Below are 72,089 nucleotides of genomic sequence, written 5' to 3' on the forward strand. Positions count from 1 at the left end.
AGAAACGTAAATGTTTTTTAAATATCCATTAATGAAATTAATTGTACATTGTGGGTGAAGATCCTGGAGAAGTCGGCCTTGGAGTGCTGCTTGTAGCAACCGTTGGAGCTGTGTCTACAACAGAACAATCTTTAGCTACAGTGCGATTTAATGGAAGATGAATGAATTCTGAATCATTAGTAAGAGAAATTGGATATTGTTTTGCTGAGCAAGGATATGAAATTGTACTGTAACCTACCGTTCCCTGGCTGACTGGGCATGCTTGGTATATTGTATACCATGTATCCATTAACTTTATCCTCTGAGCTCCTATTATGAAGATAAAGCAATATTGTCAAGATGCAAATGATTTCACAATCAGAATTTCACAGAGAAATTTGGGAACTGCAATCTTCTGTGTGAACTTACGTGAAGTTGGAGGTACTGGGCTCTAATAGAGCTGCACTAGTATAATTCTTCAGAAGTCCATTTACCTGAGGAGAAATATCAAGTTATGATCAGTGTATAATGAGTTTTGTTGAGGTAAGAAATGGGTTAGAGATCAAACTAAATTCTGATCAGTTAAAATCTATCTGCTCTATGTCTCTAAAAATGTTGAAGTTCACTAACAATTCCATTGATGGTGCGCTCCACTTGGTTGTAGGTGTTGTTCACTAGGTCAGGGTTTGTAGGGATGCTGATGTTACTAACTTTGAATGTAATGGTAACTGCGTTGGAGGTGTTTGAGATTTCTGTGGAATAAATAAAATGTCCTTCAATATACTTGTTGGAGTTACAGCTTTAATTAAAAAGTGGCAATGAATAGTTTAGGTTTAAATGTATGGTACTATAAAAAAGGAGAACGTACCCTCATAGGTGATGTTCAGCACTGTTACAAGATCAGTGAGGAGTGTGAGTGTAGAGTTCAGCAGACCTTCAATAGCACTAAGGATCTCACTCTTACTGGGAACAGGAGAAGACGAGTTGAACACCAGTCTGGTTTGAACCACAGCTGAACCATTGCTAGAGGAGAAAAATATATAATTTTGATTGGTTCAAAATTGTTTTTAAGGAAATTAATAGAAACGTAAATGTTTTTTTAAATATCCATTAATGAAATTAATTGTACATTGTGGGTGAGGATCCTGGAGAAGTCGGCCTTGGAGTGCTGCTTGTAGCAACCGTTGGAGCTGTGTCTACAACAGAACAATATTTAGCTACAGTGCGATTTAATGGAAGATGAATGAATTCTGAATCATTAGTAAGAGAAATTGGACACTGTTTTGCTGAGCAAGGATATGAAATTGTGGTTTAACCTACCATTCCCTGGCTGACTGGGCATGCTTGGTATATTGTATACCATGTATCCATTAACCTTATCCTCTGAGCTCCTATTATGAAGATAAAGCAATATTGTCAAGATACAAATGATTCCACAATCAGAATTTCACAGAGAAATCTGGGAACTGCAATCTTCTGTGTAAACTTACGTGAAGTTGGAGGTACTGGGCTGAAGTGGACCTGCACTAGTATAATTCTTCAGAATTCCATTTATCTGGGGAGAAACATCAAGTTATGATCAGTGTATAATGAGTTTTGTTGTGGTAAGAAATGGGTTAGAGATCAAACTAAATTCTGATCAGATAAAATGTATCTGCTCTATGTCTCTAAAAATGTTGAAGTTCACTAACAATTCCATTGATGGTGCTCTCCACTTGGTTGTAGGTGTTGTTCACTAGGTCAGGGTTTGTAGGGATGCTGATGTTACTAACTTTGAATGTAATGGTAACTGCGTTGGAGGTGTTTGAGATTTCTGTGGAATAAATAAAATGTCCTTCAATATACTTGTTGGAGTTACAGCTTTAATTAAAAAGTGGCAATGAATAGTTTAGGTTTAAATGTATGGTACTATAAAAAAGGAGAACGTACCCTCATAGGTGATGTTCAGCACTGTTACAAGATCAGAGAGGAGTGTGAGTGTAGAGTTCAGCAGACCTTCAATAGCACTAAGGATCTCACTCTTACTGGGAACAGGAGAAGACGAGTTGAACACCAGTCTGGTTTGAACCACAGCTGAACCATTGCTAGAGGAGAAAAATATATAATTTTGATTGTTTCAAAATTGTTTTTAAGGAAATTAATAGAAACGTAAATGTTTTTTAAATATCCATTAATGAAATTAATTGTACATTGTGGGTGAAGATCCTGGAGAAGTCGGCCTTGGAGTGCTGCTTGTAGCAACCGTTGGAGCTGTGTCTACAACAGAACAATCTTTAGCTACAGTGCGATTTAATGGAAGATGAATGAATTCTGAATCATTAGTAAGAGAAATTGGATATTGTTTTGCTGAGCAAGGATATGAAATTGTACTGTAACCTACCGTTCCCTGGCTGACTGGGCATGCTTGGTATATTGTATACCATGTATCCATTAACTTTATCCTCTGAGCTCCTATTATGAAGATAAAGCAATATTGTCAAGATGCAAATGATTTCACAATCAGAATTTCACAGAGAAATTTGGGAACTGCAATCTTCTGTGTGAACTTACGTGAAGTTGGAGGTACTGGGCTCTAATAGAGCTGCACTAGTATAATTCTTCAGAAGTCCATTTACCTGAGGAGAAATATCAAGTTATGATCAGTGTATAATGAGTTTTGTTGAGGTAAGAAATGGGTTAGAGATCAAACTAAATTCTGATCAGTTAAAATCTATCTGCTCTATGTCTCTAAAAATGTTGAAGTTCACTAACAATTCCATTGATGGTGCGCTCCACTTGGTTGTAGGTGTTGTTCACTAGGTCAGGGTTTGTAGGGATGCTGATGTTACTAACTTTGAATGTAATGGTAACTGCGTTGGAGGTGTTTGAGATTTCTGTGGAATAAATAAAATGTCCTTCAATATACTTGTTGGAGTTACAGCTTTAATTAAAAAGTGGCAATGAATAGTTTAGGTTTAAATGTATGGTACTATAAAAAAGGAGAACGTACCCTCATAGGTGATGTTCAGCACTGTTACAAGATCAGTGAGGAGTGTGAGTGTAGAGTTCAGCAGACCTTCAATAGCACTAAGGATCTCACTCTTACTGGGAACAGGAGAAGACGAGTTGAACACCAGTCTGGTTTGAACCACAGCTGAACCATTGCTAGAGGAGAAAAATATATAATTTTGATTGGTTCAAAATTGTTTTTAAGGAAATTAATAGAAACGTAAATGTTTTTTTAAATATCCATTAATGAAATTAATTGTACATTGTGGGTGAGGATCCTGGAGAAGTCGGCCTTGGAGTGCTGCTTGTAGCAACCGTTGGAGCTGTGTCTACAACAGAACAATATTTAGCTACAGTGCGATTTAATGGAAGATGAATGAATTCTGAATCATTAGTAAGAGAAATTGGACACTGTTTTGCTGAGCAAGGATATGAAATTGTGGTTTAACCTACCATTCCCTGGCTGACTGGGCATGCTTGGTATATTGTATACCATGTATCCATTAACCTTATCCTCTGAGCTCCTATTATGAAGATAAAGCAATATTGTCAAGATACAAATGATTCCACAATCAGAATTTCACAGAGAAATCTGGGAACTGCAATCTTCTGTGTAAACTTACGTGAAGTTGGAGGTACTGGGCTGAAGTGGACCTGCACTAGTATAATTCTTCAGAATTCCATTTATCTGGGGAGAAACATCAAGTTATGATCAGTGTATAATGAGTTTTGTTGTGGTAAGAAATGGGTTAGAGATCAAACTAAATTCTGATCAGATAAAATCTATCTGCTCTATGTCTCTAAAAATGTTGAAGTTCACTAACAATTCCATTGATGGTGCTCTCCACTTGGTTGTAGGTGTTGTTCACTAGGTCAGGGTTTGTAGGGATGCTGATGTTACTAACTTTGAATGTAATGGTAACTGCGTTGGAGGTGTTTGAGATTTCTGTGGAATAAATAAAATGTCCTTCAATATACTTGTTGGAGTTACAGCTTTAATTAAAAAGTGGCAATGAATAGTTTAGGTTTAAATGTATGGTACTATAAAAAAGGAGAACGTACCCTCATAGGTGATGTTCAGCACTGTTACAAGATCAGTGAGGAGTGTGAGTGTAGAGTTCAGCAGACCTTCAATAGCACTAAGGATCTCACTCTTACTGGGAACAGGAGAAGACGAGTTGAACACCAGTCTGGTTTGAACCACAGCTGAACCATTGCTAGAGGAGAAAAATATATAATTTTGATTGTTTCAAAATTGTTTTTCAGGAAATTAATAGAAACGTAAATGTTTTTTAAATATCCATTAATGAAATTAATTGTACATTGTGGGTGAAGATCCTGGAGAAGTCGGCCTTGGAGTGCTGCTTGTAGCAACCGTTGGAGCTGTGTCTACAACAGAACAATCTTTAGCTACAGTGCGATTTAATGGAAGATGAATGAATTCTGAATCATTAGTAAGAGAAATTGGATATTGTTTTTGCTGAGCAAGGATATGAAATTGTACTGTAACCTACCGTTCCCTGGCTGACTAGGCATGCTTGGTATATTGTATACCATGTATCCATTAACTTTATCCTCTGAGCTCCTATTATGAAGATAAAGCAATATTGTCAAGATGCAAATGATTTCACAATCAGAATTTCACAGAGAAATTTGGGAACTGCAATCTTCTGTGTGAACTTACGTGAAGTTGGAGGTACTGGGCTCTAATAGAGCTGCACTAGTATAATTCTTCAGAAGTCCATTTACCTGAGGAGAAATATCAAGTTATGATCAGTGTATAATGAGTTTTGTTGAGGTAAGAAATGGGTTAGAGATCAAACTAAATTCTGATCAGTTAAAATCTATCTGCTCTATGTCTCTAAAAATGTTGAAGTTCACTAACAATTCCATTGATGGTGCTCTCCACTTGGTTGTAGGTGTTGTTCACTAGGTCAGGGTTTGTAGGGATGCTGATGTTACTAACTTTGAATGTAATGGTAACTGCGTTGGAGGTGTTTGAGATTTCTGTGGAATAAATAAAATGTCCTTCAATATAATTGTTGGAGTTACAGCTTTAATTAAAAAGTGGCAATGAATAGTTTAGGTTTAAATGTATGGTACTATAAAAAAGGAGAACGTACCCTCATAGGTGATGTTCAGCACTGTTACAAGATCAGTGAGGAGTGTGAGTGTAGAGTTCAGCAGACCTTCAATAGCACTAAGGATCTCACTCTTACTGGGAACAGGAGAAGACGAGTTGAACACCAGTCTGGTTTGAACCACAGCTGAACCATTGCTAGAGGAGAAAAATATATAATTTTGATTGTTTCAAAATTGTTTTTCAGGAAATTAATAGAAACGTAAATGTTTTTTAAATATCCATTAATGAAATTAATTGTACATTGTGGGTGAAGATCCTGGAGAAGTCGGCCTTGGAGTGCTGCTTGTAGCAACCGTTGGAGCTGTGTCTACAACAGAACAATCTTTAGCTACAGTGCGATTTAATGGAAGATGAATGAATTCTGAATCATTAGTAAGAGAAATTGGATATTGTTTTGCTGAGCAAGGATATGAAATTGTACTGTAACCTACCGTTCCCTGGCTGACTGGGCATGCTTGGTATATTGTATACCATGTATCCATTAACCTTATCCTCTGAGCTCCTATTATGAAGATAAAGCAATATTGTCAAGATACAAATGATTTCACAATCAGAATTTCACAGAGAAATTTGGGAACTGCAATCTTCTGTGTGAACTTACGTGAAGTTGGAGGTACTGGGCTGAAGTGGACCTTCACTAGTATAATTCTTCAGAAGTCCATTTACCTGGGGAGAAACATCAAGTTATGATTAGTGTATAATGAGTTTTGTTGAGGTAAGAAATGGGTTAGAGATCAAACTAAATTCTGATCAGTTAAAATCTATCTGCTCTATGTCTCTAAAAATGTTGAAGTTCACTAACAATTCCATTGATGGTGCTCTCCACTTGGTTGTAGGTGTTGTTCACTAGGTCAGGGTTTGTAGGGATGCTGATGTTACTAACTTTGAATGTAATGGTAACTGCATTGGAGGTGTTTGAGATTTCTGTGGAATAAATAAAATGTCCTTCAATATAATTGTTGGAGTTACAGCTTTAATTAAAAAGTGGCAATGAATAGTTTAGGTTTAAATGTATGGTACTATAAAAGAGGAAACGTACCCTCATAGGTGATGTTCAGCACTGTTACAAGATCAGTGAGATTTGTGAGTGTAGAGTTCAGCAGACCTTCAATAGCACTAAGGATCTCACTCTTACTGGGAACAGGAGAAGACGAGTTGAACACCAGTCTGGTTTGAACCACAGCTGAACCATTGCTAGAGGAGAAAAATATATAATTTTGATTGGTTCAAAATTGTTTTTCAGGAAATTAATAGAAACGTAAATGTTTTTTTAAATATCTATTAATGAAATTAATTGTACATTGTGGGTGACGATCCTGGAGAAGTCGGCCTTGGAGTGCTGCTTGTAGCAACCGTTGGAGCTGTGTCTACAACAGAAAAATATTTAGCTACAGTGCGATTTAATGGAAGATGAATGAATTCTGAATCATTAGTAAGAGAAATTGGACACTGTTTTGCTGAGCAAGGATATGAAATTGTGGTTTAACCTACCATTCCCTGGCTGACTGGGCATGCTTGGTATATTGTATACCATGTATCCATTAACCTTATCCTCTGAGCTCCTATTATGAAGATAAAGCAATATTGTCAAAGATACAAATGATTCCACAATCAGAATTTCACAGAGAAATCTGGGAACTGCAATCTTCTGTGTAAACTTACGTGAAGTTGGAGGTACTGGGCTGAAGTGGACCTGCACTAGTATAATTCTTCAGAATTCCATTTATCTGGGGAGAAACATCAAGTTATGATCAGTGTATAATGAGTTTTGTTGAGGTAAGAAATGGGTTAGAGATCAAACTAAATTTTGATCAGATAAAATCTATCTGCTCTTTGTCTCTAAAAATGTTGAAGTTCACTAACAATTCCATTGATGGTGCTCTCCACTTGGTTGTAGGTGTTGTTCACTAGGTCAGGGTTTGTAGGGATGCTGATGTTACTAACTTTGAATGTAATGGTAACTGCGTTGGAGGTGTTTGAGATTTCTGTGGAATAAATAAAATGTCCTTCAATATACTTGTTGGAGTTACAGCTTTAATTAAAAAGTGGCAATGAATAGTTTAGGTTTAAATGTATGGTACTATAAAAAAGGAGAACGTACCCTCATAGGTGATGTTCAGCACTGTTACAAGATCAGTGAGGAGTGTGAGTGTAGAGTTCAGCAGACCTTCAATAGCACTAAGGATCTCACTCTTACTGGGAACAGGAGAAGACGAGTTGAACACCAGTCTGGTTTGAACCACAGCTGAACCATTGCTAGAGGGAAAAAAATATTTTTATTGTTTTAAATTTGTTCCTCAGGAGGTTGATATGAACATGAATTTTTCTTAAATATCCATTAGAAAATGACTCCTACTTTGTGGCTGGAGATCCTTGAGAAGTTGGCTCCAGTGTAATGGGATCAGGTACCTTTGGAGCTTTGCCTACAACAGAACAATTTTTAGCAACAGTGCAATTTCCTAGAATGTAAATGCCTTCAGAATAATTAGCAAGAGAATTTACACAGTTTTGTTGAGCAATGATATGAAATTGTGGTGTAACCTACCGTTTCCTGGCTGACTGGGCAAGCTTGGTATATTGTATACCATGTAACCATTAACTTCATCTTCTGAACTCCTATTATGAAGATAAAGCAATATTGTCAAGATACAAATGATTCCACAATCAGAATTTCACAGAGAAATTTGGAAACTGCAATCTTCTGTGTGAACTTACATGAAGTTGGAAGAATTGGGATGGAATGGACCTACAGCAAAATTTTTTAGAAGTGCATTTACCTGAGGAGAAAAAGCAAGATATGGGAAGACTATAATGTCTGTCATTCAGATGAGAAATGGATTAGAGATCAAAGGTCTAATCACATGAACTTTATCTACTAAACACAAGCTAAGTTTCACTCACAATTCCATTGATGGTGCTCTCCACTTGGTTGTAGGTGTTGTTCATGAGGTCAGAGTTTGTGGGGATGCTGATGTTACTAACTTTGAATGTAATGGTAACTGCGTTGGAGGTGTTTGAGATTTCTGTGGAATAAATAAAATGTCCTTCAGTATAATTGTTAGAGTTACAGCTTTAATTAAAAAGTGGCAATGAATAGTTTAGGTTTAAATGTAAGTACTATAAGAAAGGAGAACGTACCCTCATAGGTGATGTTCAGCACTGTTACAAGATCAGTGAGGAGTGTGAGTGGAGAGTTCAGCAGACCTTCAATAGCACTAAGGATCTTACTCTTACTGGGAACAGGAGAAGACAAGTTGAACACCAGTCTGGTTTGAACCACAGCTGAACCATTGCTAGAGAGAAAAATATATAATTTTGATTGTTTCAAAATTGTTTTTCAGGAAATTAATAGAAACGTAAATGTTTTTTAAATATCCATTAATGAAATTAATTGTACATTGTGGGTGAAGATCCTGGAGAAGTCGGACTTGGAGTGCTGCTTGTAGCAACCATTGGAGCTGTGTCTACAACAGAACAATCTTTAGCTACAGTGCGATTTAATGGAAGATGAATGAAATCTGAATCATTAGTAAGAGAAATTGGACATTGTTTTGCTGAGCAAGGATATGAAATTGTGGTGTAACCTACCGTTCCCTGGCTGACTGGGCATGCTTGGTATATTGTATACCATGTATCCATTAACTTTATCCTCTGAGCTCCTATTATGAAGATAAAGCAATATTGTCAAGATACAAATGATTTCACAATCAGAATTTCACAGAGAAATTTGGGAACTGCAATCTTCTGTGTGAACTTACGTGAAGGTGGAGGTACTGGGCTGAAGTGGACCTTCACTAGTATAATTCTTCAGAAGTCCATTTACCTGGGGAGAAACATCAAGTTATGATTAGTGTATAATGAGCTTTGTTGAGGTAAGAAATGGGTTAGAGATCAAACTAAATTCTGATCGGATAAAATCTATCTGCTCTATGTCTCTAAAAATGTTGAAGTTCACTAACAATTCCATTGATGGTGCTCTCCACTTGGTTGTAGGTGTTGTTCACTAGGTCAGGGTTTGTAGGGATGCTGATGTTACTAACTTTGAATGTAATGGTAACTGCGTTGGAGGTGTTTGAGATTTCTGTGGAATAAATAAAATGTCCTTCAATATAATTGTTGGAGTTACAGCTTTAATTAAAAAGTGGCAATGAATAGTTTAGGTTTAAATGTATGGTACTATAAAAGAGGAAACGTACCCTCATAGGTGATGTTCAGCACTGTTACAAGATCAGTGAGATTTGTGAGTGTAGAGTTCAGCAGACCTTCAATAGCACTAAGGATCTCACTCTTACTGGGAACAGGAGAAGACGAGTTGAACACCAGTCTGGTTTGAACCACAGCTGAACCATTGCTAGAGGAGAAAAATATATAATTTTGATTGGTTCAAAATTGTTTTTCAGGAAATTAATAGAAACGTAAATGTTTTTTTAAATATCCATTAATGAAATTAATTGTACATTGTGGGTGACGATCCTGGAGAAGTCGGCCTTGGAGTGCTGCTTGTAGCAACCGTTGGAGCTGTGTCTACAACAGAAAAATATTTAGCTACAGTGCGATTTAATGGAAGATGAATGAATTCTGAATCATTAGTAAGAGAAATTGGACACTGTTTTGCTGAGCAAGGATATGAAATTGTGGTTTAACCTACCATTCCCTGGCTGACTGGGCATGCTTGGTATATTGTATACCATGTATCCATTAACTTTATCCTCTGAGCTCCTATTATGAAGATAAAGCAATATTGTCAAGATACAAATGATTCCACAATCAGAATTTCACAGAGAAATCTGGGAACTGCAATCTTCTGTGTAAACTTACGTGAAGTTGGAGGTACTGGGCTGAAGCGGACCTGCACTAGTATAATTCTTCAGAAGTCCATTTATCTGGGGAGAAACATCACGTTATGATCAGTGTATAATGAGTTTTGTTGAGGTAAGAAATGGGTTAGAGATCAAACTAAATTCTGATCAGATAAAATCTATCTGCTCTATGTCTCTAAAAATGTTGAAGTTCACTAACAATTCCATTGATGGTGCTCTCCACTTGGTTGTAGGTGTTGTTCACTAGGTCAGGGTTTGTAGGGGTGCTGATGTTACTAACTTCGAATGTAATGGTAACTGCGTTGGAGGTGTTTGAGATTTCTGTGGAATAAATAAAATGTCCTTCAATATAATTGTTGGAGTTACAGCTTTAATTAAAAAGTGGCAATGAATAGTATAGGTTTAAATGTATGGTACTATAAGAAAGGAGAACGTACCCTCATAGGTGATGTTCAGCACTGTTACAAGATCAGTGAGGTTTGTGAGTGTAGAGTTCAGCAGACCTTCAATAGCACTAAGGATCTCACTCTTACTGGGAACAGGAGAAGACGAGTTGAACACCAGTCTGGTTTGAACCACAGCTGAACCATTGCTAGAGGAGAAAAATATATAATTTTGATTGGTTCAAAATTGTTTTTCAGGAAATTAATAGAAACGTAAATGTTTTTTTAAATATCCATTAATGAAATTAATTGTACATTGTGGGTGACGATCCTGGAGAAGTCGGCCTTGGAGTGCTGCTTGTAGCAACCGTTGGAGCTGTGTCTACAACAGAAAAATATTTAGCTACAGTGCGATTTAATGGAAGATGAATGAATTCTGAATCATTAGTAAGAGAAATTGGACACTGTTTTGCTGAGCAAGGATATGAAATTGTGGTTTAACCTACCATTCCCTGGCTGACTGGGCATGCTTGGTATATTGTATACCATGTATCCATTAACTTTATCCTCTGAGCTCCTATTATGAAGATAAAGCAATATTGTCAAGATACAAATGATTCCACAATCAGAATTTCACAGAGAAATCTGGGAACTGCAATCTTCTGTGTAAACTTACGTGAAGTTGGAGGTACTGGGCTGAAGCGGACCTGCACTAGTATAATTCTTCAGAAGTCCATTTATCTGGGGAGAAACATCACGTTATGATCAGTGTATAATGAGTTTTGTTGAGGTAAGAAATGGGTTAGAGATCAAACTAAATTCTGATCAGATAAAATCTATCTGCTCTATGTCTCTAAAAATGTTGAAGTTCACTAACAATTCCATTGATGGTGCTCTCCACTTGGTTGTAGGTGTTGTTCACTAGGTCAGGGTTTGTAGGGGTGCTGATGTTACTAACTTCGAATGTAATGGTAACTGCGTTGGAGGTGTTTGAGATTTCTGTGGAATAAATAAAATGTCCTTCAATATAATTGTTGGAGTTACAGCTTTAATTAAAAAGTGGCAATGAATAGTATAGGTTTAAATGTATGGTACTATAAGAAAGGAGAACGTACCCTCATAGGTGATGTTCAGCACTGTTACAAGATCAGTGAGGTTTGTGAGTGTAGAGTTCAGCAGACCTTCAATAGCACTAAGGATCTCACTCTTACTGGGAACAGGAGAAGACGAGTTGAACACCAGTCTGGTTTGAACCACAGCTGAACCATTGCTAGAGGAGAAAAATATATAATTTTGATTGGTTCAAAATTGTTTTTCAGGAAATTAATAGAAACGTAAATGTTTTTTTAAATATCCATTAATGACATTAATTGTACATTGTGGGTGAAGATCCTGGAGAAGTCGGCATTGGAGTGCTGCTTGTAGCAACCGTTGGAGCTGTGTCTACAACAGAACAATATTTAGCTACAGTGCGATTTAATGGAAGATGAATGAATTCTGAATCATTAGTAAGAGAAATTGGACATTGTTTTGCTGAGGAAGGATATGAAATTGTGGTGTAACCTACCGTTCCCTGGCTGACTGGGCATGCTTGGTATATTGTATACCATGTATCCATTAACCTTATCCTCTGAGCTCCTATTATGAAGATAAAGCAATATTGTCAAGATACAAATGATTCCACAATCAGAATTTCACAGAGAAATCTGGGAACTGCAATCTTCTGTGTAAACTTACGTGAAGTTGGAGGTACTGGGCTGAAGTGGACCTGCACTAGTATAATTCTTCAGAAGTCCATTAATCTGGTGAGAAACATCACGTTATGATCAGTGTATAATGAGTTTTGTTGAGGTAAGAAATGGGTTAGAGATCAAACTAAATTCTGATCAGATAAAATCTATCTGCTCTATGTCTCTAAAAATGTTGAAGTTCACTAACAATTCCATTGATGGTGCTCTCCACTTGGTTGTAGGTGTTGTTCACTAGGTCAGGGTTTGTAGGGGTGCTGATGTTACTAACTTCGAATGTAATGGTAACTGCGTTGGAGGTGTTTGAGATTTCTGTGGAATAAATAAAATGTCCTTCAATACAATTGTTGGAGTTACAGCTTTAATTAAAAAGTGGCAATGAATAGTTTAGGTTTAAATGTATGGTACTATAAAAAAGGAGAACGTACCCTCATAGGTGATGTTCAGCACTGTTACAAGATCAGTGAGGTTTGTGAGTGTAGAGTTCAGCAGACCTTCAATAGCACTAAGGATCTCACTCTTACTGGGAACAGGAGAAGACGAGTTGAACACCAGTCTGGTTTGAACCACAGCTGAACCATTGCTAGAGGAGAAAAATATATAATTTTGATTGGTTCAAAATTGTTTTTCAGGAAATTAATAGAAACGTAAATGTTTTTTTAAATATCCATTAATGAAATTAATTGTACATTGTGGGTGAAGATCCTGGAGAAGTCGGCATTGGAGTGCTGCTTGGAGCAACCGTTGGAGCTGTGTCTACAACAGAACAATATTTAGCTACAGTGCGATTTAATGGAAGATGAATGAATTCTGAATCATTAGTAAGAGAAATTGGACATTGTTTTGCTGAGCAAGGATATGAAATTGTGGTGTAACCTACCGTTCCCTGGCTGACTGGGCATGCTTGGTATATTGTATACCATGTATCCATTAACTTTATCCTCTGAGCTCCTATTATGAAGATAAAGCAATATTGTCAAGATACAAATGATTCCACAATCAGAATTTCACAGAGAAATCTGGGAACTGCAATCTTCTGTGTAAACTTACGTGAAGTTGGAGGTACTGGGCTGAAGTGGACCTGCACTAGTATAATTCTTCAGAAGTCCATTTATCTGGGGAGAAACATCACGTTATGATCAGTGTATAATGAGTTTTGTTGAGGTAAGAAATGGGTTAGAGATCAAACTAAATTCTGATCAGATAAAATCTATCTGCTCTATGTCTCTAAAAATGTTGAAGTTCACTAACAATTCCATTGATGGTGCTCTCCACTTGGTTGTAGGTGTTGTTCACTAGGTCAGGGTTTGCAGGGGTGCTGATGTGACTAACTTCGAATGTAATGGTAACTGCGTTGGAGGTGTTTGAGATTTCTGTGGAATAAATAAAATGTCCTTCAATACAATTGTTGGAGTTACAGCTTTAATTAAAAAGTGGCAACGAATAGTTTAGGTTTAAATGTATGGTACTATAAAAAAGGAGAACGTACCCTCATAGGTGATGTTCAGCACTGTTACAAGATCAGTGAGGTTTGTGAGTGTAGAGTTCAGCAGACCTTCAATAGCACTAAGGATGTCACTCTTACTGGGAACAGGAGAAGACGAGTTGAACACCAGTCTGGTTTGAACCACAGCTGAACCATTGCTAGAGGAGAAAAATATATAATTTTGATTGTTTCAAAATTGTTTTTCAGGAAATTAATAGAAACGTAAATGCTTTTTTAAATATCCATTAATGAAATTAATTGTACATTGTGGGTGAAGATCCTGGAGAAGTCGGCATTGGAGTGCTGCTTGGAGCAACCGTTGGAGCTGTGTCTACAACAGAACAATATTTAGCTACAGTGCGATTTAATGGAAGATGAAGGAATTCTGAATCATTAGTAAGAGAAATTGGACATTGTTTTGCTGAGCAAGGATATGAAATTGTGGTGTAACCTACCGTTCCCTGGCTGACTGGGCATGCTTGGTATATTGTATACCATGTATCCATTAACCTTATCCTCTGAGCTCCTATTATGAAGATAAAGCAATATTGTCAAGATACAAATGATTCCACAATCAGAATTTCACAGAGAAATCTGGGAACTGCAATCTTCTGTGTAAACTTACGTGAAGTTGGAGGTACTGGGCTGAAGTGGACCTGCACTAGTATAATTCTTCAGAAGTCCATTAATCTGGGGAGAAACATCACGTTATGATCAGTGTATAATGAGTTTTGTTGAGGTAAGAAATGGGTTAGAGATCAAACTAAATTCTGATCAGATAAAATCTATCTGCTCTATGTCTCTAAAAATGTTGAAGTTCACTAACAATTCCATTGATGGTGCTCTCCACTTGGTTGTAGGTGTTGTTCACTAGGTCAGGGTTTGTAGGGGTGCTGATGTTACTAACTTCGAATGTAATGGTAACTGCGTTGGAGGTGTTTGAGATTTCTGTGGAATAAATAAAATGTCCTTCAATACAATTGTTGGAGTTACAGCTTTAATTAAAAAGTGGCAATGAATAGTTTAGGTTTAAATGTATGGTACTATAAAAAAGGAGAACGTACCCTCATAGGTGATGTTCAGCACTGTTACAAGATCAGTGAGGTTTGTGAGTGTAGAGTTCAGCAGACCTTCAATAGCACTAAGGATCTCACTCTTACTGGGAACAGGAGAAGACGAGTTGAACACCAGTCTGGTTTGAACCACAGCTGAACCATTGCTAGAGGAGAAAAATATATAATTTTGATTGGTTCAAAATTGTTTTTCAGGAAATTAATAGAAACGTAAATGTTTTTTTAAATATCCATTATTGACATTAATTGTACATTGTGGGTGAAGATCCTGGAGAAGTCGGCATTGGAGTGCTGCTTGTAGCAACCGTTGGAGCTGTGTCTACAACAGAACAATATTTAGCTACAGTGCGATTTAATGGAAGATGAATGAATTCTGAATCATTAGTAAGAGAAATTGGACATTGTTTTGCTGAGCAAGGATATGAAATTGTGGTGTAACCTACCGTTCCCTGGCTGACTGGGCATGCTTGGTATATTGTATACCATGTATCCATTAACCTTATCCTCTGAGCTCCTATTATGAAGATAAAGCAATATTGTCAAGATACAAATGATTCCACAATCAGAATTTCACAGAGAAATCTGGGAACTGCAATCTTCTGTGTGAACTTACGTGAAGTTGGAGGTACTGGGCTGAAGTGGACCTGCACTAGTATAATTCTTCAGAAGTCCATTTATCTGGGGAGAAACATCACGTTATGATCAGTGTATAATGAGTTTTGTTGAGGTAAGAAATGGGTTAGAGATCAAACTAAATTCTGATCAGATAAAATCTATCTGCTCTATGTCTCTAAAAATGTTGAAGTTCACTAACAATTCCATTGATGGTGCTCTCCACTTGGTTGTAGGTGTTGTTCACTAGGTCAGGGTTTGTAGGGGTGCTGATGTTACTAACTTCGAATGTAATGGTAACTGCGTTGGAGGTGTTTGAGATTTCTGTGGAATAAATAAAATGTCCTTCAATACAATTGTTGGAGTTACAGCTTTAATTAAAAAGTGGCAATGAATAGTTTAGGTTTAAATGTATGGTATTATAAAAAAGGAGAACGTACCCTCATAGGTGATGTTCAGCACTGTTACAAGATCAGTGAGGTTTGTGAGTGTAGAGTTCAGCAGACCTTCAATAGCACTAAGGATGTCACTCTTACTGGGAACAGGAGAAGACGAGTTGAACACCAGTCTGGTTTGAACCACAGCTGAACCATTGCTAGAGGAGAAAAATATATAATTTTGATTGGTTCAAAATTGTTTTTCAGGAAATTAATAGAAACGTAAATGTTTTTTTAAATATCCATTATTGACATTAATTGTACATTGTGGGTGAAGATCCTGGAGAAGTCGGCATTGGAGTGCTGCTTGTAGCAACCGTTGGAGCTGTGTCTACAACAGAACAATATTTAGCTACAGTGCGATTTAATGGAAGATGAATGAATTCTGAATCATTAGTAAGAGAAATTGGACATTGTTTTGCTGAGCAAGGATATGAAATTGTGGTGTAACCTACCGTTCCCTGGCTGACTGGGCATGCTTGGTATATTGTATACCATGTATCCATTAACCTTATCCTCTGAGCTCCTATTATGAAGATAAAGCAATATTGTCAAGATACAAATGATTCCACAATCAGAATTTCACAGAGAAATCTGGGAACTGCAATCTTCTGTGTGAACTTACGTGAAGTTGGAGGTACTGGGCTGAAGTGGACCTGCACTAGTATAATTCTTCAGAAGTCCATTTATCTGGGGAGAAACATCACGTTATGATCAGTGTATAATGAGTTTTGTTGAGGTAAGAAATGGGTTAGAGATCAAACTAAATTCTGATCAGATAAAATCTATCTGCTCTATGTCTCTAAAAATGTTGAAGTTCACTAACAATTCCATTGATGGTGCTCTCCACTTGGTTGTAGGTGTTGTTCACTAGGTCAGGGTTTGTAGGGGTGCTGATGTTACTAACTTCGAATGTAATGGTAACTGCGTTGGAGGTGTTTGAGATTTCTGTGGAATAAATAAAATGTCCTTCAATACAATTGTTGGAGTTACAGCTTTAATTAAAAAGTGGCAATGAATAGTTTAGGTTTAAATGTATGGTATTATAAAAAAGGAGAACGTACCCTCATAGGTGATGTTCAGCACTGTTACAAGATCAGTGAGGTTTGTGAGTGTAGAGTTCAGCAGACCTTCAATAGCACTAAGGATGTCACTCTTACTGGGAACAGGAGAAGACGAGTTGAACACCAGTCTGGTTTGAACCACAGCTGAACCATTGCTAGAGGAGAAAAATATATAATTTTGATTGGTTCAAAATTGTTTTTCAGGAAATTAATAGAAACGTAAATGTTTTTTTAAATATCCATTAATGAAATTAATTGTACATTGTGGGTGAAGATCCTGGAGAAGTCGGCATTGGAGTGCTGCTTGGAGCAACCGTTGGAGCTGTGTCTACAACAGAACAATATTTAGCTACAGTGCGATTTAATGGAAGATGAATGAATTCTGAATCATTAGTAAGAGAAATTGGACATTGTTTTGCTGAGCAAGGATATGAAATTGTGGTGTAACCTACCGTTCCCTGGCTGACTGGGCATGCTTGGTATATTGTATACCATGTATCCATTAACCTTATCCTCTGAGCTCCTATTATGAAGATAAAGCAATATTGTCAAGATACAAATGATTCCACAATTAGAATTTCACAGAGAAATCTAGGAACTGCAATCTTCTGTGTAAACTTACGTGAAGTTGGAGGTACTGGGCTGAAGTGGACCTGCACTAGTATAATTCTTCAGAAGTCCATTAATCTGGGGAGAAACATCACGTTATGATCAGTGTATAATGAGTTTTGTTGAGGTAAGAAATGGGTTAGAGATCAAACTAAATTCTGATCAGATAAAATCTATCTGCTCTATGTCTCTAAAAATGTTGAAGTTCACTAACAATTCCATTGATGGTGCTCTCCACTTGGTTGTAGGTGTTGTTCACTAGGTCAGGGTTTGTAGGGGTGCTGATGTTACTAACTTCGAATGTAATGGTAACTGCGTTGGAGGTGTTTGAGATTTCTGTGGAATAAATAAAATGTCCTTCAATACAATTGTTGGAGTTACAGCTTTAATTAAAAAGTGGCAATGAATAGTTTAGGTTTAAATGTATGGTACTATAAAAAAGGAGAACGTACCCTCATAGGTGATGTTCAGCACTGTTACAAGATCAGTGAGGTTTGTGAGTGTAGAGTTCAGCAGACCTTCAATAGCACTAAGGATCTCACTCTTACTGGGAACAGGAGAAGACGAGTTGAACACCAGTCTGGTTTGAACCACAGCTGAACCATTGCTAGAGGAGAAAAATATATAATTTTGATTGGTTCAAAATTGTTTTTCAGGAAATTAATAGAAACGTAAATGTTTTTTTAAATATCCATTAATGAAATTAATTGTACATTGTGGGTGAAGATCCTGGAGAAGTCGGCATTGGAGTGCTGCTTGGAGCAACCGTTGGAGCTGTGTCTACAACAGAACAATATTTAGCTACAGTGCGATTTAATGGAAGATGAATGAATTCTGAATCATTAGTAAGAGAAATTGGACATTGTTTTGCTGAGCAAGGATATGAAATTGTGGTGTAACCTACCGTTCCCTGGCTGACTGGGCATGCTTGGTATATTGTATACCATGTATCCATTAACCTTATCCTCTGAGCTCCTATTATGAAGATAAAGCAATATTGTCAAGATACAAATGATTCCACAATCAGAATTTCACAGAGAAATCTGGGAACTGCAATCTTCTGTGTAAACTTACGTGAAGTTGGAGGTACTGGGCTGAAGTGGACCTGCACTAGTATAATTCTTCAGAAGTCCATTTATCTGGGGAGAAACATCACGTTATGATCAGTGTATAATGAGTTTTGTTGAGGTAAGAAATGGGTTAGAGATCAAACTAAATTCTGATCAGATAAAATCTATCTGCTCTATGTCTCTAAAAATGTTGAAGTTCACTAACAATTCCATTGATGGTGCTCTCCACTTGGTTGTAGGTGTTGTTCACTAGGTCAGGGTTTGTAGGGGTGCTGATGTTACTAACTTCGAATGTAATGGTAACTGCGTTGGAGGTGTTTGAGATTTCTGTGGAATAAATAAAATGTCCTTCAATACAATTGTTGGAGTTACAGCTTTAATTAAAAAGTGGCAATGAATAGTTTAGGTTTAAATGTATGGTATTATAAAAAAGGAGAACGTACCCTCATAGGTGATGTTCAGCACTGTTACAAGATCAGTGAGGTTTGTGAGTGTAGAGTTCAGCAGACCTTCAATAGCACTAAGGATGTCACTCTTACTGGGAACAGGAGAAGACGAGTTGAACACCAGTCTGGTTTGAACCACAGCTGAACCATTGCTAGAGGAGAAAAATATATAATTTTGATTGGTTCAAAATAGTTTTTCAGGAAATTAATAGAAACGTAAATGTTTTTTTAAATATCCATTAATGAAATTAATTGTACATTGTGGGTGAAGATCCTGGAGAAGTCGGCATTGGAGTGCTGCTTGGAGCAACCGTTGGAGCTGTGTCTACAACAGAACAATATTTAGCTACAGTGCGAGTTAATGGAAGATGAATGAATTCTGAATCATTAGTAAGAGAAATTGGACATTGTTTTGCTGAGCAAGGATATGAAATTGTGGTGTAACCTACCGTTCCCTGGCTGACTGGGCATGCTTGGTATATTGTATACCATGTATCCATTAACCTTATCCTCTGAGCTCCTATTATGAAGATAAAGCAATATTGTCAAGATACAAATGATTCCACAATCAGAATTTCACAGAGAAATCTGGGAACTGCAATCTTCTGTGTAAACTTACGTGAAGTTGGAGGTACTGGGCTGAAGTGGACCTGCACTAGTATAATTCTTCAGAAGTCCATTAATCTGGGGAGAAACATCACGTTATGATCAGTGTATAATGAGTTTTGTTGAGGTAAGAAATGGGTTAGAGATCAAACTAAATTCTGATCAGATAAAATCTATCTGCTCTATGTCTCTAAAAATGTTGAAGTTCACTAACAATTCCATTGATGGTGCTCTCCACTTGGTTGTAGGTGTTGTTCACTAGGTCAGGGTTTGTAGGGGTGCTGATGTTACTAACTTCGAATGTAATGGTAACTGCGTTGGAGGTGTTTGAGATTTCTGTGGAATAAATAAAATGTCCTTCAATACAATTGTTGGAGTTACAGCTTTAATTAAAAAGTGGCAATGAATAGTTTAGGTTTAAATGTATGGTACTATAAAAAAGGAGAACGTACCCTCATAGGTGATGTTCAGCACTGTTACAAGATCAGTGAGGTTTGTGAGTGTAGAGTTCAGCAGACCTTCAATAGCACTAAGGATCTCACTCTTACTGGGAACAGGAGAAGACGAGTTGAACACCAGTCTGGTTTGAACCACAGCTGAACCATTGCTAGAGGAGAAAAATATATAATTTTGATTGGTTCAAAATTGTTTTTCAGGAAATTAATAGAAACGTAAATGTTTTTTTAAATATCCATTAATGAAATTAATTGTACATTGTGGGTGAAGATCCTGGAGAAGTCGGCATTGGAGTGCTGCTTGGAGCAACCGTTGGAGCTGTGTCTACAACAGAACAATATTTAGCTACAGTGCGATTTAATGGAAGATGAATGAATTCTGAATCATTAGTAAGAGAAATTGGACATTGTTTTGCTGAGCAAGGATATGAAATTGTGGTGTAACCTACCGTTCCCTGGCTGACTGGGCATGCTTGGTATATTGTATACCATGTATCCATTAACCTTATCCTCTGAGCTCCTATTATGAAGATAAAGCAATATTGTCAAGATACAAATGATTCCACAATCAGAATTTCACAGAGAAATCTGGGAACTGCAATCTTCTGTGTAAACTTACGTGAAGTTGGAGGTACTGGGCTGAAGTGGACCTGCACTAGTATAATTCTTCAGAAGTCCATTAATCTGGGGAGAAACATCACGTTATGATCAGTGTATAATGAGTTTTGTTGAGGTAAGAAATGGGTTAGAGATCAAACTAAATTCTGATCAGATAAAATCTATCTGCTCTATGTCTCTAAAAATGTTGAAGTTCACTAACAATTCCATTGATGGTGCTCTCCACTTGGTTGTAGGTGTTGTTCACTAGGTCAGGGTTTGTAGGGGTGCTGATGTTACTAACTTCGAATGTAATGGTAACTGCGTTGGAGGTGTTTGAGATTTCTGTGGAATAAATAAAATGTCCTTCAATACAATTGTTGGAGTTACAGCTTTAATTAAAAAGTGGCAATGAATAGTTTAGGTTTAAATGTATGGTACTATAAAAAAGGAGAACGTACCCTCATAGGTGATGTTCAGCACTGTTACAAGATCAGTGAGGTTTGTGAGTGTAGAGTTCAGCAGACCTTCAATAGCACTAAGGATCTCACTCTTACTGGGAACAGGAGAAGACGAGTTGAACACCAGTCTGGTTTGAACCACAGCTGAACCATTGCTAGAGGAGAAAAATATATAATTTTGATTGGTTCAAAATTGTTTTTCAGGAAATTAATAGAAACGTAAATGTTTTTTTAAATATCCATTAATGAAATTAATTGTACATTGTGGGTGAAGATCCTGGAGAAGTCGGCATTGGAGTGCTGCTTGTAGCAACCGTTGGAGCTGTGTCTACAACAGAACAATATTTAGCTACAGTGCGATTTAATGGAAGATGAATGAATTCTGAATCATTAGTAAGAGAAATTGGACATTGTTTTGCTGAGCAAGGATATGAAATTGTGGTGTAACCTACCGTTCCCTGGCTGACTGGGCATGCTTGGTATATTGTATACCATGTATCCATTAACCTTATCCTCTGAGCTCCTATTATGAAGATAAAGCAATATTGTCAAGATACAAATGATTCCACAATCAGAATTTCACAGAGAAATCTGGGAACTGCAATCTTCTGTGTAAACTTACGTGAAGTTGGAGGTACTGGGCTGAAGTGGACCTGCACTAGTATAATTCTTCAGAAGTCCATTTATCTGGGGAGAAACATCACGTTATGATCAGTGTATAATGAGTTTTGTTGAGGTAAGAAATGGGTTAGAGATCAAACTAAATTCTGATCAGATAAAATCTATCTGCTCTATGTCTCTAAAAATGTTGAAGTTCACTAACAATTCCATTGATGGTGCTCTCCACTTGGTTGTAGGTGTTGTTCACTAGGTCAGGGTTTGTAGGGGTGCTGATGTTACTAACTTCGAATGTAATGGTAACTGCGTTGGAGGTGTTTGAGATTTCTGTGGAATAAATAAAATGTTCTTCAATATACTTGTTGGAGTTACAGCTTTAATTAAAAAGTGGCAATGAATAGTTTAGGTTTAAATGTATGGTACTATAAAAAAGGAGAACGTACCCTCATAGGTGATGTTCAGCACTGTTACAAGATCAGTGAGGTTTGTGAGTGTAGAGTTCAGCAGACCTTCAATAGCACTAAGGATCTCACTCTTACTGGGAACAGGAGATGACGAGTTGAACACCAGTCTGGTTTGAACCACAGCTGAACCATTGCTAGAGGAGAAAAATATATAACTTTGATTGGTTCAAAATTGTTTTTCAGGAAATTAATAGAAACGTAAATGTTTTTTTAAATATCCATTAATGAAATTAATTGTACATTGTGGGTGAAGATCCTGGAGAAGTCGGCATTGGAGTGCTGCTTGGAGCAACCGTTGGAGCTGTGTCTACAACAGAACAATATTTAGCTACAGTGCGATTTAATGGAAGATGAATGAATTCTGAATCATTAGTAAGAGAAATTGGACATTGTTTTGCTGAGCAAGGATATGAAATTGTGGTGTAACCTACCGTTCCCTGGCTGACTGGGCATGCTTGGTATATTGTATACCATGTATCCATTAACCTTATCCTCTGAGCTCCTATTATGAAGATAAAGCAATATTGTCAAGATACAAATGATTCCACAATCAGAATTTCACAGAGAAATCTGGGAACTGCAATCTTCTGTGTAAACTTACGTGAAGTTGGAGGTACTGGGCTGAAGCGGACCTGCACTAGTATAATTCTTCAGAAGTCCATTTATCTGGGGAGAAAGATCACGTTATGATCAGTGTATAATGAGTTTTGTTGAGGTAAGAAATGGGTTAGAGATCAAACTAAATTCTGATCAGATAAAATCTATCTGCTCTATGTCTCTAAAAATGTTGAAGTTCACTAACAATTCCATTGATGGTGCTCTCCACTTGGTTGTAGGTGTTGTTCACTAGGTCAGGGTTTGTAGGGGTGCTGATGGTACTAACTTCGAATGTAATGGTAACTGCGTTGGAGGTGTTTGAGATTTCTGTGGAATAAATAAAATGTCCTTCAATACAATTGTTGGAGTTACAGCTTTAATTAAAAAGTGGCAATGAATAGTTTAGGTTTAAATGTATGGTATTATAAAAAAGGAGAACGTACCCTCATAGGTGATGTTCAGCACTGTTACAAGATCAGTGAGGTTTGTGAGTGTAGAGTTCAGCAGACCTTCAATAGCACTAAGGATCTCACTCTTACTGGGAACAGGAGAAGACGAGTTGAACACCAGTCTGGTTTGAACCACAGCTGAACCATTGCTAGAGGAGAAAAATATATAACTTTGATTGGTTCAAAATTGTTTTTCAGGAAATTAATAGAAACGTAAATGTTTTTTTTAAATATCCATTAATGAAATTAATTGTACATTGTGGGTGAAGATCCTGGAGAAGTCGGCATTGGAGTGCTGCTTGTAGCAACCGTTGGAGCTGTGTCTACAACAGAACAATATTTAGCTACAGTGCGATTTAATGGAAGATGAATGAATTCTGAATCATTAGTAAGAGAAATTGGACATTGTTTTGCTGAGCAAGGATATGAAATTGTGGTGTAACCTACCATTCCCTGCCTTAGCTGGGATGCTTGGTATATTGTACACCATGTAACCATCAGGTTTATTCTTTGAGCTCCTATTATGAAGAGAAAGCATTATTGTCAAGATACAAATGATTCCACAATCAGAATTTCACAGAGAAATTTGGAAACTGCAATCTTCTGTGTGAACCTACGTGACTTTGGAGTAACTGGGCTGAAATGGACCTGCACCAGTATCATTTAGAAGTGAGTTTACCTGGGGAGAAAATTAAGATATTGATTTTTTAATATGAACTCCTTTGACAAATGTAATTGGACAGCATCCGGCTGTCAACTGTGAGCAAACGACAGGTCAGTCAGAATTTGATGGGTTGTTCAAACTTAAAAAGCTTTCAAGTTCTTTTTCTGAAGACATGAAATAAAATTTATTATGATTATTACTGAGCAAAATGGGCTGGACAATGGCCAGTATAGTGTTGGAGGATTCTCGCCTATATTTGCATGGCCTGGTGTCTAATCTTCACCAATTCCCCATTCCAAAAGTAAGAGCAGGGTGTGAAGGTCGAAATACTAGAGCAGTAGCACAGCTGTACAAAAAGTATTGCATTCTGCACAACATATTGGGAGACATATCAGAGTTCAAAAGAGGAGAAATTGTTGGTGTGTGCCTCGCTGGTACTCGTGGCCAGCATAGCTAGTCTTTGTGGTGTAGCGAGAGGCACGTTATCCACGGTAACGAGTCATACCACCGCAAAAGACCGATCACACCCAACAGGAGTAACTGTCCATGCAAGAGGAAGCTGTTTGAAAAGGATGCATGGGTACAAACCCCGACTGTATCCATAAAACTTCAAACCACAACTGCCCAACTCTCTGCAGATTTCAACGCGCACATCCACCCTTCTGTTTCCGCCAAAACTGTTCGTCAGAAGCTCTACAGGGTCAAAATTCATGTCTGGGCTTCTCTAGCCAAACCTTTGGTCAGTCGTGTCAGTGCCAAATGTCTGTTTCAGTGGTGACACCAACAGACATCTTGCGTGGTGGACAAGGTGAAACATGTATTGTTTTCTGATGTCTTCGTTGCCTTTCCCACATCCAGGATTGTTACTGTGTGGAGAATCCCAAAAGGAGCTTTTCAACCTGACTGCTGCATACACAAAGTGAAGCACAGCGGTGAATCAGTTGTGGTTTGGGCTCCGATATCATGGCATTCCCTAAGCCCACTACCTGTACTAGATGGGAGAGCCAAGGACTACCGAGCCAATTTGGAGGATTACGTGCAACCAGAGGTTCAAACATTGAACCTAGAAGAAGGTATCTTGTATGTGGATGATAATGCACTAATGGACAGATCAAGACTGGTGACAAAGTGGTCTGATGAAAATGAAAGTGTTGTTGAAACTCTCCCATGGCCTGCACAGTCAACAGATCTGAATATTATTGAGCCAGTTTGGTGTGTTTTGGAGGAGCGAGTCAGAAATCATTTCTTTTTTACCCGCATCATGGCCACTGTTCTGCAAGAGGATTGACTCAGAATCCTTCTAACCAATGTGTATGATTGTTATTTGTTTTTCCAAGATGAGTCAGTGCTGTATCACTGCAAATGGAGTCCATACACTCACTCACTCTCTCACTCATTTTCTACCGCTTATCCGAACTTCGTCGGGTCACAGGGAGCCTGTGCCTATCTCAGGCGTCATCGGGCATCAAGGCAGGATACACCCTGGATGGAGTGCCAACATATCGCAGGGCACACACACACACACTCTCATTCACTCACGCAATCACACACTACGGGCAATTTTTCCAGAGATGCCAATCAACCTACCATGCATGTCTTTGGACCGGGGGAGGAAACCAGAGTACCCGGAGGAAACCCCCGAGGCACGGGGAGAACATGCAAACTCCACACACACAAGGTGGAGGTGGGAATCGAACCCCCAACCCTGGAGGTGTGAGGCGAACGTGCTAACCACTAAGCCACCGTGCCCCCCGAGTCCGTACACCATACTATGAATTTTTTGTTGACTTAAACCAGGGTTATTGGTTTCATTGTCCAAGCCTTGTAATGTTCCACACGACATCTGAGACTACGATGAGTTTCGTTCAGGTATGAAATGGATTAGAGGAAAAAATTAATTCTGATAAGATGAACTCGATATAATAAACACATGCTGAAAGTTACTCACGATGTCATTGATGGTGCTCTCCACTCGGTAGTTGGTTTTATTCCTGTTATCATGGGCTGTGGTTTTGTTGATATCACAGAGTTCGAATAGAATGGTAACTGTCATGGAGATGTTTGAAATTTCTGTGGAATAAAAGAAATGTTCTTCAGTACAATTGTTGGAGTTACAGATTTTATTAGAAAGTGAAAATGAATATTGAGATTTAAATGTATAGTACTATAAGAACGGAGAGCATACCCTCATAGGTGATGTTCAGCACTGTTACAAGCTCAGTGATGTTTGTGAGTGTAGAGTTCAGAGCTGCAATTTTACTGAGGACCAAACTCACATTGAGGACAGAAGAGGACAAGTTGAATACCAGTCTGGTTTGAACCACACCTGAACAATCACTAAAGGGGAAAAAAAACATCATTTTAATTGTGTCAAAATTGTTTTTCTGGAATTTAATAAAAAGGTAAATGTTATTTAAATATTAAAGAAATGACTCACTCGTACGTTGTGGTAGAATTTTTTTTTTGTTTTGAATTGTTCTTTTCATAGATGTTACTGTAAATGTAAATATCCATTAAAGCTGTGACAACATTGTTGGTGGAGAGCTCTATGAAAGATTTCACACAGAAATTTGGGAGTTAATCTCTTCTGTATGTACTTACCTAGGAAGAATCAAATGTGATCCAGGTGTGGTTGTGGCAGGAGGTCTCTGGTTATGAAGTATGAGTAGTTTATAAAGAAACACACTTGGTGAATTGATATCACCTTCCTTATAGATATATGTTTGAAATGCATTTATTCCTGCATTATCACCCCTGAAATGTAAGAAAAAAAGCTGAATTAATACAGTTCAAGTTTTATTAACTAGAATTCAGATATGCATTAAAAATCAAAGAAAGATTCTGTCATCAGTTACTGGTAGTTTGCTTGTGTGAAGTTAACTGATGCCCCAGTTGGATCCATCAAGATTGTATTCATCTGAAAATAATTTAAAATATTTATTTAATAACTATCTGTTGCTTTAGCTGTATTCAAGTTTTATTGTAACATGAAACTACTTCTTTGACACACAACAATATATTTTACTCACCAGGCTGTTGATTTTGTACTGTATTAAGTCATATGTTTGGTTCCTCTGATCTAGCAATATAGGTACGTTCACATCGCTAATTTCAAATGCAAAGTCGATACTGTATGAGTTGCTTCCCGTTTCTAAAAGGAGAGATTGATTGAAGTTTTTCTGCTAAAAAAAGTTTTTACTTCATGGATGACTAATCAGAAAAGAGACTTACTTTGATAAGTTATGTTCTTTATGCTGACAGGTTCATTCAGTATTTGTGTGTCAAGATCTCTCTTTGTTCTAATTTTGGACTCCAGGAGAGCATTAGCAGCACTGACAACCTCAGCTTCAGTAGGTACATTAGTCAGGTTCTCAAATATAACTGTTATAAAAATGTAAACGTTTCCAATTCTGAAAGAGGAGTGAACATAAGAAGTAAAGAGAAGTTACTATTAAAATGCCTGGAGAATGAGAAGCTGATCAATGGAACAGAGAACTACTACTGTTTCAGTAACATCAATACACACACAAATATCTATATATCATGTGTGTGTGTTATATATTGTTATTATTTTTATATGTAGAACATAATTACAGTGTATATAGACTGGAGAATTTACACCTACATTGTTGTAGGTTGTGCAGAGGGCATAACTGGATTGCCTTTAGGACAAGCTGAATCTAGAAGAAAATGTTTACTATGAAAAACAATGCATAATAATAGACCAGGGACTTTTACAGGCACTGCATAGGACCAACACTTAAAAAATAGTTGTGCTGTAACCTACCACTCTGTGTCCCAAGCTCTTCGAAAAACCCGACTGGTGTTATTTTTGTTCCATCTTGGAAACTGTATTCCATATAAGAATGAATTGGTTTTTGTGAGCAGCTGTTAAGAACAGAAGAAAAAAAAATTGTCATGATGCTGATATGAATACAATAAGATTCCCAGCATAAAATAAATGTTTTTTTAACTTACCCACTGAAATTGAAATTCACTTCTTCGAATGGTTCTGCACCAGGCTTGTTTAGAAGTTTATTCATCTGAAGGGAAAAAAATGTGTTCAAATCTATAATGATATACATATAACTGTACAAAGTAAGATATTCCAAAGTCAGCAAAATTGTATTCAAATTGAATGAACTAATTACTCTTTTTAAATGAATGATAGTGGTGTCTGTGATGTGGGAATCAATGTCAACTGTATAAAAAAAATATATTGAACATACTGTAGCTTATGCATACTCACTGCATTGTTGACAGAGCTCTTGATGTCTTCTAATTTTTCCCAGCAGGCATCATTCCCATGCATTTTGATATTAGTCATATAAAATGTGATATTGATAGCATAGGAAGTGTCAGAGATTTCTGTGGAAGATAGTAAATTCTTAGTTTCTCTTGCTCAGGCATTATTCAGTGACAATATATTATTGAATAGAAAGAAAACCTTACTCTCATAGGTGTAGTTCATCACTATTACATTGTCAGGAAATGTTATGCCTTGATTGTTCAACAGAGTTTGGATAGCACTGATGACCATACTCTCACAGGGTAAGGGAGAAGAATTGCTGATCACCAGTCTGGTGAGAATCTCAGCTGATGTAGTTGTGGAGGGGGCGTGCTGATGTAGTGAAATGGTAGCAGGAACAGTTGTAGTTGTAGTTGTAGCTGTAGTTGTAGGTGCGTGACCATTGATTATGAGAAGCTGAATAATAAGTTCACTTGGTGCCTTGATGTCATTCCCATTAAACACATACACTTGAAAGGCTACAATTGTGGTGGAGTTGCCACTAAAATTAAGAAAAATCAAATTTAACAGAATAAACATGTGCACAATTTTTATTTGTACTGAAAAAGTAACAGTGAGGGGTGACTTATCACATACCTGAACTTTACTTGTGGGTAGGTAAATTGTCCAGGATTTGGGCCATTTAAGATTGAGCTCAGCTGTATATAATTGTGAAATGTTATATAATAATGTAATAATAATTACATAAATAACTTTAAATTGTTACATTTGTTTTAAATTAAAAGTTAGAATATTTTAAACATTGTGTAATTGTGTGAACAGAAGAGTATCTTTTACTCACCAGAAGGTTCATTGTGTTTTGTATTGCGTTGTAGGTTTCAAACAGCTGATTCATGTTTTCTGGAATGCTCACATTACTGATCCTGAATTCAAAGTCTATACTGTACGAATTGCTGCCTGTTTCTAAAAAGAAGGTTATACATATATATAATGTAGGGTTAAAAAATTGAACATGTACTATAAAGAAAAAATACTGTAACCCCATTATCCAAGATGGAGTCGAAAAGACAACTAAATTAGCTATTTTTTCAGATCGGTTATACAACACATTTCACTACATTTTGTACTGTGTATGATTGTGTATGTTACTAATAAAATAAAAAATAAAAAAAATAAAAAGGGTGTGAAGCAGGAGTACACAATTTCCTTCATGCCAGCTGACATGTTTTGTGAGATGTGAGGGAACCCTGAGGTAACCCACACTGATATAAGAATAATATCCAAAACATAACACAGACAGACCCTTGGGGACCCTTGATCTGTGAGGTGGCAGTGCTACCTGTACCACTATGTGGCTGGAATATGGATTTTTTTTTATTACATTATAAGCAAGAAACTTACTCTCATAGGAGATGCACTGTATGCTGAGATTATCTGGTATTTGTGTTCCAAGCTCTCTAGCTTTTTTGATGTTCCATTCAGCATCAATAGTTGTAAGAACCTCATCCTTACTTGGTACAGTGGTCAAGTCCCTGAACTCAATTTTAATGTGAATCACAATAGCTTTGGGTCTAAAAGAGGAGACAACATGAGAAGTGATTACTAAAATACTAATAGTCATAAAAAATAGTCCTAATAAAAATAGTTCTATTAAAATCCACTAGTATTAAACTGTTTTACAAAGAAAATTCTGAATATATTAAAAAATATCCATGAAATAACTGTATGACCTAAAATATGTGGACCTCTCACCATCACACCCATGTGTGGTTCTTTGTAATTGAATTGTAACAGCAAAGGGGGAATAAATCTAGAATGTGATGGTTCACACAGACATGGGTGTGAAGATCAGGTGTGCACAAAGTTTTGGCCACATTTAAATGTCAGAGCTTGAGCATACATGTTTGTATTTCTTGAAGGTGTTGGAGTAAATGTTGTGCTTTCTTTTGTTGTTGGGTTGTTCATCTCCACCTGTGTTGTAGTTGTTTCAGAAGCTGTTGTAGGTCACATTGCAAGGAAGCAGATTTATTAATTGGTACAATTACTGGAACAATTATTTTTATTATTATATATTATTTTATTCTCCTTTCATAAAGTATGAATCTGTGGTGTAACATACCACTAAGTTTATTTAGGAAGCTGACTGGACGTTTGTTATGCCCACATCCAAAGCTGTACTCTATATCAATTTCCAAATTCCTGTAAGAACAGTAGCAAACTGTAAATATGACAATCATACAATTTACTTCACAGTTTGATTTATTTAATCAATGCCTCTTTGAACTCACCTGAAGGAGGCGTTCTGGGATTCAAATGATTCTGCTTTCGGTTCATTTAATAACCTGTTCAGCTGGAGATGAAACTAAATCAGTTCTACAAGTAGTTGCCATAGCACATAAAAGTATTGTTGATTTATTATGTCATTTATTTCATTAGCAGTGCAATTGTCATAGATGATGATAACATCCTGTTCAACAGTTGTAGGACACCTGTCCATCATGTTTATTTAATACAGCGGATCAACATCTTACACAGGTAGCTATGTTTGCTTACTGTGTTGTCAATAAATGTTTGGATTTGCTTGTAGATATTTTTCCTGAGTCCATAATCCTCTGGCATGATGGCATTGACAGAGATTATGAAAAAAACTTCATAGGAGTTGCCTGAAGTTTCTGTGGAGCAAAACAATTATTGTTTTCTTTCTGTTTTGTCTTCAGTATACCTGACACAGACATAAGTTTCATATGGAAATGACAGAGAAATGAATGTTTGTCGATGCATGGTGTCATTAGAAATGAGAACATACTGGAGTAGTAGAAGCCTAGAACTTTCACGGTATTCGGGATGCTGGCAAATCGAGAGTTTAGCAGAGTTGCAATAGCATTGAGGACCAAATTCTCACTGGGAACAGGAAATGAGCAGTTGAACACCAGCTTTGCGGTGACTGTAGGTAAATCAGGTCTGGAAACACAAATTGTTATATCGAGTGTTATCCGATGTTGATAATCATCTATTTCAATTATCTATTAAATACATAACAGATGTTGAGCATACTTTGAGGGAGTGTTCTTCAATGATGATTTACTATTAGGTCTTGGAGTCGTTGTTGTTCTACTGCTTGTTGCTTGTGTTGTTGTACTTTTTACAGTACTGACTGATGATACAGTTGTTTTTCTATGAGAAGTAGATTCAGCTCTTGCAGCATTTGCAAAATATAAAGGATGTTCTGAATTTTCTTTATGCGTTTCTTTCTGTACATTTTTGTTATCATCATTCATCCTCATTTTTTCCATTTTAGAAGTCTCAGGATCCTGCCATTTTCTTGTCCTGCAGAGGGATTTGTTATAGGAAATACTGTTTATTGATATACTTTAACCACTATATTTCACATTTGTACCAGTCTTCAAACAGTAAGTTCACATGCAACAAAAAAGTACTTACGCTTGGGCACCAGTCCAGGTAAGCACCCACCATACACACACTGTCACAAATAAAGAATGTTATATATATTGATTTATTATTGACATATTGATGTATTGAAGCTTGATTTTACATTGTCACACAAACAATGAATCCAGAAGAAATGATCAAGAAAACCATAGTAATCATGAAACTATAACAATAATTCAACTTAAAAAAGGGGTTTACAGGATTTGTAACTAATGTTAAATGACTTACATATGGTGAGAAGTGTTGTTTTTCTGGTGCCATGATTTTTAGAGAAGGCAAACCTATTGATATAACAATATTAAACTTCATTTTAATATTAAAATTTATTTAAGCTTTTCTGATTTTTCATTGTTAAATCATCTGTCACTGAAACTTAATTTTCTCATTTTTAATTATGATTTTAAAGTGAATGATGAAATAAAAATTTCCACTATAATATATGTGCTATAGAATATACATTTTTAGTCTCATTTAATATGCTAGAGCATGCCGGATTCATTTAAAATTAATGATTTAATCAAACAAGAATTCAATAGTCTTTGTAATTCATTGTGAATCTTAAATATGTTTCTATCAATTTCAAATAAAAATAAAAACTAATGTCAAACCAATAGCTGTTGTGACGCAGAAAACACGCCACTTTACAGTGAATAATTTATGATTTTAATGTGCTACATATGGGGAAATAAATACCACATCTTAATAAATTAAAACATCAGAATTAACTACAAAAGTAATCTAAAAGTCAGCAATTGTGTTACCTTAGTTTATTCTCCAAAGTCATAACCATCCACTTTTGAGCAATAATTTGTCCACTGTATAACACTCAGCGATTTGTCTTAAAGATAACACACTCTGTCTTGAAAGGTGCTTTATCAAAATTGTAAATTGACGTTATTAGGAGTGGTTGTAGCTGTAACGTCAACAAGGGGTTGGTCACTTCCTCACTTGCGTTACTGAAACAAATTAGCTGGATTATCTAGATAGTGAAGATCAAAAGATGACGAAGACAATGTGAAGTATGCAAAGTATGTGGAATTATATTATATATATTATAAAGAGATTACCACTACCCAGTAACAAATTCTATACAATTTATTCAATGAATTTAATTTTGCATAGTGCCCTGAGATGATGGCTCTTATTTGTGAAACATTTTGAAAAGAAGAAATCTAAAAAGTCTTACATTCTTAATATCTAAATATATATTAGAACCATTTTTTATACCATTTTTTTCTTACTTAAAATTTGAAAAGTTGTCAACATGGCAGATATACCTAGCATAATAATAATAATGCAGTTATTTTGTCTTTTGAGTACTTGAATAATCTTAAAATTAGCTCCACAGTTTATCTTCTTTTCTCCATCTGGCATATTTGTTGCCACTCCTCAACTCTCTTTAGGGTGGAGCAGTGGACTCCTGCATATTGACAGTTCACTGAAAGGCTGCTAATACAGAAAAAATAATTTAGCCAGTACATATAAATCAAAGATTTTTTCCTATATTATATTTCAGTCACATGGAATATTGTGATTATAGTGAGTATTCGAATAAAATTGTTTTATCAAATGTTTCAAATTTAGTACACATTCCACTGTGAATGAACTGTAATTTTTTAAATCACTAATAATATTCCTTTTTATTGTTCTGAACAATACAATTTTATGACAATATTTTTTTAAGACACAAAGATTGGGTAGGTTTCCATTGGGGCAAAAAGGTGCTTTAAGGTGTGTGTATATTGAAAAGATCAAATTTAATAGATCTAATTACAGTATGCTTAAATTAGACTGTTGACGCTTTGGAAGGAGAATCTTTTGTTACACCCAAATTTGAGTGTGAGTCTATTCGTGAAAAAGCTGAACGTCATTCCTGAATAACATTTACACAAATTATTTAAATGATAAAGGTATATACATGTAAAGGTGATCGTTTTACACAACAATGTATTCCTTTTTATTTCCACAGTTTGTTTACAGCCATAGTTAATATCAAAGTATTTTGTTCTGTTTGCAATGTCAGTATCTTAAGTTCCCATATATTTTTCTCACATACCATTCTTAGTTACCCTAATTAATGGTTAATTAGCATTTTATCTCAAGTTCAGCTTGTAAATGTAGTACTGTAGGTTTTATTGAAATCTTCAATCATGGTGACTTATGAAGAATCATAGTGAGCATTTCTATCAGTGCTCTAGGCAATAGTCTGAGCTATATCTCACTTTAAACTATGTTTATGTATAATAGGAAGTGCTGGCTCTTAATAAGGTTGTCTGAAAAAATGTTCTAAATTAAGTCATACAGAGTAGGCAGAATTTAAATATTTATTTTTGTTCATGAGCTGTATTTTTTCTAATTCTTATTTTAGAGTTCAGCAATATATTCAAATAGTACTAGAGCCTGCAGGATGAAGAAGAAAACTAACAAATGGTCAAAACTGTCAGGAAAAAAGAAAAACATGTACAAATTCAATCAGATAAAAAAAAGAGAATTCAAGGCAAACAGTTCTAACACCTGTCACGTCAGTGTCAGAGAATATGCAGTAGCACTCCCAGAATTATAATTATGCCCCACCCTCTCAAGTAATTACTCACTGTCAGTCTTAGCAAATAATTTAATAATTAACATAATAATATGGAAAATATGAAAAACATGTGCCACCACCCAATAGATCTTGCGTCAATATTTGTTTGAATAGATACTGCTAGTACTTGATAGGAAGAAGGTCGGTCACCATTCACATCTGTAAGAAAAAAAAGATCTGATGACCTCTAATGAAGTTGCTCACTGGAAACATAATTGCACTCAGGAAGTGCCAGTGTATGTATTGTTCAGTAGCATGACTTTACTGTTATTTCACCATGAGTGCTTTTGTTCCTACCCAGTACTACCTAGCTGTGTGTGCAAATCACAGAGGTTAAGACATCACATTATCCTTAGTGTTAATGCTGAAAAATAAAGAACCATTCTCAACATGTGTAACCTTTAATTTACAGTATATACACTTGCATGAGCTGAAGAGGAAAAACAGGTTTCAGTGAGGGCCAATACGATCTCTCCATCAAAGCATGTTACCAATTAAAGAATGGTCATGTGGGCAAATCATTTGGTGAACTGATCCAAAGGAAAAATCAAAACAAAAAATGCCACAGAAATTTACCTCTTGTATGGAACGTAGTTTCTCATTGACAACCAAAAGGGCAGTCTCTGTGAAATGTTCTGCTTTGAAGCCAGACTGGTTGGAATCTTGAAGGTTGTTCTGTGAGAGACAGAGACGCAACTGATGATAAAAAGCATGTTCAAGGATTTTAGAAAGAAAAGCAAGAATTAGAGTTGATCTTTAACATTGGTGGTAAATTTACATTCGTATACAGAGCATTTATTTATACAACTCAGGGTTAAGACCTTGCTGATGGGCCCAGAAGGGGCATTTTGGTGGTCTTGGGATTTGAAATCTTAGCCTTCTGAACAGTAGTCCAATACCTTAACCACTAAACAACTAAAGAAGTAACTAAAGAAGTAAACGTAAAGAAGTATTTTCCTTTTTTCACATTATGAGACACCTTCCACCTCAACAGTACTGACATTATAAAACTCAAAAATGTTTTGCCTAGGTTCAAAGATCTCAAGTTACAAATTTATATTTAAAAGGTTTTTAATTTGTAATTCCAATAATTCAAAGGGCACTTAAGAGTCAGAAGTCTTGTTTTTCTTGTATTTCCAGATACCAGAATTTTCACATGTGGGAAACTTTGGAAAGAGCAAATGGTTGTGTATACAGACAGACCACTGCCAAGGTATGATGTTTGCATGCTGATATATATTAATGGACAGCCCATGACTCAAATGCAAATTTAAAGTATGTTGTATTTAATTTAGATGTGTTAGATACATGACAATGTGCAAAAAAATAATGTAACTCATGGGATTGCTGGGAATAAATGAACTTGGAGACTATCACTGTGTCTTTGAACTGCCATTACATCATCAGAGAAAATTTAAAGTGTTAAGTCCATAATGATCCTAGAAATTACACTGACCTACTCTGACCTATTAGTTCCTCATATGCTCTTGGTTGCATAATTCTACTTGACTATAAACTGTTGAAGAAAGAACATTTACATTATTTACTGTCTAGTGCCACCCAAATGAGAATGGGAACCCCTTGGGAGCCTGGTTCCTCTCAGAGAGTTTTTCCTTCCCACAGTCACCTCAGGCTATAGTACTGTAACTATAGTAATTAAATAGTATTTAGTTAATTTTAAACTTTCAGTTGTTTTCTATGTTTCATTCTGTACATGTATATAATCTTCTATAATTTGTATGGTTTGAATTTCTGCATTGCAATCTTGGGTCTCATGTTAAAGAATGTGACCTGTCTTGCTTGGTTGTCTTTCAAAAACATCAAAGGGACAGCTCAGGTTGTCTGTTTTTGGGGCCAAGGTCAGGGAGGTTAGATCAATATGGTTTGGACATGTACAGAGGAGGGGTGTTGGTTATATTGGTAGAAGGATGTTGGAGATGGAGCTGCCAGGTAAGGGGCCAAGAGGAAGGACAAAGAGGAGATATACGGATGTGTTAAATGAGGACATAAAGGTAATTGGTGCATGAGTAGTAAATGCCAAGAATAGAGTTAGGTGGAAACAGATGATTCGCTGTGGTGATCACTAATGAAACAAGCAGAAAGATTTAAACTCCTCTAGGTAGGCCTTTCTCATAGTTGTTGGAAATCAGGCCCACCACAAATGTGTAGTCAGCAAACTTGATGATGCTGCTGGAGTTGGACGTGGCCATACAGTTGTATGTGTACAGTGAGTACAGCAGGGGGCTCTGAACACAACCCTGGGGGCACCAGTGCTGAGAGTGAGAGAGGATGAGACATGTTTTCCCACCCATACTGTTTGTGGTCTGTTAGCTGCACACATCAGATTCAAAACACTGATGCTGAAAACCATAGAAATACATTTCTACTAGCAGCTAGAGAAGGAAACAAGATACACATATACATTGTTTTTGGTTAAAGGTCCATTTCAAAGAGAAATTTCCTTTATTGAATAGTTGAATCTAATTTATCTAAATTTGATCATTTCTCCTATGTAAATGTGTGATAGATACATGTGAAATGTGTTATATTGGTTACATTAAAAGAAATTCTTTAATGTTTTAAAGCACCCTTTTCCACCCAGGCAATACCAGTATTCACAGCTAGAAGCTGCTACATGCCCCTGGAATGTGGTCTAGCAGGTCTTCCCTATCTACATACCTTAAAGGCCATTATTTAAGCATGACAATATAATTAAGCAATTTATTCTATTTTGTTATTGGCTTGTTGTTGACAGCATATAATAAATTAACTAATATCCCATGATGACACCCTCTTTCACATACAAAGGTGAAATGTAAAAGCAACTTTACAGGTTTTATTCTGGGCATGCCTGCCACAATATCTCATGCTATATTGTTGATTATATTACACCCCATACTTTAGCTACTATATGTATATATAAGTATGTACAAGTATATTCATATATATATATAAATTATGTATTATAGAGACATGATAAAAATGTCTTTGTGCATTACAATTTCCCTTTAAATCCTTAGTTTACCTTTGTGATTCTTTCAGTGGAATAAAACATGACACAGAATTGAATTGGTATTTTCCAATACCAATTTTCCAATACCAATTGGTATAATTAGATTAGATTTACAAGTACAAGGTCTAGTTTAGGTCTAAATGAAGTTTAGGTCTACCCAGAGTGCAATAGCAGCAAGTGCAGGATATACAGTGTTTACAACAGTTAAATAAGTTAAATAAAGTGGTAATATTTAAGTCATTTACATGTGTGTGTACTATGAACATAATATAGAGATTTACTGAAATTTACAGAAGGATATTTGCAGTAACAAAATATATGGCTAAACCTATAAACAGTAATTTACATATGTGAATATACTATACAGATAAATATATATGTACTATGAATATAATCTACAGATGTTATTACTATAAACAAAAACAAAAATATACAGGAGGATATGTACAATGGTAAGGCAATGGTGAGCAGCAATGCAAAAAAAAGAGCGTGTGCAAATGTAAACAGTATATATATATATATATATATATATATATATATATATATATATATATATATTCTTTTTTTTCAATTCTTGCATTTTTACATATGTTGCAAAGAAGAATTGGTTAATGTGGCATGGGTGTAACATGTGCTAGTATTGTACTGACATTATGCACAGGTACACTGCTGCAAAATAAGAGCAACAATGTAACACCAGGCCAATAATTATTAAGGAATGACTGTAATACTCCACCTTTACATGCCCTAAAGAACATAATGTTCTCCAGTACATTCTCTTTGAGCAAGGAAAAATAAGATTTAAAATAGCATGCAGATGCAGGTAAGGCAGCTTCAATAACCAAAAACAACTAATTTGAAACTTTAGGTAAGATCAAGGTCATGAAACACGTACAGATCAGTCTATTTGCAAACAACAAACTGTAGGCTAGACAAGATAGTACAAGATAGACAGTACAGAAGGATTGGTAATGAGAACAGCAAGTGTGAGTGTAAGAGTGTTTTAAATTTGCTGACTAAGTGTGGCTGGCTGAACATACTTGTATTCAATTAGCAGCTGCGTGACTGTGAAGGAGGAAGTGAGTGTTCCAGTAAATATAGCTTACAGAGGCCCTGTTTTTGGCTCACACATGCTGTAAAATTTAGTTTGTGGATTGTGATGTGAAGTTCATGGCTTGTGATGTTCATTTACACCATTTGGCACCCAGCACTGTTCCTCTGGTTCATAGCCCCTCCCACTCAATGAATTACTCAATTCAACCCTTATGATGTGATTTAACGATGGATTTGACTAAGTATACTGGCTTACCTTTGAGATCAAGGAGAGGTGACAGGTAGTGACAGACAGGTTGATGGCAAGGGTACTGGGTGTGACTGGTCTGAAGGGCTATGCAGTGTAGTGAGAAACGTCCAGTTTGTATGTGACCTTGTTCACTTTCCTACATATCCATAAGGGACCAGCCTTTATTAAAGGCAGGTTGCATGATGTTTGAAAGTCAATGTTGACATTTGAAATCACCAAAACAAACACGCCCCTGACCCAAATGGGTGTCACCCCTGTTTTGATAGCTCCGCCCCACACATACATACGTAACCCAGGCAACTATTATGGATAGTTTTTTTTATTATTATTTTGTAGTACTGTGTGTTGTACCATGAAAGGTTTAGCTCCGTTTCACGTGGAAGACGACGTTCAACACCTAGAACCCGAGGCAGAGGTAACGGCAAGTATCCGCAATGTCAATGTTTCAATCGCTTTCGGCTAATGTCAGACATGCGCACTGAACACTCTCTCCACCACATATTGACAAGGCACACCCCTTCCTTCTCATTGGCTACACGTTTGTTTTGTTAGTCGGCCCGACTCAGTTTTCTTGAGCATTTTTCAAACATCGTTCACCGTGCCTTTAATAAGGTGTTGGACCACCATTTGCTTTTAATACGGCTTCCAACCTTCTTGGAATAAATTGATACAACTTACTTCCAAATTAACCTGGGCTCTCATAACACCTGTGCAGTGCCACAGACTGATCGACTCCATGCCACGCCGCATTGCTGCAGTAATTCAGGCAAAAAGGAGCCCCAACTAAGTATTGAGTGCTGTACATGCTCATACTTTTCATGTTCATACGTTTCAGTTGGCCCAGATTTCTAAAAATTATTTCTTTGTATTGGTCTTAAGTAATATTCTAATTTTCTGAGATACTGAATTTGGGATTTTCCTTAGTTGTCAGTTATAACCATCAAAATTAAAAGAAATAAACATTTGAAATATATCAGTCTGTGTGTAATGCATGAATATAATATACAAGTTTCATGTTTTGAATGGAATTAGTGAAATAAATCAACTTTTTGATGATATTCTAATTATACGACCAGCACCTGTATATACATGTACATACAAACACACACAGGAGATGTGCAGTGTGGAGGACACATCTGCTGTGAAAAGACAGGAGTCACTGTGTAGAGATGATGTACTGGGGGAGGGAAGAAGAGTTATTGGTGGAGCTAGGGAGCGGTTGGTCAGAAGCCACATTATCAAACCTTTTAAAAATCAGATTTAAATCATTGGCCTCATTTACATCTCCCTCCATTACCCAGTCACTCCTTCTTCCATGGCCAGTGATGGTTCTCATACCATTCCACACCTCTCTCATGCTATTTTGCACACTTCAGGTTCCTTCTATAACATTCCTTCACTTATTATATTGTTCCCCTTAGTTCAGTCTTGAAGTGGAAAAACTCACTACAAGCTGATCCAACTTTGATGTAATGTCTTTAAAACAAGTCAAAATGAGGCTCAGTAGTGTGCGTGGCCTCCACGTGCCTGTATGACCTCCCTATAACACCTGGGCATGCTCCTGATGAGGTGTCAGTCTCCTGAGGGATCTCCTCCCAGACCTGGACTAAAGCATCTGCCAACGTGGTGCAACGTGGCGTTGGTGGATGGAGCGAGACATGATGTCCCAAATGTGCTCAATTGGATTCAGGTCGGCGGAATGGGCGAGCCAGTCCATAGCACATGGAGGGTTGTGCGGCCCTCCAAAGAAATGCCACCCCACACCATTACTGACCCACTGCCAAACCGGTCATGCTGGAGGATGTTCTCCATGGCGTCTCCAGATGTAAACCTGCTTTCTCAGTGTGAACCTGCTTTCATCTGTGAAGCGCACAGGGTGCCAGTGGCGAATTTGCCAATCTTGGTGTTCTCTGGCAAATGCCAAACGTCCTTCCCCTGGATGTTGGGCCCTCATACCACCCTCATGGAGTCTGTTTCTGACTGTTTGAGCAGACACATGCACATTTGTGGCCTGCTGGAGGTAATTTTGCAGGGCTCTGGCAGTGCTCCTCCTGTTTCTCCTTGCAAAAAGGCAGAGGTTGCGGTCCTGCTGCTGGGTTGTTGCCCTCCTACGGCCTCCTCCACATCTCCTGATGTACTGGCCTGTCTCCTGGTAGCGCCTCCATGCCCTGGACACTACACTGACAGACACAGCAAACCTTCAATTCAATTCAATTCAAGTTTATTTGTATAGAGCTTTTTACAATGGCCATTGTCTCAAAGCAGCTTTACAGAACATAAACATAGAACAGAAGATAAACATAAGGAGTAATATAAAGAATTAATATAATAAAAATTCAAAATATATATAGTTCACAGTGTGTATTTATGTATGTATGTATGTATGTATGTATGTATGTATGTATGTATGTATGTACAGTACATGTATTTATCCCCAATGAGCAAGTCTGAGGTGACTCAAGCAGCAGTGGCAAGGAAAAACTCCCTTAATTGGTAAAGGAAGAAACCTTGAGAGGAACCAGACTCAAAGGGGAACCCATCCTCATATGGGTGACACTGGAGGGTGTGATTACAAATATACAGTCAGACAAGTGTTGTACTGGTGTAGGGATCACATGGAGTTCAGATCTCTTAGTATCACAGAGTCCAACTGGAGCTGGTAGATCTGTAGATGTCTCAGGATTCTTACAGAGTCGGCCTCATCTCAGTGGAGGTCCAAAAACTTCTTTGCACAGAAGATGTGCAACGTCTTCCGTGCAAACCTTCTTGCCACAGCTTGCATTGATGTGCCATTCTGGATGATCTGCAGTATCTGAGCTACTTGTGTGTGTTGTAGACTCTGTCTCATGCTAACACTAGAGTGAAAGCACCACCAGCATTCAAAAGTGACCAAAACCTCAGCCAGAAAGCATAGGAACTGAGAAGTGGTCTGTGGTCCACTTCTGGACTGTGGTCCACTTATGGTGATAATTTCCACCTGTTGTCTATTCCATTTGACCCCCCCACCAGTGACAATTACACGGACATTGATTGTTACACCTCCTCTGTACTGGATTACATCAATACCACCATAGACAGTGTCACTACTCAGAAACAGATCATCATATACCCAAATCAGAAGCCATGGATGAACAAGGTGGTGCGCCTCCTGTTGAAGGCACGCAATACTACCTTCAGATCAGGTAACGCACAGGCCTACAGCACATCCAGAGTTAACCTGAAGAGGGGCATCAAAGAGGCCAAGCACTGCTACAAGTGGAAGATAGAGGAGCGTTTTTTTTTTTCCAACTCAGACCCTCGACACATGTGGCAATTCATCCAGGTCATGAGTGATTACAAATCCACCCCTGCTGCCACTGATGTCCTCTTCTTGAATGAGCTTAATGACTTTTTTGAGAGACAACAGAGAAACTGCCACCAACCTCAAACCCTCGGCTGACCACCCTCCAATCATCCACAGATGTCTGCAACACACTGAGCCGGATCAGCGCACACAAAGCCGCTGGACCAGACAACATCCCTGGACGCGTACTCAGGGCATGTGCCTACTACAGCAATAGGAGCACAGAGTGCAGTTTCCATGGCACTGCACTCTGTGCTCACACACTTGGACAAAAAGAACACTTATGCACGTATGCTGTTTGTTGACTTCAGCTCAGCATTTAACACCATCATTCCATCCAAGTTAATAGCCAAATTAGTAGAGCTGGGCATTAACACCACAACTTGCAACTGGATCATGGACTTCCTGACCAACAGACCCCAGCAGGTTTGATCAGGCTCCATCTGCTCCAACACCATCACACTCAACACTGGTGTACTACAGGGCTGTGTGCTGAGCCCCTTCCTCTACTCCCTCTTCACCTCCAACTGTAGGCCTGTGAATGGATCTAACTCCATCATCAAGTTTGCAGATGACACTACAGTGATCGGTCTCATCACCAACAATGATGAGACTGCCTACAGGGAGGAGATCCAGCACCTAGCCACATGGTGCAATGACAATAACTTGCTCATTAACATCTCCAAAACAAAGGAGCTCTTTGTGGACTTCAGGAAAGAGACAGGAGGCACACATGACAACATCCACATCAATGGGATGGCTGTTGAGCGCGTTTCCAGCTTCAAGTTCCTGGGGATCCACATCTCGGCGGACCTGTCGTGGACTACCAACACCTCCAGCCTGGTCAAAAAGGCTCACCAGCACCTCTTTTTCCTGAGGACACTAAAGAAAAATCAGCTTTCCTTGGATATCCTGGTGAACTTCTACCGCTGTGCATCCTGACCAGCTGTGTCACAGTGTGGTATGGGAGCTGCTCTGTTGCAGAGCGTAGGGCATTGCAGCGGGTGGGGAAAACCGCCCAGTGTATCACAGGAACTCCACTTCCTTCCATGCAGGACATCCACAAGAAACGCTGTCTGCGTCAAGCTCGCAGCATTCTTAAGGACTCCTCTCATGCCTCCGGACCAGGACCAGCCGACTAAAAAACAGCTTTTTTTCTGTCTCTTTATTGAACTCTGCCCCTCGCTGATCCTACTGTCCTTCATTCTACTGCCAATGACGTACCACAGAAAGGCAGTCGCGGTCTAATGGAACTCACATTTCTCCACTTTGGCGTATATCTGATGCTGGATGAGGCGTTGCAATACCGCCCTCACGTGTTGAACGTGTTCTTCCTTGCTTTCAGAGTAGACGAGGATGTCGTCGATGTAAACGATTATCCAGTGGTCTAGCATGTCCCGGAACACATCATTAATAAACGATTGGAAGACCGCTGGACTGTTCCATAGGCCGAACGGCATGACCAAATACTTGTAGTGGCCTGATTGGGTCGAGAAGGCGGTCTTCCACTCATCCCCTTGTCTGATGCGGATAAGATTATAGGCGCAGCGGAGGTCGAGTTCCGTGAAATACCGCGCGCGGCGGAGTTGTTCCAGGGCTGACGGCATGAGCGGAAAGGATCTTTGTATTCGTTTGGGAGACCGGGGATGTCGGAGGGTATGGGCGTGGTGTCTGTGGTGTTGAGCTGGCAGAGCTCCTCCGAGTCCCGGCAGTGTGTAGTACATGCATTGCCCCAGCTGTTGATGTGCAGCTCGGGCCAGGAAATGGTCGGGTTATGGAGCTGGAGCCATGGTAAACCGAGGATGAGGGCGTGTCGTGGAGAGTGGATGATGTGAAAGGAGAGATGCTCCTGATGTTGGTCGCCCACCTGCAGGCTGAGATCCCTGGTGAGGTGGGTGATGTGTCCCTCTCTAAGTGGCCTTCCGTCTATCGCCTCCACTGCTAAAGGGGACACACAAGGGATTACCGGAACGTTATGAGTTTGAACGAATTTCCAAGATATGAAATTCCCAGCTGCACCCGAATCGATAAATGCGTAGCGTTCCACACTCTCTCCTCGAATCTTGAGCCGCACGCTGATTTGAGCGCAGCTCTATGATTGTGGGATGATGGAACTTTGACTCACTGGGTTATTGCGCCCTCGCGGAGGTCTGGTCAGGCAGGTCGGCAATCAGTGTCCAGGTTCTCCGCAGTAGAGGCAGAGACGGAGGCAGAAGCAGCGTTCTCGCTCCTCGGGCGTGAGGTGCGTGTAGTCTATCTGCATTGACTCTGGGTATTCGGGACCTGCAGGATGTGTGCAGCGCATGAGGGGGTGCGTTGGGAGCGCATCAGGTTGTCTAACTGAATGGAGAGATCCACAAACTCGGACAGGCTCCTTCCCTCTTCCCAGCAGGCAAGCTCGGCTTGGAGGTCTGGGTTTAAGCCCTTGCGGTAGAGCAGTCGCAGGGGGCATTCCTCCCAGCCTGCTTCCACGGCGAGAGTGCAAAATGCCAGTGCGTACTCCGCCGCTGTGCGATCGCCCTGCGAGATGGCCAGCAAGAGCTCCTCCGCGCTCAAAATGTCAGGGCAGGCAGCAAACAATCAAAAAAGTCAGAATCAGGAAACAAAGTCACAACGGGAAATCAGAATACAAGAAAACGCTCAGAATGACAGTACAAAGACAAGTCGAGACCTCGCACTGGTATGAAGTTCAAGTGCGGTTAAATAGAGAGTGGAGATGAGAATCAGGTGGCGGTGTAGAGTGACTGATGGCTGACGGAAGTGCAGTCCGGAAGCGCGCGAATACTCCGGGGACGCGTCTCTATGGTGCCGCTCGGACGGCGGCTCATTGCTCGTGACAATAGTACACACACATCTGTAAATCACTTCCGTATTAGCGCTTTATTTAACTTATTTAAATCTTGTAAAAACTGTATATCCTGCACTTGCTGCTACTGCACTCTGGTTAGACCTAAACTGCATTTTGTTGCCTTGTACTTGTACATGTTTAATGACAATAAAGTTGAATCAATAAAGTGGGCAGTTTGATTTCACAGAAGTGTGATTGACTTGGAGTTACATTGTGTTGTTTAAGTGTTCCCTTTATTTTTTTGAGCAGTGTATTTAGGTTTCATTTTCTCCTCTCATCCAGACACTATATCATTAATTAATCCTGCCTGTGTCTATGATTTGATCATGTCAATCAATTCATGGAGCCTAAAAATGAAACTTGCTAAACTTGGTAATTGTGTGACTATAATTCATTATTTATGGTAATTAAAGGAAAATACCATTATTTCTGCTGCTTTATCTAACAACTCTCATGGTACCTTACATTCTAACTACCACATTTAGTGGCTACAGAAAACAACAGACCATGAGAAAGCTTTCATATGCATGACTGTTCATACATGTCTAGCAATGAAGCTGTGACTGAAATAGCATTTCAGAGTTTCAAAAATAAAACCATGTTTTACTGATGACGAATGGCTCTCTATACGTGAGGAAGTTTTTCATAAATCAACCTCAAGCTCTGTGAATGAGCAAAACTCTAAATTCATATACGGGATATACAGAGCCTTGCAAAAGTATTCATACCCAATGAACATTTTGACACGTTACGACAAAGAAAAATGTATTTTATTGGGATTTTATGAAATAGAACTAAAGAAAGTGGCTCATAATTGTGAAGTGGAATGAAAATTATAAATGGTGTCCAGTTTTTTTTTTTTTTTTTTTACAAATAAATATCTGAAAAGTGTGGTGTGCATTTGTATTCAGCCCCCGTTACTCTGATACCCATAACTAAAATCCAGTGAAACCAACTGCCTTCAGAAGTCACCTAATTAGTAAATAGAGTCACCTGTATGTAATTTAATCTCAGTATAAATACAGCTGTTCTGTGAAGCCTTCAGAAGTGTGTTAGAGGACATTAGTGAACAAACAGCATCATGAAGACCAAAGAACACACCAGACAGGTCGGGGATAAAGTTGGGGAGAAGTTTAAAGCAGAGTTAAGGTTATAAATTAATATCCCAAGCCTTGAACATCTCATGGAGCATGATGTACAATCCATCATCATTAAATGGAAAGAGTATGGCATGACTGCAAGCCTACCAAGACACGGCCGTCCACCTAAACTGTCAGGCCGTGCAAGGAGAGCATTAATCAGAGAAGCAGCCAAGAGGCCCATGGTAACAGCTCAGGTGGGAGAAGGGCACCTATTAGTCGTACACTCCACAATTATTAAGCTTCGCGTTAGTTCAGGCAGGCCTCGGAGTCAAGCGCATCAGCTGCTAATCAGCTGTTTCCGGCGCGCCCAATCTGGTACGACTTCCGTAATTTACCTTTTAAAATTCCCTTCTCTCGAGCCGCTCTCACGCATCACTGCTGCTGCATTTCCAATCGGCAACGCTGCTCCCTACTCGCATGCTCGTACCACTATTACTAGCTTTGCTCTCACTACTCACCATGTCTGATCCAAGCTCCGAAGAAGATCCGCGCCTCGCAGAACATTCCCAGGGCCCTCCGGTTCGCAGAAGCCCACGGCTGGCCATTCAAACATCTCCTCCGATTACTGATTGGCCCATAGAGAAAATCCTCGCAACCCTGTATGACCGGAATATTCAGGCGCCGCTCGGAATCAACCCCGACCAACTTTTCCATTTTCTCCTGGAAAACATCCCTGAACCAACCCCGACTCAAGCCACCCCTACTTCAGGCCCAAAAAAGGCCACTGCTAAAAGGAAGCACTGCTCACGCGCCAATATCCCGCAAGCCACAAAGAAAAGGACCGATCGCCCCGACCTCTCCTCACCAATCCAAGATGATCCCGTAATGTCAGCCCTCCAGAACATTCTTCTCGTCCATCCCCAACATGGCCTCTGTGTTGCTAAATCCTGCTCCTCCTTCTACACCAGCAAACTCGGGTCTGATCCTCCCTCCGCGCGGGACCCTAGCAATGGCCCTCCCACCACCTGCTGCCGGCGCCCCTTTCTTCCCACCTGCTGCTGCCATCTCTCCCCAACTGCGCGCCCAGATCCTCGCAGGTAATGACATTAATCTCGTTAAAATCCTGCTGTGCTCAGAGGTTCAGGATAAATGCATGGTCGACTGCGGTGACGTCTCAGTACTCTTAAAAGATAATGACCTTAGGCTGTCTAACTGTCTAACTATGCCCAAGTTTAGGGTTAGTCTAACCCTAACCCTAACCCTAACCCCTTCTCTATGCCTGAGATCCGCTAAACCTACTACCTCGGCAGATCGCTTACCCAAAGCCAACGACGAAGAAAAGGTCAAACCATGATTCATACTCCAATGTGTCATAATTTCAATGAAAATGTGTGCAGGTTTCCCAGTTGTAAATTTATCCACGCTTGCAGCTATTGCAGAGACGGGCATCCAAAGTACGTATGTCCCAGGAGGATGCGCGCTCCCTCCAAAAAGTCAAAATAAAGCCAACGCCTGTCAACGTTCCCGAACTTGACAAAGCTTTGATGAAGCATCCTAATCGCTGTTTTGTACATTTTTTGACTTCCGGAATCGTTCACGGTTTTACGGCCGGTTTGACTGCGCTCCCCCTTCACTCTTATATCTGTAACAATCTTCAGTCTGCCCTCAAGGAACCCGAAGTAGTCGATAGTCTCCTGGCTAGAGAGGTAGATAAAGGATACATGATCGGCCACTTCGACAGTTCCCCATTTCCAGTCTTTAGGATAAACCCTCTAGGCGTAGCGACAAGGAACTATTCAGAGAAAAAACTTCTAATCATAGACTCATCAGCTCCCCATAACAACCCTCAGGTTCCTAGCATTAACAGCTTGTTCCCTCTCCCTAACTTTTGTCTGTTCTGCACTTCGTTCGACAACGCAATCCAATTCATCAAAATAGCCTGAAAAGGGGCTTGGCTGGGCAAAGCCGACGTCGTAGATGCTTTTAAAATTATGCCGCTCCATCCGGCCCAATGGCACCTGTTCGGAGTTCAATGGCGCCACAAAATGTACTTCGCCATCAGACTCACATTCGGCTCTCGCAGCAGCCCTCGCAGTTTATTAGAAGCGCTCTGCTGGATTCTCTTAAATAATTGCAAGCTGCCATTCGTTCTTCACCTACTAGATGATTTTCTCGTCGTAGACTACCCAAACTCCCAACCAGAGCGATGCATTAACATCCTAAAACAAACTTTCAAAAAGCTAGGTATCCCCCTCTCAGATAAAAAAAACCGTGGGACACATTAGAATTCCTAGAATTCCATTAGAGACTTCATGCTAGCCTCGCTGCCCGTCGATAAACTCGACCGTATCAGGAAAGCCTTAAAAGACATCTTGCTACGTGACGCCATTACAAAAAAGAACTGCTCTCCTTTTTTAGGACACTTAAATTTCGCTATGCGGATCATCCAGCAAGGTCCTAGGGCTCCTTCATCTCTAGACACCTCGATATCTCTAAAATGGTCGAGAATCTGTACAATTCTATCAAGCTGGACGTAGGCTGCAAATCCAAACTGCATTTATGGTCCCTCCTATGCGAAGGATGGAACGGAATTTCTTTCTTTCACAACGACGTGGTAGAAACTTCCGTTGTGCTCAAGTTTTTTACCGACGCCGCTCCCTCGAGAGGATTCGGAGGTTTTTAATAACCAGTGGTTCGCCAGAGCTTGGCCGAAAGAATTGTTAGCTCTTCCTCCTAACGTCCTGTCCACAGCTTTGTTAGAATTATACCCTATGGTCGTGGCGTGCATCCTTTGGGGTAACCAGTGGTCCAGGAAACAAATCCTCATCTATTGCGACAACGAAGCTACCATCCATATCATTAACAAAGGGCGCTCCTTAGTCCCCTTTATCAATAAGTTTCTAAGGCCCCTTACATGGACATGCATTACTAATAGCTTCACGCTGCGCGCAGCTCACATACCTGGCCTCGACAATACTTTAGCTGATTGCCTGTCTCGTTTCAAATTTCAGGAGTTCAAAACACTGTGCCCAGATGCCTCTCCTTCGAGCCTGCCTTGCCCAGCATTCACCCTGTCTGTCCTCGACTAAGCTCCACTCTGCAGTCTTACCTTTCCACAGCTTCACTGTACATGGGATCAAGCATAGCTAAATCCACATTAAAAATGTATGACGCTTGGACTCGCTTCTCTAGCTTCAGTGCCTATTTTTCAGTCCCCGTCTTGCCAGATAACATTGCAATCGTGAGCGCTTTCATCACACATTGTTACTTAGCAAAAAAAATGCAACCTTCCTCCATTAAAAGTCAAGTTTCAGGCATCCAATTCCACCTAAGATGCCTGGACCAATCCATCTGCAGTCTGCTGGGGCATCCATCCATCCGCATGCTCCTCGATGGCATCAGAAAAGAAACACCAAAAGGCAAAGACACTTTTCTCACTCTCCCATTAGTCAAAAAACTGATCACTAAACTGAGCGGCCCCCCCGACCTGAACACCATGTTCAAGCATAAGGGTGTCCATCAGTACACATGGCATCAGGACACCCTAGATCGGAAGTCGATGATCATCTTTGTGGTTGTTTCATCTGACCTCCGGCCGTATGTCTTGGACACTCGGGTAAAGAGAGGGGCGGAGCTGTCAACTGATCACCACCTGGTGGTGATTTGTATCCGATGGCCGGGGAGGAAGTTGGACAGACTTGGCAGACCTAAACGTACTGTGAGTGTCCGCTGGGAATGTTTGGCAGAGTCTCCGGTCAGAGAGATCTTCAACTCCCACCTCCGGCAGAGCTTCAACCAGTTCCCGAGGGAGGTTGGAGACATGAGTGGACCATGTTCTCCACCTCCATTGTCGACATGGCCGCGCGGAGCTGTGGCCGTAAGGTCTCCGGTGCCTGTCGTGGCGGCAATCCCCAAACCCGGTGGTGGACCCCGGAAGTAAGGGATGCCGTCAAGCTGAAGAAGGAGTCCTATCGAGCCTGGTTGGCTCGGGGGACTCCGGAGGCAGCTGATAGGTACCGGAGGGCCAAGCGAGCTTCAGCCCGGGTGGTTGCAGAGGCAAAAACTCGGGTCTGGGAGGAGATCGGTGAGGCCATGGAAAAGGACTATCGGTTGGCCTCGAAGAAATTCTGGCAAACCGTCCGACACCTCAGGAGGGGGAAGCAGTGCCCTGCTCACACTGTTTATAGTGGGAGTGGGAATCTGCTGACTTCGACTGGGGACATTCTCGGACGGTGGAAGGAGTACTTCGAGGATCTCCTCAACCCCACCGACATGTCTTCCACTGAGGAAGCAGAGGCAGAGGGCTCAGTTGAGGACTCCTCAGCCTCCGCGGAAAAGTCTATGCCATCGTACTGGAGAGGAGAATCCGGCCGATAGTCGAACCTCGGATTCAGGAAGAGCAATGCGGGTTTCGTCCCGGTCGTGGAACACTGGACCATCTCTATACCCTCACCAGGTTGCTGGAGGGTTCATGGGAGTTTGCCCAACCAGTCCACATGTGCTTTGTGGATCTGCAGAACGCATTCGACTGTGTCCCTCATGGTAGTGTTAATTTCATCAGACGAGACGAGACGAAATATGTTCGTCAACAACCTTTTTTTTCATGACTAAGACGAGACGATGACAAGACTGCACCACTGTCCAAAAACGCTGACTAAGACTAAATTAATATGCATTATTGTTGACGAAAAAAGACAAGACGAAAATGTTTTGTATAAAATGAAAACTAAGATAAAATCTCTCTTCAATTTCGTCTACAATTGTCTCTGCTTTTTCATCAGCTGTTATGCCTTTAAAATATTCACAACGAGTTCGCGGCTTCGCGCTGTTGCTCAAGTTACAGGTCTGTGAAGCGGATCCCGCTTATTATATTGCTACCTACTAAATAAATCGATAATTTGACTCAAAATGATGATTTAAAAAGGAGTTTATTGATTTAAAAACGATTGTATTGTTTCCGCTAAGGAAAATGGTGCACTCCGTCTCTACGGTTAGAATCCTGTGTGTCCATGGCAACGGTGTGTTATAGTTCGCAGCGGTCTGTATGCACTGTTTAAATGAGTGTTCTCAACTTCTCACTGATACTTTTGTGATTCGCTGAGTTTTGACAAGTTTTATAGCCTTGATATTGTTTCTTATTCAAAAGTGGTGACAGAAAAAACTCAGCACCCTCAACCTGAAACCTCTTCCCATGCCTCTGTCATCACATCATAATCAAAATATGAATAATTAGGCTTAAAAACAAATGTATATGTAAGGGAATCAAGTTTAACAATTACATGTAATATTGCTCCAAATATCATCAATGATGGTGTGTGCAATACCATATATATATATATATGTATATATATATATATATTATATATATATATATATACATATATATATATATATATATACATATATATATACACCTACAGTTTTGATCTTAGGCTTTTCATTAAGTTATTTATTTCCACTATAACACTTGTGTTCCTGATATTATTGCATTTAATGAGGCCTCGTTGTATTTATTCTTACAATAGATTCCAGATGTGCTCAAGCTACAATTTTTTGACTAAAAATAGACTAAAATTAAAAGACTTTTAGTCGACTAAAACTTGACTAAGATACCTTGAGTTTTCTTTTGACTAAAACTAGACTAAAATGACGAGACTTTTAGTCGACTAAAACTAAGACTAACAAAAAAGATATGTGAATGACTACATATGACTAAAACTAACAAGGACATTTGGCACAAGACTAAGACTAAGACTAAAATTACCATTACCTCGTGGTGATCTGTGGGGGGTGCTCTGGGAGTATGGGGTCCGGGGCCCTCTGCTAAGGGCTGTCTGGTCCCTATATGACCGGAGCAGGAGTTTGGTACGCATTGCTGGCAGTAAGTCAGACTTGTTCCCGGTGCATGTTGGACTCCGGCAGGGCTGCCCTTTGTCACCGGTCCTGTTCATTAGTTATATGGACAGGATTTCTAGGCACAGTCGGGGGCCGGAGGGAGTCCTGTTTGGGGACCACGGGATTTCGTCTCTGCTTTTTGCAGATGATGTTGTCCTGTTGGCTTCTTCAAATCAGAACCTTCGGAGTGCACTGGGACGGTTTGCAGCCGAGTGTGAAGTAGCGGGGATGAGAATCAGCACCTCCAAGTCCGAGGCCATGGTTCTCAGCCGGAAAAGGGTGGCTTGCCCCATTCAGGTTGGTGGAAAGCCCCTGCCTCAAGTGGAGGAGTTTAAGTATCTTGGGGTCTTGTTCACGAGTGAGGGAAGGATGGAGCGGGAGATCGACAGGCAGATCGGTGTATCTTCTGCAGTTCAGTGGGTATGAATACTTTTGCAAGGCACTGTATCTTACCCCAGTATGCCTCCAAAAAATGTACACAAATGTATCTAAGCTGTTTTTCAAATGTAAATCTGAAATAGGAACATTGGTGCATATATTCTGGGACTGTAAGAACATTCAACCTTTTTGGCACGATGTACATGATATGGTTCAGACGTTGCTTGGCAGAGAATTCACTATATCCCCTACTATATATTTACTTAACTGCAAAACATCATTAGATTTCTCTACTGATTCACACTCTTTGTTAAATTTCATTACTTATTTAGGAAAGAAGTGTATACTTATTCTATGGTCATCACCACAGGTAGCAACTTTGGAGATGTGTTTGGCACAAGTGGCCAATCTTCTCCCTTTGGAAAAACTTACACATGACTTGCAGAACAAAGCCGAATGATTCTGGCGGACATGAGCCCCTTCATGGAAGTGAGACAAGTGAGAACCCAACGCGGACCTTTTTTGATTTTCCCTTTGCTTTTCCACAGTCAGTCTCATATTAAAAATGCATTGTTGTTATATTGTTATTAATATGTTTAAATGTATGCTGTGTGTCCTGACTGATTGGCTCTGTTGTTGTTTTGTTGAAGTTTTAATAAGAAATCGATAAAACTATAATAAAATAAATAAATAAAACCAATGTCACAGAGTCCTCTGCTGTTGAGATCCTCTGTGTTTTTCAATGCTGTTATTTTTTTGGGGGGGGGAAATCTTTTCCAACCCATCAGTTTTATTTTTAAATTTGATTATATTGTTATATGAAATCAAGTATCTTTATTCACATTCTCTGGATTTTTTTTTTACTGTAATCAACTTAGTGTTTACATAAAATCAAGCAGACATGGGTGACTCGAGTCATATGACTTGACTCGAGTCAGACTTAAGTCGCAAATTTGAGACTTGAGACTTGCTTGACAAATATTAAAAAAAAGACTCGACTTGACTTTGACTTGAGTCAATTCATGACTTGAGACTTACATGTGTGACTTACTCCCACCTCTGCAATCAAGTTCATTTTAAGTGCCAAAGTGTACATGACAAATGAATTTATGCTATCGTCTATTCCTTTTGGCTTTTTAACCACCACTTGTTCTGACACTGAAAAAGTTTAATGTGGTGTAATTTTTCAACATTATTTTTTACTAAATCCAAGTCATTATTTTAACTGTACTAATGTTCTGGGGATTTTCAGTAGCATATTCAATCCCAATTTGGAATCAAAAATTATCATGCAATGGGAATATCTGGCGAACTCCTTGTGAATGTATGCATGATTCCTCCTTAATACATTTCAGTTTCTTCATTAGTGTTACATATGTTTATTTAACCTCTTTTTAATTACTATAAATTTTAGATGGCATTTTGAATAATATATGAACACTGGAATCTGTGTATCTTTTGTTGTGACACTGCCCTTTATATTGTCTCATAAAATTAAAAAAATATTTTTTAAAAATTTAGCTATCTGGTATTTACTGTTAAAGATCTGTATATACAACACCATGATCTTTTTCCTGTTTGTGTATTTACATTTACATTTACATTTACGGCATTTAGCAGACACCCTTATCCAGAGTGACTTACAACTGAGCAACTGAGGGTTAAGGGCCTTGCTCAGGGGCCCAGCAGTGGCAGCTTGGTGGACCTGGAGTTCGAACTCATGACCTTCCGATCAGTAGCCCAACACCTTAACCACTGAGCTACCACATCCCCCGTATGTATGTATGCCTTGGTCATAAAAATGGAGCCCTTGGCATTTGAATAAATTACATAATGGTAGTTTTATTCTGCCACAGACAGTTTATCTTGCAAAAAACATCAAATGTAAAATTGTACAAATCAGCAATTTGGCCCATATTTCATGTGTGTACCGCCATCTAGTGTTTGGAAATTCACAATATGTTGTTTCTTGAGCAGCTACAGTTAAAATGCATCTAAACTCAGTTTATCCACAATATGAATTTTTTTTGGTCCTAGACATCTACTTTATTTTAAGAATGTGACATGTCAGAACAAAAGAAAGAATAATTTATTTCAGCTTTTTTTTTTCTTTTTTCATTGCATTCCCTGTGTATCAGTTTACATACCACTTGGGTACACTTGGGCAGTGTTTGGTAGCATTACCTTTGAGTTGTTTAACCCTCTGGGGTCGAAAGACGCGCCGGCGCGTCTTTGGCGCATTTTTCCTCTTCAACGTGAAGTCCACTTAAAATACTCCGTCATTCATGGTCATACACATACATGTAATACATCATTCGAAACTGTGAAGTGTCTACTTTTAGTGCCTTCATATTAACAACAAAATGCTGTGCTTTTGGCAAATAAAGAAAATAACCAGGGTGTGCATTCAGACATCTCTGTGAACTTGACCTTCTTCCTGAAACACGTTACAAACATGAACTGATAACTCCGCCTATACTTATCACACGAACATGATACATATGTCTAATGAAAGCCTGAAATGTCTACTTTTAAATGAGCTAATTAAAATCGAAAGCAAATATTGTCTTTTTGTGTAATCTGTATGTAAGTAAAGACAGGTACAGTTTTTCTGGCTCGACCTCATTACCACTAATGTGATCCCACCTACCGTAATTAGACTTAAATTTTGGTATATAATTGGTGTAACTCAGTCAGGTATGTAGGCCTCAATGCTGCACTAACTTTTTCAGATATGCCCCAAAATTTTGTGGCAGATTGTTTTTACGGGTTTTGTGATGGCAACTCCAGTACCTTGACATGGTCCTTAAGCCATTTTGCCAGATATTTGGAGGTGTTCTTTGGGTCAATACAGATGACTCATTTGAAACCATGCTTTTTTTTTGGCTGATGTCTTCAAATGTTGCTTCAATGCATTTCCTTCCTGAGCGGTAATTAATTAAATTCACTTCATGTGATTTTAACAATGGATATTTTCTTAAAACAGCTTTACAAAAATATAAAATTTTAATAAATATACAAAGTTCCAAATTTATATTTATCCTTAATGATAAATATAATGTGGACAAGGAAAAACTTACTGAGAAGATATAAGAAAACACTGAACTTCAACCAGAAGAAGGAACAATCAAACTGGGAACTAAGGACACTGGGAGCTCTAGAGTAGCTGAAAGACTGTCCAATAATTGCAGGGCTTTGTAAGAAAAACATCTGCCCCCTGCTGTAGCATGCGCAACCGACTGCTGACCATCAGTATCCATGTCAACGCTTTTCTCAAATGTTGAAGAGTCTATCAGGAGTCTTTACTATAAAAGAACGTGGATGTTCATGCTTTTCCAGAACAACAGCTTCCAGGAATCTCCCTTTTGCATCCTTATTCCTTCTCCAGGTTGGAGATCAGGTAAGTATTTAGCCATCCTTTCGTAATACTGCAGATCATGTCATCATGCAGATGATGTAGGCAGCTTCATCCTGAGACAGCTCCCCAACAGTAATTGTGCAGGTGATAATCCTATCCCTTCTATTGGCATGTTGAGGGATTCCAGTAGTGCTATATACTGATCACATTGACTACTCTGTGATTTCTGATTGTTGTTCCTGTTTTCATTGCAGGTAGCACATCTGAATACTGCATCTTCAATTTGTATCAACATACCTGGCCAGTACAAAACTTCTCTGCCTCTTGCCTTACATTTGCCAATTCCTAGGTGTGACTCATGTATTTTGTTGATCGTTTCCCATCTTAGCTAATTTTAACAATGAGCTTATTTGCTTTGAATAACAGGCCATCTTCATGACTGATTTCCTCTCGAAATGTCCAGGATGGCTGTATTGATCTTGGCATCATAGATCGTTCTTTCGCCCATCCATTCAGCACTGACTTTTTTAACATTTGCATCTCTGCATCGTCTGCTGTTGCTTTTGCTGCTGCTGTTGATGCTGTTGAAAGCATCCAGATTCTGTTCTGAAATGGGAAGTTGTGATGTAATCCAGTTCACTGCTAGATCCTCTTCCAGCGGATTTTCCTTCTGCTTGTGGAGATAAGCACGACTTAGAGCATCTGCAATGTATAGCTCTTTACCGGGTTTGTACATCACCTTCAGATTGTATCTCTGTAGTCGTAGAAGCATTCTTTGTAATCTCATAGGAGCCTGATGAAGCGGCTTCTTAAATATACTCTCTAATGGCTTGTGATCACTTTCAATCATGATTTACTTTCTGTACACATACTGGTGAAATTTATCACATCCATAAACTATTTGTACGTATCTACGCTGACAGTCGTTCAGAGCTCTCAAGCCATATGCCACTGGCCTTCCTTCTTGCAGAATCACAGCTCCTATTCCTCCTATTCCTATTCCGGAATCGACCGACAATGTGACCGGTTTGTTCACATCAAAGAATTTTAAAGTAGGTCTTTGAGTAACCAAATATTTCAGTTTTTCAAAACTTTGCTGTTGAGCATCCTCCCAGTGCCGCTCTGTCTCTTTCTCCAGCAATGTCCTCAAAGGTGCACTTATTTTAGACATATTGGGAATGAACTTTGCCAGATATTGGGGGGTGGTAGCCTAGTGGTTATGGTGCCGGACTACCAATTGGAAGGTTGTAAGTTCGATTCCCATGTCCACCAGGCTGCCAATGCTTGGCCCCTGAGCAAAGCCCTTAACCCTCAGTTGCTCAGTTGTATAAAATGAGATAAAAATGTAAGTCGCTCTGGATAAGGGCATCTGCTAAATTCTGTAAAGGTAAATATTGCACAACTCCTAGAAATCTTTTCAGTTCTTGTTTGCTTGTGTGTGGTGGTGGAATTTCAGTCACTGCCCTTATCTTTTCTTCATCTGGCTTAACCCTCTGGGGTCGAAAGACGCACCAGTGCGTCTTTGGCGCATTTTTTCCTCTTCGACGTGAAGTCCACTTAAAATACTCCGTCATTCATAGTCATACACATACATGTAATACATCATTCGAAACTGTGAAGTGTCTACTTTTATTTGAGTGCCTTCATATTAACAACAAAAGGCTGTGCTTTTGGCAAATAAAGAAAATAACCAGGTTGTGCATTCAGACATCTCCGTGAACTTGCCCTTCTTCCTGAAACACGTTACAAACATGAACTGATAACTCCACCAATACTTATCACACGAACATGATACATATGTCTAATGAAAGCCTGAAATGTCAGCTTTTAAATGAGGTAATTAAAATCGAAAGAAAATATTGTCTTTTTGTGTAATCTGTATGTAAGTAAAGAGAGGTACAGTTTTTCTGGCTCGACCTCATTAACACTAATGTGATCCCACCTACCGCCGTGCGCGCCATTCATATGAAAATTACCTGAGCGGGCTATGCAAATAAGATCAACGCTCCCAAAAAGTGCTATAAGAAGTAAAAAGTTTTAACAGATTCATTCACTTATCAACGTGCTGGGAAGATGAAACGCTTTACAGCTGAGGAAGCTCTACAGATGATCCTGGACAGCGAGGAAGAGTTCACCGTTTCCTCAGATGAAGAGCAGGACTCAGACGACGAACGTTTGTATTTTGAAGAGCGACTTGATCCAGCTGAGGATATAATTTCTAAAGAGTAAGTTTTCCTTACATTTGTTGAAATCTTGTGTGATGTAAAATTATATATACTGTATTGTATACAGACTATTTGCAAGCAGATATTAAGAGTGACTTTATAGAAACGTCTCATAATTGGCAACTTTTATTTACCTTAAAATGTTAGTGTTTATGCCTCAACTAGTCTTGTTTACGTGACTATCTGTTCGGGTGTAAATGTATCGATGTGGTGTCGATGAGCTGTAAATGTGCCCGGAGATATGTCATGTGTTAATGTTTAGCCATAAATATGTCCGGTAATGGCCCGTTAACAAACATATACAGCGCATCTCTGTACCCAATTATTTTATCTCAGCTATGTTTAACTGCCTTAGTTATTGCTTTATAAGTTTGTTACTGTGGAGAATACATTATATTAATTATTAAAAACTTTTGTAGGAATGTGGCTGCATCACTCTTGTCTTCACCTGCACCGGCTGCAACATTTTCACGTTCGTTTGATGCTCGCACGGGGCCACGCAGCAACGACAACAACAAGGAGTACGTCCACATGTAACCATTTTATTCTATTATGCGTGCAGAATATTTGTATTACTGATGTGGAAAATACATTATATTAATTGTGTTGCTTTGTACTTTGAAAATACATGATACTAATTATGATATTTTTTTTAGGAATGTGGCTGCAACACGTTCACCTTCGGCTGATACGCGCACGAGGGCACGCAGCAACGCGAGCGACATTCATCCAGTGTAAGCCACATTTACCCTTTTTTATGTTCTCAGTATTAGTAATACTGGTGTGTTGCTTTGTACTTTGAAAATACATGATACTAATTATGATATTTTTTTTAGGAATGTGGCTGCAACACGTTCACCTTTGTCTGATACTCGCACGAGGGCACGCAGCAACGCAACTGGGAACAAAAAAGAGTACGTCCACATGTACCCATTTTTCTGTTATATTGTATATTAGTATATATTAGTTATATATTATTATTACTAATGTGTTGCTTAGTACTTTGGAAAATACACGATGAGACTAATTATGTTTTTTTTTTTTTTAGGAATGTGTCTGCATCACCTTTACCGTCACCTGCAACTCACACACGCCATAGGTCTCTTTCAGTTCTCAAAGAAACTGAGACTAATGTGTAAGTACAGTTTATTAAAGTGTCACTCCTACAGTAAAATACTGAGTAATAATTTTATTTTATATTTTATTCTAAATTAAAAAAATTTCTAACCCTAACCATTTATTAATTTATTGACAGATTTAACACTGACAGTGATAATGCACCTGTTGTAAAGAGGCTCAAGACCAACATCCAGGCAATCAGCAGGCAGTCCGTTCTGTCATGGAAAACAGAGACTGATATTGATGTGGTTCCACACACATTGAGATTCTTTCCTGCACGGGAACCTGGACCACAGCTGAGTCCTGCAGATGCACACACACCCCTGAGTCTCTTCAAAATGTTTTTTCATGAGAATGCAGTGTCAACTCTATGCCATAACACCAATGCTCAGGCTGCCAGGGCAACAGCAAAGGGTTGCAAGTACAAATGGAAAGATGTCAGCGCCGCTGAGATGTACCGCTACATTGGACTGCTATTTTATATGGCCATGCTAAAGTTGATCTCCATCAGGGACTACTGGAGACAGGACGATGTTTTCTCTGTGGCTTTTCCAGCCAAAGTAATGTCAAGAGATAGATACCGCACTATTTCATGGAATGTGCACATGAGTCACCCAGAAGAAGACAAGGTAAATGACAGGAAAAGGGGCACAGCCGAACATGACCGTCTTTTCAGGGTCAAACCTCTTATGGACATTATCCGTCAAGCTTGTATAAACCTCTATCATCCTAAAAGAAACTTGGCTGTCGATGAAAGAATGGTGGCATGCAAAGCAAACACAGGAATGACGCAGTACATGAAAGCTAAACCAACCAAGTGGGGCTTCAAGTTGTTTGTGCTTGCAGATTCCTCAAATGGATAGACTGTGACCTTTTCATTGTACACCGGGAAAAATAACTTTCCCACAGGCCATGGACTGTCATATGATGCTGTGACGTCTCTTTTGGACTGTAAAACTTTAGGCTCTGGGTACCATGTGTACATGGACAATTTTTACACAAGCCCAAAGCTCCTGACAGACTTGTTTGCCATGAAGTTTGGTGCTTGTGGGACTTACAGAGACTTTAGGAAGGAATGCCCACGGGATGCAGCAAATTCACTCTCCAAGCAATCTGCCAGGGGCTCAATCAGATGGATTAGGAATGGACCTCTACTGTTTGTGAAGTGGATGGACACACGAGAGGTATCTGTCTGTTCAACAATACACCCTGCTTATACAGGAGAGACAGTTCAGAGGAGGGTAAAATCACAAACATTGCTGCCACCAATGCCTTCATTATTCACAACGAACTATATGGTAACATGACCCACAAACAGTTCATGGAACAGCTCGTTGTAGAGCTCTGTGACATAACACATAGAGCAGAACCAAAACAGACCAGGAGTACCCATGTGCCAGTTCCAGTAGCTCAGCTGACCTCAGTGGTAAGCTATACTGCCGCTGTTGGTCGCCGGAAATGTGTGCGCTGCATACCAGTGCATGGGAAAAGACAGGACACACCTTGGAAATGCAAAACATGTAATGTTCCCTTGTGTGTTCGGTTAAATAGGAACTGTTTTGAGCATGGCATAACGACATTTAAACTCAATTCTCAAAGATATAAAGATAAATAAAGCTTCTTGACTCTTGACTCTATTGTATTGTTCATGTTTTTTTTTTACCATTGGTAAAATAAGTCTTATTTCGTCAAGTACAGATATAAAAGTATTTTGTACTTTATTGTACACTACTTTATCAAACTACAAGCAAAACATTTTCTCTTTGAGTCTCCCCACACTGATTCTTTTGTCAACACAATCCAGACTAAGCCATTAGGGGGTTGGGCCTCCTCAGGTGTGAATCATCAATATTCATGACCATTGACCCGCTCTCGCATATTTACACAACAAAAACTGTCTTATAAAAGTTAAATCAATGTATTTTTTCATGTGAATGAGTGGGTAAAATGGTTTTTACATCTTTTTGTAGCAAATTCTCAACTCTACAAGAGTAGAGAACTTTGTTGTTTGTGAACAAATGTTTAGTATGTGTTTCTTGGCCTTATTTCAGCAACTTTTCTTTTTCTTTTTTTACTAACCACGCATAAACATCATTTACTTAAAAATACAAACATGTACATAAATTTTACTTACATAATATTGTAGCCCAGTTTGTGCTGAATACAGTGTTATGTGATATTAGCCATTCATATGTTTTGAAGTAACTGAAAAAAGACCAAATGTAAGAGCATGTCAGAACCTCTGCCAGTGTCACAAAATGGTCAGACCCCAGAGGGTTAACTCCTTGGGCACTCAGTATGTGTCCTATTTATTTGATCTCTTTCATTCGTATTTTGCACTTGCTTTTGTTGAGTTTTAAATAGTTTTTTTTTTGCACATTCCAGCAGCTTTGTTAGCCTTTCATCGTACTCTTCAATGGAGTCTCCCCACACCAGTAAGTCATCGATGATATTTAGCACACCTTCCAGTATCATTTGTGCTATGGATCTCTGAAAGACTTCTGACGCTGAGGAACTTAAGAAAAAGGTATCGCCTAATTGGCGTGTTCATTTTGCAAAGCTTTGAACTTTCATGATCCAACTTTATCTGCCAAAACCCTTGATTTGCGTCTAACACAGAAAAGTACTTTGCATTTGGCATTCTTGAGACCACATCTTCTACTGTCAGCATTGGATAAAGCTCTCTTTTTATTGCCAGATTGAGATCTTTAGGATCCACACAAATGCACATTTTCTTCTATGTGACTACAGTACACTGTAAAAAATATCCGTATATTTAACAGTGATAAACAGTAAAATTGTGACAGTAAAAATCCATAAACTATAAAATATTTTAAAACTGTAATGTGAATTTCCCATAAATAAATGAATCTGTGAAAACCAATCATTTGTATATTGTTTCTCAGAAAAAAATTCTTAACAATACCGAAATGCACTATTGCAGTGTTTTTTTAAATGGAAAATTTTCATAAAGTTTATAACGGTCAAACACTATGATTTTTACATTTATTTGTTGAAAAAAAATACAGGTTTTAATTGTTGAAGGCAAGTATGATTGTGGAATATTTTCACATAATAATGAATTAAATAGCACTATTAAGAAATCAAAATCACTTTACACTGAATTCATTCTTGATTCACTCCACCTTCACACATTGGTCGTGTTAATAAGCAGTGTACAATGTAACATTAAAATAATAATCTCTAATAATAATAATTGCTTGTTCTATTTATTTATTTATACTTAAATAATAGTATACCTCTATTTTTTTAGGGAAAATAGAACTGTATGATTTTAAAAGTATCTCATCCAAAATTGTTTCCCAAGGCGCCTGAATTCAAACGGGCCAATCAGCCCACTGCATCAGGCTCCGAAGTGGGCAATTAACGTCTTTGCAGCCCCGCTCACTTTGGACTACGGCATCATTGTTTTCACCAAGTTTTTTTTCTATTTTCTTGGATTTAACCTCAACCACAGGTCGTCTTCAGTTACTTTGGTAAGAAAATTGCACGCAATATTGTCTGAACTTACAGTATTTAAATATAGTACTGACACTGATTGGTCGGCGCTGTTTTTTGTTTACTGTGTTTTGTGTATTGTCTTTTTTGTATTTTGTGTATTGTCTTGTAACCTTTTGTCTGCACTGTCTTTTGTCCTGCAATGTCTTGTTTGTATTGTCCTGCACTGTCTTGTCTGTCTTGTCCTGCACTGTTTGCACCAGGTTGCACAGTTGCAATTTATGTATCTAGGATTACTTACTAAGTCCTAGCTCTGTCTTTGTTTTATGTAGCACCTTGATCCTGGATAAACGTCTCATTTTACTGTGTACTGCAACAGCTATATATGGTTGAAATGACAATAAAAGCTTCTTGACTTGACTTGAAAAATTATCTAAATTTGTTTATTTATGAACAGTATTGTGTTGCAGACAGCGAACATGCAAAATTATGTTAGCTTTAGCTCAAGGTCCTGCACTAATGTTAGCTATCTCAGACTAAAAAACAGCCTTCTAACACCAGTAGTGGATGTTTCAGGGACATGTGGATTAATGTAGGCCGTCTTATAAGTGTAACTCCATTTTAAGGCTTTAAGTAAAGGCAGCCTGGATTTTCCAGCTTTTTATGATACCAGGCTAGAGCTGTAAGTTAGTTAACCTCACAGCTGTGTTCTATGGAATATGTATTCTTGCTGCATATGTGGAGAATCGGTTCAGTCCGTGAAAGCTTATATTTTTCATTGCTGACTGCATCGTAATGAACCCTGGTGTATTTTTAAATGTGTAGAAGTAAGCTGTAAGCAGGTGTTTTCTCGATATGCCGCTTTAAAGTCTCACTTCTACTGCCACCACACTAGTGCTGCAGCCGTCTCTCACGATACTTCCCTTATGGTATTGACTTGTACCGTTTCACTATGTGAACGCCAGTGTGAGGAAACTAAAGCTTTGATTGCTCACTTAAAGGAACACATAGATGAGGGATGACATGTGACTTGTCCAGTGAGAGGATGTCAAAGTCTGTTGGGATGCGACTTCCGGTGGCGCTGCTCTGTTGCGACCCGGGCTAGCTCGTGTTTGTCTGTTTGTTTGTTTATTTAATGTACTTCGTTTTAGCGGGTTTTTGATTATTGATTATTTATTATTGTTTTTTACGTTATTGCTTTAGACGCGGTGTTTGGATGCCACACGATGCTGTTTTTATTAAGAGACGTGTTGCTGATTTCAATGGTATGGATGATTGCATGCAACGCGATGCAGGTGAATCAGGAGTTCGGGTCAGAGGCGGTCTTACGCTATACCAGAGACCAACTCTTTCTGTTCCGGCCTAGCCACACAATCACCCTCCAGTTACCGAGGGAACTACAGGAGAGAGCATTGGCGGAAGGTCGTCGGTCACGGATACGGAAGAGGGGAAAGCGTGGTGGTGTGCGGCAGAGAGTACGGAGAAAGGCAGAAAGACCACCACTTCCCTCAGTGCTTCTCTGTAACACCCGCTCACTGAGAAGTAAAGTCGAGGAGCTCAGAGTTAACACCAGAGTGCGATACAAGTATGTCTGCTTGTGTTCACCGAGACGTGGTCACGAGAGGACGTGCCTGACTCGTTGGTTGCACTCGATAGCTTTTCTCTGGTACGGGCGGATAGGAACGACAACTCAGGCAAGACCAAGGGTGGAGGTATTTGTGTCTATATTAACCAAAAGTGGTGCTCGCAATTCTCTGTGAGAGAGCGGGTTTGTAACTCCGACATTGAACTATTATGCCTAAGTCTGAGGTCTTTTTATCTTCCACGTGAGTTTGGGAATATTTTATGATGTACTGTTTATATTCCACCCAGTGGAAATGCTGCAAATGCAGTTAAACTTACAGCAGACTGTGTTCACAAACAACTACAACGCACTCCTGAAGCATCCTGTCTTATTTTAGGAGATTTTAACCATTGTGCGCTTGAAGCTGTGTTGCCTGGATTTTATCAATATGTGGACTGTAATACTAGAGGCAAAAACATCTTGGACAAATGTTATGGTAATGTTAAGAATACTTATATAGCTAAGGTTAAACCACCATTGGTCTCCTCTGATCATAATGCTGTCCATTTAATCCCTACATATAAGTCTCTGCTTAAAAGCAGCAAACCACAAACTAAGACTGTGTACGTGTGGAATAATGATGGAATTGAAACTTTAAAGGGATACTTCTCCTGTACCAGTTGGGACATCTTTCAAAGTTTGGATTTGGAGGAGGCTGCAGAGACTATCACAGACTATATACATTTCTGTAAAGACAATGTGTTAGAACAAAAAACAATAACCATATACCCAAACAATAAATCCTATATTTCTAAGGAAATTAAAGAGTGTATAGTACGAAAGAGAAGGGCATTAAGGGGAGGGGACTTGGTAGCTATGAAAGATGCACAGAAGGAACTTAACCATAAACTAAGTGCAGCTAGGAGGAAGGAGAGAGAGAAATTTGAAGGGCACTGTTTGAATAGGAACAGTAGGAAAATATGGGATTCTATGAAGATTATGACAAATATGGCTCCAGCAAAAAGGTCGATCAATGTCATGGATGAGAGTGTAGAGGCAAATGAGTTAAACACTTTTTATTGTAGGTTTGAAGGGGAGGATTTTACACAGGAACAGGAAAATGCTCTGGAAGTTTTATCTGGACTGGACTCTTCTAAAATAATTATAGCTCAGCATATGGTGGAGAGACTATTTTCACATGTTTGCTCCAGCAAGGCTGCTGGGCCTGATTTTATTTCTGGGTGGCTACTGCAATCGTGTAGTAAAGAACTAGCAGAAGCCTGGTGTCCCATCTACCAGAAGTCTGTTGACACACACACAGTCCCCTTAATTTGGAAGAGTTCTATTATTATTCCTGTCCCTAAAAAGGCTAGCTGTAAGGAGAATAATGATTATCATCCAGTTGCATTGACCTCGATAGTGATGAAGTGTTTGGAGAAAATTATGACTAATCATGTAAAAACTGAGGTTAGCAGTGTTTTGGATCCATTTCAATTTGCATATAGAAGTAATAGAAGTACTGATGATGCTGCTATAACCATCACACATTTAATAAAAAGACATCTAGAGGATACTAGCTCATATGCACGTCTTGTGTTCTTAGATTTTAGTTCAGCTTTCAACATGCTGCAGCCGCATCTTTTAACTAAGAGGTTAATGGATCTTCAAGTCCACCCTCTTATTATTAAATGGTATCACTCCTTTTTAACCAACCGTAGGCAGCAGGTTAGTGTTAATGAAACACTCTCTGAAGTTAGAACTCTGAGTACTGGAGCCCCTCAGGGTTGTGTTAGTTCACCAGTGTTGTTCACTCTGTATACAGATGAGTGCAGAAGGTGCTACCCCAATAATTATATTATTAAATTCTCAGATGATACTGCAATCTTGGGGTTATTAAAAAAGGATGGAGACCTGTCTGAATATTTTTCAGAGATTAGAGGTTTTGAGAACTGGTGTGATGATAACCACCTAGCTTTAAATGTAGGTAAGACAAAAGAAATGGTGTTTGATCCTAGAGGAGTGGGTGATCACAGGCCACTGAGCATCCACAATCAAAATGTAGTACAGGTCTCATCATACAAATACCTTGGTGTCTTTTTTGATGACTCACTAACATGGCAGATACATGTGGATAATCTTTGTAGTAAGATTCAACAAAGATTGCATTTTTTACGTCGTCTGAGAGTCCATGGGGTTGACCAAAAATTTATGGTCATCTTTTACCAGGCAGTAATTGAGAGTTTAATCAGGTACTGTATCACAGTATGGTTTGGGAATCTATCTGTGCAGTCGAGATCAAAGATGACACGAATGATACATACTGCTTGGAAAATTATAGGAGTGAAAGAATTGACACCATTGCAAACTATGTACGAACATGCCACTGTAAGACACGCTGAGAGGATTGTCTGTGATTTTTCCCATGTTTTGAATATGGAGTATGAGTTGTTGCCTTCTGGCAGGAGTTTCAGGGTTCCTCGCTGCAGATTAAATAGATTTAAAAACTCTTTTATCCCAGTGTCAGTGAAGTTGTTAAATAGGGGAAGGACATAGTTGCTATTTTATGTATTCAATATCCTGTGAATTGTATCTGTCTAATGTATGTTCTGTATGATTGCAGCAGGGGTGATGGCCCAAGACAAATTTCCCTACTGGGGACAATAAAAGTTTACCTTACCTTACCTTACCTTACCTTACCTTACCTTACCTTACCTGTTCTCTGTAAAATCTTTATTTACCTCCCATATGACTAGAAAACACAAAGGTTTAGAAAATGTGATTTGGGGTTCAAAAAAAAAGTGCCACCATTCAGGAAGCTGCCAGTGTGTCAGATACAGAAAATCCTTGTATGTATGGACATAATTTCAGTGACCTGTATCTCAGAAATGTATGCATGTTTTACATTAAACTACAGGGACAGCATCTTCTGCCAGCATCTACCATTCAAACAATTGTTTAAGAAATACAAAATTTACATGAATTGGGACAGATGTATACAATGAATAGACTAAGCTCATTTCTAAAAGATATGTTAGTTTCAGATGAGGATGTTATAAAAATCTGTGACACAGTAAAACAATCTGACTTGTTCTCTGCTTGTCACACAGGACCTATGAGAACTGCTTACTCAAGAGTTCAGTGCTTTAAAGCTGTGTTTAGGTATGTTGAACCAAAAAAAGTATTCCTGGGCAGAGACGAGAACAGAACTGAGAGATTTGCTTATTATGTTCCTGTGTTAAATACTTTGAAGAATATACTGGAATCTAGTTTTTGGCAAGGTCTCATATCAGTGGATCCTGATGTTTCAAGATCAGATGTTCTCAGTGACTGTTGTGATGGACATTTTTTAAAGAAAATCCAAATTGTCTCAAGCTGGTTCTATACCAGGATGCATTTGAACTAGTGAACCTACTTGGTTCTGCAAAAAAGAAGCACAAGGTTTTGGCTGTGTACTTCTCTCTACTCAACATTCCTCCACATGCCCGGTCGAATGCTGATCATATGCAGCTAGTTTTACTGTGTAGGGAGAAGGATTTTAAGGAATTTGGCCATGAAAAAGTTTTTTCAGAACTCATGAATGATTTGAAAGTACTAGAGGAGAATGGCATAACGATGGCAGACAAAACTGTTGTGATGGGAGCCCTCTACTGCATTGCTGGAGACAACCTGGGCTCTCATTGTATTGGGGGTTTTACAGAACATTTCAGTTCATCAGTGTATTTATGCAGATATTGTCTGTTAACTTGATCCCAGAGGAATCCAGAAACCTATAGATCTGCCACAGAACAGCTGGAAAGAGAAGACGTGTCAGAAGTACAGGGGATAAAGTTCAGGGGTCTCATTTATAAAACTGTGCATAGGATCCCTACTAAAAGTTTACGTATGCTCAAAAGCCAACAATGGCGTACGGCAAAAAAAATTACGATTTATAAAACCGTGAGTACGCACTCCTCTAAGCAATGTTCCCTTTATAAATCACAGATCACCCACAGATGTGCGTACGTGAACCAGCCTCAAATCCCGCCCTGTACACGCCCATTTTTAACCATAAATAGTCAATGCAAATCATTGCGCGGGCACGAGAGTGGACCTCGTTATAATGAGTTTCCTCTGCGCTCTGCGGGTTTAAAAATGGGGTGAGGAGCCAGCGTCTCAGGGGGTAGCCACTGTCGACTGCAGGTTATAATTATATTAAAAGCAACATTGTTATAATTATATTAAAAACAAAATTGTTACAGTTTCTACTTTTTAATATTGTTAAACTCACCAAGAAGCCAGCCGTCATGTTACTGCGCCTGCATTTAGACTGTTCCCTACACTGCTATGTGTCAAGATAAAGGAATCATGTGTTGAACCAGGCCAGCATGCCACAATGTTTGTGAGGGTCATGTTGGAGTCACATATGATTTGCACATTAATAGAATGCACATGCTTTCTATTAACATAAGGAAATTCATTTTCAGATGGTGCCCTTATAGCAACATGAGCGCAGTCAATTGTGCCGATTACATTTGGGAAACCAGACATTGCTGCAAATTGCATTTTAATTTCGGCCTGTTCTCGCACAGTGTAGGGGAACCTGAAGTATCGACTACCCATATTAAGTATACCATTCAAAATGACAGATATTATGGCACTCAGGGACGGCTGGGTGACCTATAGGGTGAGATGATAGATTCCAATAGAATTATTTCATATACAAAGAGGTCTTAGAGACTCCCGCCTCCACCTTGTGTGTGTGGAGTTTGCATGTTCTCCCCGTGCCTCGGGGGTTTCCTCCGGGTACTCCAGTTTCCTCCCCCGGTCCAAAGACATGCATGGTAGGTTGATTGGCATCTCTGGAAAATTGTCCGTAGTGTGTGATTGCATGAGTGAATGAAAGTGTCTGTGTGCCCTGCGATGGGTTAGCACTCCATCCAGGGTGTATCCTGCCTTGATGCCTGATGACGCCTGAGATTCCCTGGGACCCGAGGTAGTTCGGATAAGCGGTAGAAAATGAATGAATGAATGAATGAATTTACCTGTCTGCCAATTCCCGCTGGAAACAGCCGGTTGCCAAGAACCCCAGAGTGGTGAGGACTTGTATTTGGACTGGGATGGCGCGAGAGGATGCCCAGGGCATGGCCAGAGACGCAGCGTCTCGTTCCCTTCTCAGGGAACCGGGTTACATACGTAACCTGGTGTAGTTCCCTTTCGAGGGAACTCGACGCTGCGTCAGTGCTGACGCTATGGGAACGCCAATACCCACGTCGCCACGCACCGGTCGATGACTGTGCCAGAGGCCATGAGAGAGCACGAGCAGACTGGGAACAGACCATCAAGGCCCTGCAGGACCTGGGACCCTGGAGTAGGGTCCAAGACCAGGTTACAGAACCAGATAAAGGTGTGCAGAGAGGACCAACCTGCCGCAAAACAAACATCTTCAAAGGGTACACCCCTGGCCAAGGCACTGGATGAGGCAATACCCCTAGCGGAATTAGCCCTGATGCCGAGAGGTGAGGCAAGACCGCGCACCTCATAGGCCTGAGCTAGTGGCCTCCACTACCCAGTACACCAGGTGCTGCTTGGAAACCGGATTACCCTTATTCCGGCCCAGGACAGACAAAAAGGGCGGAGGAGTTACTCCACGAGCTAAATTGGTGGACATAAGTCCTCAAGGCCCTCAGTGGGCAAAGCAAATGCAGCCTCTCCTGTTCCACTGACTCATGGGGTGGGGGACAGTAGGCCAGCAGTATGAATGGACAGTCAGCCATCCTGGGCACCTTAGGGACATATCCTGCCCCAGGGTGCAGAATAGCCTTGACCATGCCAGGGGAAAATTCTAGGCAGGCGGGGGCGATCGACAAAGCCTGCGAATTCCCCACTCTCTCGAGAGAGGCCAAGGCTAGGAGCAGAACCAACTTCAGGGTCAGAAACTTCTCAGAGGCTGATTCCATGGGCTCAAAGGGGGCTACCAGCAGCCCCTCCAGGACCACAGAGAGGTCCCAGGAAGAAAGGCACGGTCTGCAGGAAGGCCTCAGCTGCCTGACACCACGCAGAAAGCGAGAGACCAGAGGGTGCCTACCCAAGGAGGCCCTGAGGACAGGCTCATGGTTCACAGCGATGGCGACCACGTACACCTTCAAAGTAGAGGGGGACAGGCCCCTAGAAAAGCAAGACTGCAGGAACTTCAGCACTGTACTGACCAGGCAGTGAACTGGATCCTGACAGTGTTCATCGTCCCAGAGGCAAAAAAGCCTCCACTTCAGAGCATACAGCTTCCTAATGGAGGGAGCCCTAGCATTCAGTAGAGACTCAGTCACCTCAGATGAGAGGGCTGCCTCTAGGAACTGGTCCCCCTCAGGGGCCAGACCCGAAGCATCCACATCTCGGGGCAGGGGTATAGGATTACCCCCTGCCCCTGAGAGAGAAGATCCTCCCTGACGGGAACCTCCATACAGTGCCGTTCAGGAGGGAGGCTAGGACCGTGAATCAAACTGGAGAGGGCCAACATGGGGCAACTAGGAGTAGGTTGACCTGAAATCCTGAATTCAGGGGCACAAACGCAGACCGCCCTGATGATTGATATGGGGAACCACCGCAGTGCTGTCTGTCCTTACTAAGACATGGCAGCCCCTGAGGTGTGGAAGGAAGTGTTAGAAACACAGCCCTCATCTCCAGGCAGTTTATGTGCCATGAGAGATAAGGGCCCTCCCATAGACCCTGGGCAGGATGGCCATCCTATGCCGCTCCTCAGCCCGAAAGCGAGGCATCCATAGAAAGAGTCCTGGGATGGTGACACGCCCCTAGAGTGGGACCCAAGGCCAGAAACCAGGGTCTTACCACATAAGAAGGGTACAAAGCCCACAGCGCATAACCCTTATAACCCTCAGGGGATGTCTGCGAGGATGAAAGCCCGCACCCCTGAGCCAGAGCTGGAGTGGCCTCATGTGAAGCAGACCCAAAGGGATAATGTTGGCTGCTTCCAACATGAGGCCGAGCACCCTCTGCGCCTCGGCGACAGAGAGGCCTTGGCCTAGCCAAACAGCTTTCACCGCTGGCAAGATGGAAGCCACCCAAGCGGGAGACAGATGTGCCCGCATCGTGGGGGAGTCCCAAACTAGCCCCAGAAAGGTGGTTCTCTAAAAAGGAGAAAGCACACACATATCTGGGTCCAACCTGTGGCCTAGAGACCTCATATGGGCAAGCACAGCATCTTGATGACAGGCCGCCATAGCCTTCGACTGGGTCAGAATGAGCCAGTCGTCCAGTTAATTCAGTACACGGATGCCCCGGAGACAAAACAGTGCCTGGGCAGCGTCCATGCACCTTGTTAATGTGCGTGGTGGAAAGGGCTAGGCCAAAAGGAAGAACACAAGAACACTGGTACACTTCACCCCCAAAAGTGAACCTGAGGAACTTCCTGTGCTCTGGCAGGACACCTATGTGAAAAATAAGCGTCCACAAGGTCGATCGTCACCAATCAGTCTTTGGACCTGATCTGGGACATGATAACCTTGAGCGTGAGCATCCCGAACTTGTACGTCTTCAGAGTACATTTCAGAGCCCGGAGGTCCAAAATTGGACACAGCTCCCCGTCCTTCTTGGGGACAACAAAATATCGGCTGTAGAAGCCGGATTCCCGCTCTCGGAGGGGAAAAAGCTCTAAGGCCCCTTCCCTCAGGAGTGAGAGACGTCCCTCTTGGAGTTACACCGCCTGGTGCCTGCCAACAATCGTGGGAAACCTTGGAAGCACGGAGGACAGGAGGAGAACCGGATGCTGTAGCCTTTTCCTACGGTATCCAGAACCCACTGAGACATCCCTGGCAGAAGTTTCCACGCTGCCTGGCTGTCTGATAGTGGTGTCAACCTCGTGCAGACCTCCCGAGTGCCCTGAAACTGGCAGGTGCCAACTCAGGGAGCTCTGTGCAAGGAAGAGGAGTGGGCACAGACCCTACTGCTCCCCGAAATGCCGGAGGCGGCGGGGCAGGCAGTAGAGGGGCCTTCCTGAATAGGATGCTCCTAGGAACCCCAGCCCTCGAGCGTCAGGGCTCCTTTGTAGCCCGCCTGGCTGAGATGACAGACCTAAGGTCCCCTCTCACCTGACGGGACTGAGCCCGGGTATGGGCATTTGCCACTCTCGGAGACTGTGGAGAGTCAGCTTGAAAAAAAAACAAGAAATGAAGATGTTTAAGAAGAACTACAGTACAGATGTTGTGAAAGAACTAGTCAAGTGCACCTATTACACCCAGCGTAAAGACATCAAAAAAGGGGCAGACATCCAGAAACTATGCCAGGAATGGCCCTTTCTCTTCAATGATGCACAAAAAAGCAAGCTAGTCCAGAACGCTCTTCTCAAGCTTCAGACTGAAAGAGGTCAGTCCAGTGGTTGCTTGCAAGAAGTCATTGAGATGCTGCTTCTTTCACTGGCTCATTCTGATGAGAAGGAAGAGCTTCTGTTCCACTGTGTT

Source organism: Tachysurus vachellii, chromosome 6 (genome assembly GCF_030014155.1).
Source record: "Tachysurus vachellii isolate PV-2020 chromosome 6, HZAU_Pvac_v1, whole genome shotgun sequence".
Taxonomy (NCBI): domain Eukaryota; kingdom Metazoa; phylum Chordata; class Actinopteri; order Siluriformes; family Bagridae; genus Tachysurus; species Tachysurus vachellii.